Source organism: Mixophyes fleayi, chromosome 8, assembly GCF_038048845.1.
Source record: "Mixophyes fleayi isolate aMixFle1 chromosome 8, aMixFle1.hap1, whole genome shotgun sequence".
In the NCBI taxonomy this organism is placed as follows: Eukaryota; Metazoa; Chordata; class Amphibia; order Anura; family Limnodynastidae; genus Mixophyes; species Mixophyes fleayi.
Genome location: NC_134409.1, coordinates 32058553 through 32130641, shown reverse-complemented (window position 1 = coordinate 32130641; position 72089 = coordinate 32058553). Strand labels below are relative to the sequence as shown.

Genomic DNA, 72089 nt, shown 5'->3' with positions numbered 1-72089 from the left:
TGCATGTCCTATTTCAACAACATACGGGTGGGTGGGAGGGCCCAAGGACAATTCCATCTTACACCTCTTTTTTTGCCATTATGTGCTCTTTGGGGCCTAGTTTTTCAAACTGCCATCCTGTCTGCCACTGCAGTGCCACTCCTAGATGGGCCACGTGTTTGTGCCGCCCACTTGTGTTGCTTAGCTTAGACATCCAGCTACCTCGGTGCAACCTTTTGGCCTAAAAACAATATTGTGAGGTGTGAGGTATTCAGAATAGACTGGAAATTAGTGGAAATGAATGTTATTGAGGTTAATAATAGTGTAGGAGTGAAAAAAAAACCAAAATATGGATTTTAGCACTTTTTATGCTTTTTTAAAAAAAAATCAGAACCCAAAACCCAAATTCCGAACCAAAACCTTTAGTGGGGTGTTTTGGCAAAACCAATCCGAACCCAAAACCTCAAGCTAATCAGAACCCAAAACCCAAAACACGAAAAGTGTCCGGTGCACACCCCTAATAAACAGTTAAGTAATGTTATTACCAGGAAAAACTGATTATTTGGTAATCCTCTGGTTTAGCAACTATTGAAGAAGTATTCCTTGTCAACAGCAAAGGTGGACAATATTGAGGCAACTTTGACATCAGTGGGTCACATGTTGTTACCTAAAGGTAACTCTGCTACAAAACTTTACTAATTTACAATAGCTCTTATAACTTGAAAAATATCAGCTACAGCACTAGATCATAATGGATTGTCACAGGGCACCCATGCCTTTTTCCCATGTATAAACTATTCTGCTATTTGCAGATGATTCTGGGAAATTAGGAAATAATATTTTTTACACGTCATTCATTTTGAATAACTTCAGTTTTATTTGATCGGGTTAGTCCATATTTCCATTTAAAGATAAATTGTTAGAAAAATTATCTGCGTTAGTGAGTGACAGGAAAAATTCAAGTCTAAGTTTCAAACTTGAGGTGCTTATATAATAGGTGTAGTAATGAGTTTTAAGAGTTTTATTTGCAATATGTGGATTGGCTGTAGTCACGTTAAACATACTTGTCCACTCTCCCAGAATGTCCAGGAGGCTTGTGAATTCCAGGTAGATCTCCCGGGACAGCGGGCCTTCCACATCTTGCCCGACGGGAGGCAAAATTACGTGATTCGCAGTTAATTGCGTCATTTTGGCCTCGCCCACCGCAACAAAATCAACATTTTGTCTATGGGGGAAGGGCCAAAATGATGCGACTCGACCAACCCCGCCCCCTTCCTCCCTGCCACCATGACCCCGCTCCGGGATATCCTGCAGGCCAAGTATTCAAAGTTGGCAAGTATGCGTTATAAATGTATTTTTGGGTGTCAAATGAGCTATTGTTATTTAACCTACTGCTCTTACTATTTTACATGTCTGCATTGTGTATTAAACATTTATATGTTATATTTGTATGCAGAATACTCAAGCAGGGCCGCCATCAGGGGGGTACGGGGGGCACTGTTGTACCGGGCCCGGGCTCAACAGGGGGCCCGGCGGCGGCGCAACACAAACTTACCAGGGGGCCCGCTATCTTCCTATCTCTGTTGGTCTCCACTGCGTCTTCACTGGTCTGCGCTGCTCTCTGCTGCTGTCTGTTGCTGTCTTCGGGCCTTGCTGTCAGGGGTAGAGGAATCATTTCCCTGCAATCATGTGATCTGCCTGTGACAGCCAGGCAGCTGCCAATCATGATCGCAGGGGAATCATTGCTCCGCCCCTGCGATCATGTGATCTTCCCTTCTCACTGATTGTGTGGTGTGACGTCACACCACTGTTCCCGCCGCCGCAAAAGAAGAGGGAGCAGCCAGCAGCAGCTGCAATATCTCAAACATCTCAAACTGTCAGTATATTTTTAAAGATTTTTTTTTCAGGTCTTTCTGTTTCGGGGGTGGCGCTCATCGGGAAGGGGGCACTCATCGGGGGGGGGGGGGGGGGGGGATGGGGCCCGGGGCCCGGCCCACGTCATTTGTACTGGGCCCCATGATTTCTGATGGCGGCCCAGTACTCAAGCAGCCTATGGCCTCTATATAATTTAATTTGGCAGTATTACTGGAAGTCGAACATGTTTTGCCTGATCACAGACATAAACATGGGAAAATCCCCATCATGTAATCATGTAACACTAACATTTTCCATAGGCAAAGAAGTTGTGTATAGTAATATATTTTAATTGCATTACTCAATAGTTTTTTTTTATTAATATCCTGTCCTTTCAAAGTTTCAATATACCCCATAATCTGGCAGGCATCCATACATGTTATGAATGTGGAATGATATAATATAGATAATTGAAATCTGTACTCCCCAACAGGTCACGACAGCTGTCAATGGGATAAAAAAATTTATAAAAAAAATTAGTACTGCAATAACTAACTACGTTCACTGTTCCTGCAGTAAAAAGGAATTTCTACTGCAATATATAACTACGTTCACTGCTCCTGCAGTATAAAAAAAATACTACTGCAATATCTAACTACGTTCACTGTTCCTGCAGTAAAAAGGAATTTGTACTGCAATATTTAACTACGTTCACTGTGCCTGCAGTATAAAAAAATTAGTACTGCAATACAACGTGTGCTGCATATAATGGAGTACAAAAATTTGGATGATAAAGTAGGGAAAGATCAAGAACCACTTCCTCCTAATGCTGAACAGCTGAGATTTCATAAACGACCCGCTGCTGAGATGGGATGCTGAGAACATCTGGTCCGGACTGAAGGACCTGCCAACCATTGCAGACATGTCTACTGTCGCTGCATTAGATGCTGTCACCATTGAAAAAATGGTGGAGGATTACTTTGCTGACACCATCCAAGTAGACATGTCAGACAGTCCTTATTTTTACTGGCAGGGAAAAAAGGCAGTTTGGAAGCCCCTGTACAAACTGGCTCTATTTTACCTGAGTTGTCCGCCCTCCAGTGTGTACTCGGAAAGAGTTTTTAGTGCAGCAGGGAACCTGGTCAGTGAGCGGCGAAGGAGGTTGCTTCCGCAAAATGTTGAGAAGATGATGTTCATAAAAATGAATTATCAATTCTTCAATCAAGACCAGCAATGGCCTCCAGAGACTACAGAGGGACCTGTGATTGTGGAGTCCAGCGGGGACGAATTGATAATGTGTGAGGATGAGGAAGTACACACTGAAGGGGGCGAGGAATCTGAGGATGAGGAAGACATCTTGCCTCAGTAGAGCCAGTTCACTTTGTACAGGGAGAGATGAATTGCTTTTTTTGTGTGGGGGCCCAAACAAACCAATCATTTCAGCCACAGTAGTTTGGTATGCCCTGTCGCTGAAATGATTGGTTTGTTAAAGTGTGCATGTCCTATTTCAACAACATACGGGTGGGTGGGAGGGCCCAAGGACAATTCCATCTTACACCTCTTTTTTTGCCATTATGTGCTCTTTGGGGCCTAGTTTTTCAAACTGCCATCCTGTCTGCCACTGCAGTGCCACTCCTAGATGGGCCACGTGTTTGTGCCGCCCACTTGTGTTGCTTAGCTTAGACATCCAGCTACCTCGGTGCAACCTTTTGGCCTAAAAACAATATTGTGAGGTGTGAGGTATTCAGAATAGACTGGAAATTAGTGGAAATGAATGTTATTGAGGTTAATAATAGTGTAGGAGTGAAAAAAAAACCAAAATATGGATTTTAGCACTTTTTATGCTTTTTTAAAAAAAAATCAGAACCCAAAACCCAAATTCCGAACCAAAACCTTTAGTGGGGTGTTTTGGCAAAACCAATCCGAACCCAAAACCTCAAGCTAATCAGAACCCAAAACCCAAAACACGAAAAGTGTCCGGTGCACACCCCTAATAAACAGTTAAGTAATGTTATTACCAGGAAAAACTGATTATTTGGTAATCCTCTGGTTTAGCAACTATTGAAGAAGTATTCCTTGTCAACAGCAAAGGTGGACAATATTGAGGCAACTTTGACATCAGTGGGTCACATGTTGTTACCTAAAGGTAACTCTGCTACAAAACTTTACTAATTTACAATAGCTCTTATAACTTGAAAAATATCAGCTACAGCACTAGATCATAATGGATTGTCACAGGGCACCCATGCCTTTTTCCCATGTATAAACTATTCTGCTATTTGCAGATGATTCTGGGAAATTAGGAAATAATATTTTTTACACGTCATTCATTTTGAATAACTTCAGTTTTATTTGATCGGGTTAGTCCATATTTCCATTTAAAGATAAATTGTTAGAAAAATTATCTGCGTTAGTGAGTGACAGGAAAAATTCAAGTCTAAGTTTCAAACTTGAGGTGCTTATATAATAGGTGTAGTAATGAGTTTTAAGAGTTTTATTTGCAATATGTGGATTGGCTGTAGTCACGTTAAACATACTTGTCCACTCTCCCAGAATGTCCAGGAGGCTTGTGAATTCCAGGTAGATCTCCCGGGACAGCGGGCCTTCCACATCTTGCCCGACGGGAGGCAAAATTACGTGATTCGCAGTTAATTGCGTCATTTTGGCCTCGCCCACCGCAACAAAATCAACATTTTGTCTATGGGGGAAGGGCCAAAATGATGCGACTCGACCAACCCCGCCCCCTTCCTCCCTGCCACCATGACCCCGCTCCGGGATATCCTGCAGGCCAAGTATTCAAAGTTGGCAAGTATGCGTTATAAATGTATTTTTGGGTGTCAAATGAGCTATTGTTATTTAACCTACTGCTCTTACTATTTTACATGTCTGCATTGTGTATTAAACATTTATATGTTATATTTGTATGCAGAATACTCAAGCAGGGCCGCCATCAGGGGGGTACGGGGGGCACTGTTGTACCGGGCCCGGGCTCAACAGGGGGCCCGGCGGCGGCGCAACACAAACTTACCAGGGGGCCCGCTATCTTCCTATCTCTGTTGGTCTCCACTGCGTCTTCACTGGTCTGCGCTGCTCTCTGCTGCTGTCTGTTGCTGTCTTCGGGCCTTGCTGTCAGGGGTAGAGGAATCATTTCCCTGCAATCATGTGATCTGCCTGTGACAGCCAGGCAGCTGCCAATCATGATCGCAGGGGAATCATTGCTCCGCCCCTGCGATCATGTGATCTTCCCTTCTCACTGATTGTGTGGTGTGACGTCACACCACTGTTCCCGCCGCCGCAAAAGAAGAGGGAGCAGCCAGCAGCAGCTGCAATATCTCAAACATCTCAAACTGTCAGTATATTTTTAAAGATTTTTTTTTCAGGTCTTTCTGTTTCGGGGGTGGCGCTCATCGGGAAGGGGGCACTCATCGGGGGGGGGGGGGGGGGGGATGGGGCCCGGGGCCCGGCCCACGTCATTTGTACTGGGCCCCATGATTTCTGATGGCGGCCCAGTACTCAAGCAGCCTATGGCCTCTATATAATTTAATTTGGCAGTATTACTGGAAGTCGAACATGTTTTGCCTGATCACAGACATAAACATGGGAAAATCCCCATCATGTAATCATGTAACACTAACATTTTCCATAGGCAAAGAAGTTGTGTATAGTAATATATTTTAATTGCATTACTCAATAGTTTTTTTTTATTAATATCCTGTCCTTTCAAAGTTTCAATATACCCCATAATCTGGCAGGCATCCATACATGTTATGAATGTGGAATGATATAATATAGATAATTGAAATCTGTACTCCCCAACAGGTCACGACAGCTGTCAATGGGATCAGACTGGCTATCTGTAATGTGAGCAAAATACGTCAGTGTTTGGACGGGCCTTTGATATGTATAATAAGCAGTGCGGAATTATATTAGTATAATACACCATGGGAAAAAACATTTATATACTCTATTTTTAACTAATTAACCTAATAACCAGTTGCTATAGTAAGTGACTTTGTGACAACAATGTGGAACAGGTGCTTCTGAAACTGTTTTTAAAATTTTCTCCTCTGGAAAGTTATATCAGGCTCTGCTGCGACCTCCACAACGACCTTGGAGTTGAGCCTAAATTTGCATCAGCGAATACAACAATTTTGTGATCATCATTTCTGCAAGTGTATTCCAAAGTAAAATCAAGCTTTTAAATTAATCTTCCATGTTCCAAGATAATTTGACTACGTTTCATACTGCTCTATTGGAATCTGTGATTACAGGCAATGTGGCAGCACCAGCTCAATTTGTTCCACCTTTCAGGACACAACAGGAAACCTGATTGCTGTATTTGACAGCAATCACATCACCAAAAATGTACAAGGGGGAGGGGGATCGTTTCTGACTTAGGGCAATCAACACGTGATTGGGCAGCTTCAGGGAACGTAAATAAAGAAAAACTCACAAATGTACCTCAAAGAGATTAGTGATCTTTTGTTAATGGGAACGGTAGTCCTGTATAGCCAGAGGATTGTGGAATTGCAATTTAAGAGCACTTAGGGCTAAAAAAAAATCATGTTTGGTGTTTTTAATTGCTTTAGTGCTCCAAACCACCGCATTTACTATAGGGATGTTCGAGGCTAGTGTGTTAAACCATCAATGATGCGTGGCGGTTTCAAAACACGTAAAATGCCAGCGGTTTAGTAAAAAATATATAAAAGGCGTATGCTGTTTGAGCTATCTTGTCATTCAGAACATAAGAGGAGGCACCATTGACTTACGAATTATGGGGACAATCATTATTTATTGACTAAGGGGGCAAAATGAATTTATGATTAAGTAATGGGGGCAATTTAAATATTTTCATTCTATTAAGCGGGGCAATAATATTGTATTATATAATGGGAGCCATATATAATTATATTCATCCAAACAAATTAAAGGGAAGAAGGCGCTGATGGTAATTATTTACCTAAAGAACATGATGTCTATTTTGGACAGTATTGAACTATAAGCTATTACCATCAGCGCCTTCTTCCCTTTAATTTGTTTGGATGTATTTATGTGTTTGTACTCAAAGGGGTTTGTGTACTAAAAGGTGAAGGGCTGCTTTGTGGTCTGACCGCGCGGCTATACTCCTACCAGTGCTGTGTTTTGATATATAATTATATTAATTTTATTGCTAATGGGACAATAATTAATTATGATGATTAATTATTAAGCGTTGTTTTTCAGGCATTTTTCTAGCAGTTTGGCCTTTAGTAAATCCGGCGATTTTGAACTTGACGGAAAATTTGTCTAAAACCGGGCAGCATAACAAACTGCCCTTTAGTAAATCTGGTCTTTAGACCTTCGGAGGCCAGACTTTTGGACTCAGTGATCTACTCTAAAAAGCGAAAATATTTTACAATCTACCATCTACGGATCTAACGTCAGAAACATGCTCCAGTTACGTATAATGCAGTATCAACAATGTTGACATCCCCAGAAGGAACACTTTGGCGCAAATGGCTAAATTATTTGAATAATATATGTTATACACACACATATCTACTATATAAATGCCTAGTGGCGTGTGTGAAAAAAACAAAACAAGCTGCAGCGCCACCTGCTGGGCAGAGTTATACACTGACCTATATATTTTTTTAAACAGAAGTGACAGTTGGGAGTGGTTGGTGGTTGCCGGGGGTGACAGTGGGGAGTTTTTAACACCTTAAGTAGCTTGATGAAGGATGTGGCGATGAAGATGAAGGATGAGGTGATGGAGAAAAATGATGAGGTGGTGACATGTGGACAAAACCACGTTAAAAAAGGGCGCTTGCGTCGGGAAGTAACGCTCTTCCCCTGAGGAGGCCAGGCCTAGCCCCAAATGCATGACAAGAACCTTTTTAACACCTTAAGTAGCTTGATTTGACTAGAATGCATGAGTATCATGCACGGGTTAACTTGTGTGTGTATGTATATATATATATATATATATATATATATATATATATATATATATGTGTGTGTGTGTGTGAGAACGCATGCATACATATCCTTACTAGATTCAGTGATCTTTGTTAATTTTTAAAGTATATTTTATTATTGATAGGGAAGGTAAAAGATAAGCATGATCCAATAGAAATATGGAAAATATATTAATAGTTCACAGCAAGAAAAAACAATGACAATTATCCTGGCGCTCAATTCAAAATTATACTGATAATAGTCCAATATAAGTTCACACCCGGACACCTCCTTCAACAAAGTGGCGCCTCCCTTCAAATTCAGATGGTATACCGACAAACAAATATAAAATATAAAGCAGAAAGGAAAGGCGCCTATGGTGTAGTATTTTTAGAAATTATGATTCCAAAACCAAGGTGTAGCATATGCGTACCAGATAGATTCTTGAAAAACTGCTCATCAGTATACAAGGCCTGGGTACTTCAATCCAATCATGTAGGTCCACACCGGTGCCATATACTCATATAGAGACAGAAGAGAACCAAAAATAGTGCAATACCGTAAAGCATATAGGGCAATGATATGTCCAGTCACCATAAATTGTGTGTACCAGAAATAAGTAATAAAGCGCTTATCTGTAGAATTGCTTATTGCAGCTGGAAGTATCTCTCATTCAGTTCACTCCATCACAGGTTCAGGATCAGACTGCAGTGATCACTGGTACTAATGGACAGAGTGCGCGGGGGAAGTGCATGACGTCACTTCTGTTACACATTTTCATTTCAACTTATGATTTTTACTAGGTGTCGCCAAAGAAATGTCATTTCAAAAAAGGGAAGGGGCGTAACTTGGAAAATAATGCTGTGATCTACCAGCTAACTGGCCGCGACCTACTGCTTGGCTACCTCTGCCTAAAGCTGGGTACACACTACAGGTTTTTCGTCCAATAATTGGACAAATCAGCCGACATCCAACTGTTTGATCAGATATCGCGTAGTGTGTATACTTAGACAATGATCTAAAGTCGCCCCAAAGTGCCGATCATCGTGTCGTTTGGTTGGTCGTACTGTTTAATTTTTGCCGACCAATCACCTTCCAATCCTGCAGTGTGTATGAATTCACCCGACTATCGGCCAATAATGTATCTCAGAGTGACAGGTCTCATTCACCTTGTCCACGGTCTCTGTCAACTGTCTGCAGCTGTTTTGCTTTAGAGAAGAGACTGATATCGATGGTACGGGCTGCTCCCCCCTCTCTCCCCCTGCACATGTAGGGCTAGATTTACTAAGCTGCGGGTTTGAAAGAGTGGGGATATTGCCTATAGCAACCAATCAGATTCTAGCTATCATTTTGTAGAAGGTACAAAATAAATGAAAGCTAGAATCTGATTGGTTGCTATAGGCAACATCCCCACTTTTTCAAACCCGCAGCTTAGTAAATCTAGCCCGTAGTCTTAACCCTCTGTGTGCTGGCTGAAACGGATAAGATTAGTGCATCTGTTCCTGGGGTTAAGCTTCAGCTGCCGGAGATAAAGCTGTCACACTGAATTTACGGCCAGCTTACAGTTCTGCACTTGGCACAGTGCTGTGTCAAGACAGGCTGCCCAATACAATTGCCGGGCTGAATGTCTCTCAATGAATTAAGACCTGAGCTGTCACTACCTTGCAGCCGATAATTTTGACAGATGAAGAGCAGAGATCTGATGATAATCGTGTATAGTGTGTATACGTCAATCGGTATGCTGATCGGGATTTTTTTAATTTATTCTGTCGTTGGTATATCGTTAATCGTTTACTTTTCTGTAGTGTGTACCCAGCTTTAGACAGTAATACAACATATGTGAAGAATGTTGCATCCCGCCAATGACAATGTTTATAATTTCATTCTTAACTTTAATATAATGTAATAAGTAAATATTGTAAAGCTCACGTTTACAAACCAGGCTAAGATTACACTAACTACTGTTGTCATTAGCCTCTTTTTGTCTGCTGCCTTTATCATCCCCAAATACTTAAAACAAACACTAGAACAAATAATTCACTTTCTCCTTATTATGTCATATGCTGGCACAATACCATAGCTGCTCCTGTACAGAATTAAAGGTTGTACAACAAAAACAAAACGTTCAGAAGCTATTTATATATAAAGAATGGCAGGATGTGAAGGAAGGCGTCAGCACTGCATTTTTTTCCCTATGTCCTAGTGCTGGATACTATTGCTGTACAAGGTGAGTTACTAGCAGCACATATGAATTATCTCTATACCTCCCAGCATTTCAAGTTGTCAGAGAGGGACCCTTAAAATTGATGTAAACAAAGCACAGTTTGACTTCTTTACACAAAAGAACATAAAAGCGCTTACTACATAATACCTCGAGCACCCAGCAAAGTACTAATTCAGACAATAAAGAATTGATCAGATATACTTTTTATTAAACACAAACACGCTGGTGATTGTATGTAAAATAAGGATAAATAAAGTAGCATTTTAGTTGTAAAAGTATTTGGCCACCCACTCAGCATGGTGAGCTGGGACAAACGTGCTGGCGGAATGGCAGAATAGTCCCCTTAAATCGGGACTGCAAAGTCTAAATCGAGACAGATTAGAGGTATGCATTAATCTAGACAAACGTGCTGGCGGAATGGCAGGACAGTCCCTTCGAATCAGGACTGTAACTACTAAATCGAGACAGATCAGAGGTATGCATTAATCTAGACAAACGTGCTGGCGGAATGGCAGGACAGTCCCTTCGAATCAGGACTGTAACTTCTAAATCGAGACAGATTGGATGTATGCATTAATCTAGACAAACGTGCTGGCGGAATGGCAGGACAGTCCCTTCGAATCAGGACTGTAACTACTAAATCGAGACAGATCAGAGGTATGCATTAATCTAGACAAACGTGCTGGCGGAATGGCAGAGCAGTCCCTTCGAATCAGGACTGTAACTACTAAATCGAGACAGATCAGAGGTATGCATTAATCTAGACAAACGTGCTGGCGGAATGGCAGGACAGTCCCTTCGAATCAGGACTGTAACTACTAAATCGAGACAGATCAGAGGTATGCATTAATCTAGACAAACGTGCTGGCGGAATGGCAGGACAGTCCCTTCGAATCAGGACTGTAACTTCTAAATCGAGACAGATTGGATGTATGCATTAATCTAGACAAACGTGCTGGCGGAATGGCAGGACAGTCCCTTCGAATCAGGACTGTAACTTCTAAATCGAGACAGATTGGATGTATGCATTAATCTAGACAAACGTGCTGGCGGAATGGCAGGACAGTCCCTTCGAATCAGGACTGTAACTTCTAAATCGAGACAGATTGGATGTATGCATTAATCTAGACAAACGTGCTGGCGGAATGGCAGGACAGTCCCTTCGAATCAGGACTGTAACTACTAAATCGAGACAGATCAGAGGTATGCATTAATCTAGACAAACGTGCTGGCGGAATGGCAGGGCAGTCCCATCGAATCAGGACTGTAACTTCTAAATCGAGACAGATTGGATGTATGCATTAATCTAGACAAACGTGCTGGCGGAATGGCAGGGCAGTCCCATCGAATCAGGACTGTAACTTCTAAATCGAGACAGATTAGATGTATGCATTAATCTATGCCACTAAATCCCCCACTATTTGCCTTGATTCACTGGACTATGTCCTTAATCTGCTTTAGTCACACCCTGACTCACTAGGCCAAATTGCTATCCTTTAGAAACAGCACAATGTAGTGACACCTGGAACTGTTGACGGCGTAAAATATATACTTGGGGGATATCTTAATTCCCAAATTTCATAATACCAAATGTTTCCTGTCATTTCTATTATCTGACTACACTATGACCATATTGTCTCGGTTACACTCCTCAGGCAAGCATAACACCTTCCTATATAGAGGACTACTAATCTATTTGTTTGGTGGGAGGGTAATTTTATTTTTGGATACATGGGGATAAATGTATCATACCCCGGTTTTCTCAACTCGCGGGAGATCGGCGTTTTCGTAGCTTGTTCCCTTTACAAGGCAGCGCCACTTTAAATTTAAGCTGCGAAGATGCCGATCTCCCGCGAGTTGAGAAAACCGGGATATGATACATTTACCCCATGGTGTGGAAACTCACTAATTCAGTGCAGCTGTTGACTATGTATATATGTAACTTCCCTGTATTGATAAACTGTAGGACAGTGGTGGGTAATTGAAAGCCTAGGACCTCATTGAGCTCTCAAAGTGGACACAAAATGGAGCCCTCCCTACCAAAATAAGTTTCCATATCAGGCCCTCTCCGCAATATCAATGAACTAAATAAGAATGCAGTCCCACTCTTCTGGAACATGCACATGGTCATCACAATCCAAGTCCAAATCCTTTAGTCTGATATATGACACTATCCACCACATGGGCTTTTTGGAATGATAAGCTAGGTACACACTACAGGGTTTTTGTCCAATTATTGGCTCAACCAGCCGACATACGCCGACCGCTCGTTCGAAAGTTGGGTCAGTGTGTGTAGTGACACGATGGTCGAAAGTCTGCCCAAATGAACGATTGTCACCTCATTTGGTTGGTCGTACCGTTCAATATTTTCGTTCCAATCTCCTTTCCGTTGTATAGTGTGTATAAATTTCCAGCCGATCCATGATATTCCTCCGATACTTCCTCGACCTGGTGGGCGTGTGTATGTAAATTAGTGATGCCTGTACCAGTCCCACATGGTTCAGTATCCGCACATCACTGACTTGTGTTTTGTATAGATGTGTATTGCACCTGTCTGGTTGCAGACCATTACACTTGTATAAAGCATGTGTCTGCATCTATATTGGGAACCTATTCATATTTACCCTTTAAAACTTATACCTTTATAAACTATTAAACTTATAAAGTCATATTAACCTTTATTAACTAATATTTGTAAAATATACAGAATAAACCACATAGTGTTCATGCAACAGTTTTATTGCAGGAAAAAGTACAACAATTTTTATTGTAGAATATGAGAAGTGTAAAAATAGTATTACACTTTAAAGGTGCTACTGGTTTGTGGAAGAATAGTTCCAAACAGCATATACATTTTAACATAAGTATTCTCAAGTGCAGTTGCTTTTTCTTCTTCTACTGTATCCATTGTAGGTTAAAAAATAGGAATGAATGAAGAGACAATTGCCTTCTCTTTTTATACGGTTTTGGGTGTTAACTATAGTGAAAGCTCTGCCCCTTTATGCTAATGTCTTTGGTATATCATTACATGACCCGCAAATGATGCTTCAGTGTGCACGAAAATAAAATCATTGCTCACGACAACATGGCTGTAAAAAGTCGCTAATGATACGGCCGCTCTTCCCTTTATCGTTTAAAAGAAGGCTAGTGTGTATGCAGTCCATGGACCCAGCGATCGGACCATCAATCGATGTAAAATCGATCAGCATAAAAATGTGGTGGAAAATTCTCTAGTGTGTACCCAGCTATACTCTTGTATGTACACAGATCCTTATATATCAGGAGATGACACAGGTGTCAAACAGTGCCTTAGGGTTGTAGTGAAGGATATAGTGACACAAACTTTCACAGGATGGACAGTTGGGAGACCTTCCTTATTATACCAATTGTAAAGCGCTACAAAATTTGCTGGCGCTATATAAATAAATGTTGATGATGATGATGATGGATCTTGGGTCAAAGGTCAGGCTTGACAGAAATTATAGTGGACACAGCTATGGCCCTATATTACAGACACAAAGTTTCTCCTTTAAAGAATGTTTATACTGCCTTCATAGACCAACCTCCTAACATTATGCATTTAGTGTGAATGATGAGTTGAACTAAATGGATCTCTGTCTTTTATTAGCCTTACTATGTAAGTCTGTAACTATGTATTAGCAGTTAGCGTTGGCCAAAAATTGGATTGTTTAGCTATGTTTGTTTACTTGTGATCCTGATCCTTTCCCTTGTTGTTCAGTTTTGTTCCTGTGCTGTCTGACCCTGACCATGGATTAGTATAGGATTGTGCACCTGAGCAGCCCTGACCTCAGCCTTTATCCCCACTGCTCCTGTCTGTCGACAGTCACTTAGCAGAATTAACCTGGGGCTGTGACTTGTGAGTCCCCATTACCTCTATCCATTGCTTCTTATATTTCTATAAAAATTATGCATTTACTTTAAAGTGGTTCTTACTATAGTTAATATGCTGATGTTATAAAATGTTCTGTATTGAACAAACATTTCACATTGATGTAGTGGAACAGACTGCAATATTAGGGTCATTCACACTTATCTGCTGTCAATTCACTCTGCTAACTAACTAATGTTCGGAAAACAGCATTAAAAATAGGATATATAGTTTCTTATGAGCTTATTCCCACCATTGTATTCTAAAATCGAATTGATGTGTTTAGAATCTGGCACATCCTATTTGTCATACGTTAATATGCACTACCAATACAGTAGAGTGTATTAGTGCAGCACATCGTAAGTGCATTAAAAAGTGCATTAAAAACAAAATCACTGAAATGTGCATACGTTTTAACAAATTTTTCCAGCACATATGTGTGAACGAGCCTTAAATGATCGCAATTCAATTCACTGTAAGTAAAGAGATTCTGTTTGAGAAGACACATCACTTATTTTATGTTATCTGGGAAGAATAAATATAAAAAGAAGTGAAATTTGTTCTAGTTTGACATTGCATAATCCATGTACACCTCACGCTCTATAGACTATGTACTCGGATCAATATGAATGAACCTTGCCATGTAAGGCAAAATATGCCTGAAAGGAAATTAAAGCAACATTACTCTTTTCACTTTAAATTCCAGAGTTATTTGCTAAGAGCAGCGCTAATGCATTGTCATTGTGGATGTTTGCTCAACAACCAAGTGAAAAATTAAGCATTTGTGTAACTGTTGCACAGGTGACTATTGCAAAAAAAGTGCAAAAATCAGTGACAAATTCTAAAAAGGGCAGTTTAGGGCCAATAGTGTGTAATAGGGCCCAGACCTTACCCATTCAAAGATAGTCATGCAAGTATGAATTTGAAGAAACATGAAGCAACTGGGTTAAAGAGATTCTAATTACAATTAGTTTTGCGATCTGTTCTGATTTATTTAAAAAATACTTAAAGTATATAAAGAGAAATTTATGTATCACCAAGGGGCGTAATATGCAAATAGTGGGATTCTAGCAAAATTGGGTGGGGGTAATGCTTTTCCACCCCCTCACATAGGTCCCATGGGCATAAGTGGCTGGCTACAGTCCCTCCCCTGGTTTCAGTGTGATATCAGTAGAATGGCCAGTGATATTTTAATACTGCACTGTTACCGTTAACAATTAATCAATATTTTTTTTCCCGGTACACATTAGAAAATGAAAGAAAACCTCTGGTTGCTAGGGGTTACTTTGCACAATTAACTATTTTCATAAATGTCACCCAATGACATAAATAGAATGGCATGCTAGCAATTGAGCACATTTAAGCTACTGAAAAGACCTTGTTTATTGTTTTTGTTCATTTGGCATTAAACAAAGGTAATCTCCTGTCTGAGAAACAGTTTATTAAAAGCAATTGATTTAATGACAGGTCTTTTAACATTTGTCACACTAATTTACCAACAGTTAACACTACTGCGTACTATTGTGTAATATTTAATCTCAGTGAAGCAAATAATACGTCAATTGTCATTCATTTTATTAAATTTAAATATATAAATAACATTAGTTTTATGTTTGAAGGTTTGAATTGCCCCTATCGAAGAGTTAAGTTAAAGTAAACCCCACTTATAAAGTGTATATTGTTTCACAGGTTTCTGCTTATTAAAAACTAGAGCGAATTTCAATATATGTCGGAAAACTGTCTTTCCAATGTGTTTGGCTCAAGTAAAAGCTAATTTAAGAGTCCCTGGTGTGGCTGGAGGAAAGTAGGCACCCCTCCATTCATTTGGGCCAATTCTGGTCTTACATTTAGCTAACATTCTGATCAGCAGACTACAGCTATGAGGCATAAATAAAAGGGTTGGACAGCCTTGTGTCTGTGTCTCACTACATGGAGGGAAATCAGGGAAACTGAACATTTGACTAGCAAGTTTGAGGTATTTGTGTTGCATAACTAATTGGTAATTATGTTATGTGCAGCTTTACATCATAATATAACAAAATCTACATTTCCAGGAATTTTGTTATTACTTAATATTGGCAATTAACTACTATCATGCGTGTATCGTTGCGGCTCACATTTAAATAACTGGAATGAGCCAAGGAAATATAATTACACATACAGGTTTTTTCCAGATTCTGCATATACATGTTGCATTTACTAGTCTCCTGGTAGATATGACATCATTTAAAATAAAAGAGGTACAGAAAGTATTTCTTCCAATATTGACTTTAGTAGCAGTGCACATTACCAAGGTATTGGCTTCTGTTTATACTGGACATGCAATAGCTTTGTTCCTACACATATTGCTTCCAAAATGGCACTCTGTCCATTCCTTATATTAGCCAACATAGAATGAAAGTATATTTTAATTGATATAAGGATGGCGATAATCGAACACATATTGTGGGGCAGCACGGTGGCTCAGTGGTTAGCAATTCTGCCTCCCAGCACTGGGGTCATGAGTCTATTTATTAAAGGACGAAAAGCCCCACCTCCATAAAATACAGGTGTTGCCACCAGGCGATAGGGCTTCATCTAAAGCTCAAAGCTGACGGTAAGATTCATAGGCAAAGAATGGGGAAGTGTATCTGCAGTACATGTACAGCCATCATCATTACCACCATTTATTTATATAGGACCACCAATTTGGCAGCTCTGTACAGAGGATATTCACATCAGTCCCTGTCCCATTGAAGATTACAGTCTAACTTCCCTAATACAAACACACACATACGTGTTCATTTTGTCAGCGGTCAATTAACCTACCAGTATGTTTTTGTAGTGTGGGAGGAATCTGGGGAACCTGGAGGAAACCCAAGTTAACACGGTGAAACATACTGTAAGCTCCAATGTGGTAGGGATTGATGCAAATGACAAATATCCTCTGTACAGCGTTGCAGAATTGGTGGCGCTATATAGATAAATGGTGATGATGATAATGATGATGGTGGTACATGTTCTGCAGCTACACTCATTGAACAGTCATCATCGACAATTGATGCATTGAACTGTTGATGAAGTCCTATCGCTGGTGACAACACCTGTATTTTATGGAGATCAGACTTTTCACCCTTTAATAAATAGACCCTTTAGTGCATAAACATGTAACAGTGAGGCCAGTCCCATAAAGGGCGATCTTGGGCTGGGTCACCTGCATTTTTTCCCTTTAAAATGTTCCACATAGCCTGCTGAGATGAGTCTTGCGCCCTGGGCTGAAATTTGGCAGCCCTCCCCTGGTGTGTCTGCTTGTGTAATCTTAAGTGTATACTTTGTCAATTTGAAATGTAAGGGGGTATTGCATAACTAAATATGTGATTACAACACTGATTAAAGTGGTACGTCTCTTTTGCATTGAATACAATAGGCACACTTTAAATGCAACCTTGTTTAAATACAAACCACCATCTTTTCCAAGAAAGAGATTGCATATTGCATTGGGGATAGATTTTCAGAGTGATGTCATACTTGCCAACTTCTTCTAGATGGTGTCCGGGAGCTGCGGGGGGAGGTGGGCGTGCGGGGCGGGGCTCCGAAAATTGTGCCATTTTGGACGCAACCGCGCCATTTTACAGTGGGGGTGGGGCCAAATGTAGCGATTCTCTGACAATCGCAGCATTTTGGGCCTAATTCTGCCCACTTCACTAGGAAGTGGGCAGATGTGGGAGACTGCCATACACTCCCGGGAGTCCGGGAGACCCACCTGGAATCCGGGAGTCTGGCAAGTATGAGTAATGTTTTATTGATTTGATGCTAAAATTGACAGAATACAATTATTTTATTTAAACTGGAGTTTTTTTCTTCCTATTTCATTGTATTGACTTATCTTTGGACATAACTTATTTTTGGAAATGATTTCTAAGCCGTAAGAGGATTGAGCTGAGAGTGTCTAGAGATCGTGTTTATGTTTCTTCCAGACACAGAAGCAGCTGCAGGCTGGAGACTGATATCTGAGCGTGTGCTGCCCATATGGTCTTGGTTTCTGCTTGGTCATTGCTAGGACGGTATTAAGGGCACTCTGGGTGACAGCTGGCCGATCTCTTTCTCGATTACGTAAATCCAGTTCATAAAGAGATTAACATGCTTCAATATAACCATGAGAGATATCATAGTGTGAATTCTACTCCGTACTACATTACGCCACCTCATATATATGCAGCAAAAATATAAACCACCTGGTTGTCTGAAAGATGCTGTATTATTTATATTAGCACTGAAAGCATTATGCAACATTATATAGCTGATATTACGAGATTTCCAAAGTGTGATGACCACACAGATTCATTTACCTTTATACATTATGATGGATTCAGAGAGCTGATCCATTTGTCTTTAAAAGCTTTGTATGGTTTGATCCAGGAAGAGAAACAGAAGCAACTTTCTGTAAAGGCAATACCTTATTATGGTATACTTTGACTCTGGAGATCATAGGGGGAATTCAATTGGCCACGTTACGCGTAAAAGTAAAGCAGCCTGCACATTATTACCGTTATTACGGTAATAATGTGCTTTATTACCGTTATTATGGTAGTTTCAATGTTGCTCCCTGAGCTGTGAGCAGAAAGCCTGGTTAAAACTACCGTAGTAATGGTAATAGTTTTAACACTGCGGAAATTCGGGGAGAAATTGAATTTCCTCCTATGGGGCAGATTCAAATAGCCGCTATATTCTTCAGAACAACGCGGCTGTGCATTATTACCATTACTACGGTAATTTGTCCGCTGATTTTTGTTTGCAGCTCTATGAGCCACGAGAAAAAAATCAGCGGAGATTTTCTGCCAAATGCCTCGGCTGCTTTGTTCTGAAAAACAGCGCAGCTGCTTTTACCGTAGCTAACTATAGCTCTCATGGGGGCAGACTGGCGTATGTGACTAAGTCTGTGAACTATCGGTGATTAGAGGGAAAATAAGAACTAAAATGTAAGTTTTGCAATGTAATTGAAACACTTGAAAGACTTTGACAGACATTTCTTCTATTTGTGAAATCAGAGGGAAGCAATTCTATGAGAGACACTTTTTATTTTTAGATTAACTTCCTATTTATTAAATGTGTGTTAAAGCAAATTTAATTTGGATCGTTTACTAATAGTAGCATACAATTATGTTTGTTCATCTTGAAATAAACAGATTTTAGGATCCAATTCCCCTTCTTTTCCTCATCTAATTCTCCCTGATCGTTTTCATTGTTTTAGATCCCTTGCTGCACTGAAGAGCCCCAATAAGGGTGAAACAGTCTTCATGTAATCAGCATTATGTCCCAGTACTTTCTTTTCTCATCCTCGGAATAACCAGGCCAGGGGGTGACCATTGACTTAAAGGGCTACCATATAAACTCACTTTCAGGAGTCTTCTCTGTTAGCAAATACAAGCTAGAGCTTGGCTGTTGACGTGCCAAGTTTATACTGTGCTCTAGACCTTTCTTTGGTTATCTACACAGCAGTTAATTGATTGATTATGGTAATTAATGAATTCCTTAAACTTTGCCAGGATAATAGATTGGGTTGGGCAACACCTGTTTTTTGATATTTAATAAAACATGGATGTAATTACTACAATAACAGTCTGGGAACTATGAAAAAATGTAAGATCCAAAGGGCGTGCCAATCTGCCATGGTAGATCCGCACTCTCTGTAACTATCTTTCTTCATAAACCAGATTTGCATGTGCACACAGTCCAGTAACAATACGTGCAATAGCAGCAACTAGGAAATATTTCTGTGCAATAAAAGTCACATTGTTCACTTAAACATTGTCCCAGCTCTTTGATGTTTATTTTGGTGTGCTGCATATTTTCCTACTTAACTCCTCTAGTAGTTATGTCCACATTCAGATACCTTCAGTAAACTTGTAAATATTCAGCAGCAGAGCTGTTTAATATTACAGATGGCACAATCACAAAAGTGAGTCTGGGGCTTGTATGGTAACAGGGAAGATACACTATATGGACAAAAGTATTTGGCCACACGTGTTAATTATTGAATTGAGGTGTTTCAATCAGACAAATTGCCAGAGGTGTATAAAATCAAGCACCTAGCCATGCAATCTGCATTTGTAAACATTTTGTATATAAAATGGGTCGTTTTGAAGAGCTCAGTGACTTCAAGCATGGTACTGTGATAGGATGCCACCTTTGCAATAAGATGGTTCGTGAAATGTCATCTCTGCTGGATATTCCATGGGCAACTGTAAGTGATATTATTAGAAAGTGGAAGCGTTTAGGAAAAACAGCAACTCAGCCATGAAGCAGAAGACCGCGTAAAATCACAGAGCGGGGTCAATGACTGCTAAGGCGCATGGTGCGTAAAAGTCACAAACGCTCTCCTGATTCCATAGCTGAAGAGTTACGAACTTCCACTGGCAGTAATGTAAGCACAAAAATTGTCTGGCGGATGCTTAGTGGTTGCTTCTCAGCCAAGGGAGTGGGCTCAATCACAATTTTGCCTAAGAAAACAGCCATGAATAAAGAATGGTATCGAAACATCCTCCAAGAAGAAGTTCTCCCAACCATCCAAGGACAGTTTAGTGACAAACAATGCCTTTTCCAGCATAAGACAAAAGTGATAACTATGTGGTCTGGGGATCAAACCATTGAATTTTTGGGTCCATGGCCAGGAAACTCCCCAGATCTTAATCCCATTGAAAACTTGTGGTCAATCCTCAAGAGGCGGAGGGACAAACCCCCCCACAAATTCTGACAAACTCCAAGCATTGATTAGGCAAGAATGGGCAGCCATCAGTCAGTATGTGTCTCAGAAGTTGATTGACAACATGCCAGGATAATTTGCAGAGGTCTTCAAAAAGAAGCCTTTGACACTTATGAAATACATGTAATTTTACTTCAGTATACCATAGCAAAATCTGACAAAAAGGTCTAAAAACACTGAAGCAGCAATCGTTGTGAAAAACAATACTTGTGTCATTTTAAAAACATTTGGCCATGACTGTACTAAATAAATGATAGCTAGAATTTGATTGGTTGCTATAGGCAACAGCTCCACTTTTTTAAACCCATAGATTAGTAAATATATCCCCAGAAGTGTAAGAAAATACACTGTGAGGTTTGTCTATACACACTGGAGCACTGGATGGAACAAATATAGTGACGTTGCATTCAGGGTTCATCCAGCATCCAGTAAGTTCATACTGGATGCTGGATAAGATCAGTAGACCACTATTTTGAGATCAGTAGACCACTATTTTCCAGGTTCTCTTAAACTGTGTTCACCTTTCCATGAAGTGCAGAGCAGCGTAACAGGGATGCATGTAACCGCCAGTGAGTATATAGTCTTACAGTAGTAATAGATATTTCCTAATGTTATTTCTATGAATCTATTTCAAAAGATATTTATTTTATTATGTAGACAAATGACTAAAGAGGAAAACTTAATATTTTATCTAAAGCATACAGTATCCAGGCGTTAGCCAACAGAATGCAACTACTGATTTTACTGCAGTTTTAATGTACAGGATACAGGTGGCTATTGGGTGTTTCTGCTTCTTCCTATATATCGCCCTATGTATCAATGGGTTACTACAGGATGTAGCGCTACTATCGTTGGAGGTAATCCCCGCCGGTGGAAAGATTTGCCAGTGATGGCTTCCCCATACCTTGGCATGGGGAAGCCTTCTTTAACTAACCTTGCAGCAGGACATGTAAGCCACAATGCGGAGGCAGAACTATTGAGTTGTAGGCCCCGTTGCAGGGAAGCGGGGAGGATGGAACCGGGGCCCACAGCTCGCCAGTTCCGACCCTCTGAATCTGTCATGCAGTGGGCCCCATTATCTTCATGGGCCCCGGTACATCGCACCTCCCTCACCAATGGTAGTTCCGCCGCTACCACAATGCTTGTTTTGTTATTGCCATCTGAATGTTTAAAGATTTTTTTTCCAATGTTTTTTCGTTTTCATTTTTGTTGTTAAATGTTTTATCTATTTTTAACATTTTTAGTTATTGGAATTAAAAGCCCAAATCTAAGCTTTCAGTTCCACAGTGGAGGCACAAGCCGACTGCCTGTCTAATGCATGTACATATCCACAGAGTCAGGTCCGGCAAAGCAAAAATTGACCCTAAACAGTATCATTGATAGGCCCCCACAGTTATCAATCTCATAAGATAAAGTAATGAGAAATGAGGGCTGTATTAAGCTCGAATGAATTTAAAAGCTAAGGCTGGATCATTAAACTGTAGGTAGTACTCTGGGGTTAATAGTTTAACTAAAGGGAGTACGCCTATCTGATGTCATATGGGAGGACCAGCCATAGCACATAAGTTAGATGGGTGGAGAGTTAAGCAGTCTCTTGGCTTCTGGACGTTGCCCACCCACCCTCCCTGGTTGGATGACATTAGGGCCCACTGGGTGATGCAGGCTGTTTCTATAATGATGGAGCAGGGGCGGATCCAGAACTTAATTGTACCGGGGGTTGATTTAGGGAAGGGGGCCATTTAGCCCCGCCCCCTTTCTGACACCTAAGGATGCCGACGGCTGCACACTATGTGCAGGTCCGTTCGGCAGAGAGAGCTAGGGAGAGAGTCCTGCCCGGCTGCTCTGATTGTGTCAATCAGAGCAGTTGGGCAGGACTCTCTCCCTAACTCTCTCTGCCGTATGGATCTGCACATAGTGTGCAGCCGCCGGCAGCACCCGATCGCCCCCCCCCCCTGGATCCACCACTGTGATGGAGCCGGTACTGGTACAGATGGTGTTGTTGATGGTTGTCAAGTATGCTGAAGTTGCCGGAAAACGCAGTGCAGTCGACGGCCAGTGGTTAGGGCGCACATTTTGGTAGCGGGCACCCATAACCCGCCTCTCTTCGATGGAATTGCCTACAGTCTCGGCCCAAGTACCACCCGTGCGGGTCGGTTTGTGGTTGCATTCCGTTAGCCCAGAAGGGTTGTGGGTTCTGTAGTGCCCAGGGCGAATGCCCCATATAAGGTAGATATGTGCGGCCGGGGGGTGTTGGTTGTTCTCCCATCTGTGGGTGTCCCATGGTTAATGCTGGGGCATCCTGGATTGCCTGGCGGATGTCGATCTGACTGCTCTTTTTCTCCACCACCATAACTTCAAAATAAACTCTGTTAATTCTGCCACACTAAGGTGTTGTGTCATTTATTCAGGAATAGTTAAAATAAGGTTAAGAGGTTAACGGAAGTAAAGATAGCAGCCGTTAAGCATTTTATGAGAAGAGGTTATCATTTATGACCCTTTTACTTAATTTTTATGTAAGTTAGGATTTCGGATTCAAGCTCTTCAATTGATTGTAAAAAGAATTGGTATGCTATGGAATCCTACAATACGGGATGGGTATATCTTTATACAGTATAAAATACACTCTTTCTCACAACCACATACAGAGCACATGTTGTGTAATACCCAAATATACTCATGTAGATCTAAATATCAAAACCAGGAAACAGAGACAGGGTAATTTAAAAAGGGAATGTTGGGAGAAGAGTGTCCAATACAAGATTCCAGGGCTTACAGTTTAAAAAAATATTTATTTTTCATCATATTTACATAATGTACTCTCCAGCATAATATTGTGTTTCTGATTTTTCTTCAGAGAATAAATCAGCATTCCATTTGTCAACACATTCCTCTGTATATTGTTCTTTGTCCTTAACACTTTGCTCTGAATGGAAGACAATAAATATGCTATACACAATGTACCACCAGGAATAAAAGCCCATATTGTTCCCATAGCAACAGCATTCAGCATTCATGTATAACTGCATACAATCAAAATGAGTCACATTAAATGCACCATGTCACCAGCGAGATAATTATCTGTTCTAGGTTTTTAATACCATATTTCATTAAAGCACAGCTGATAAGTTAAAAACTAAAGATTAAATACTTCTTTAATGGCATGGCAGTGTTTGTTGACCTTTTGTGCTATTACGTACACATTACTGTACATTATTATATTATTATATAACCATATAAAACCACATATTTAGTTGTTGTTAAAAAATTAAACCAGAAGCTGTAAAACAAATATATATTTTTCTTACAATAACTACCTTCAAATTTAGGGGGTCTATCTTATTTATAAAGTGGTGAAGAGCCTACAGTCCGTCAAAAGTGCCGGAAAAAAGTTTTTCACGGCTTCTTCCAATTTAACAAAGGCTTAACACCGGAGAAATCCGAGATTTCTATAGCCTTCAGCTATTGAGCACGTTCCCTATAGACCACTATGGGGACGGTGAACTGAATGAATTCATCAAGTGCTAAAAACTTAACGCCATACACTAAACGTTTCCAATGGAGTGTGGCCCTGCTGGAGAGGATTCCCTTCCCAGGCTGCATGCTCCTCCCCTTCTTAGGCCAGAGTTGACATTACTGGGCATGCGCGGCAAAACATGGGTGCATGCGCAGGAAGTCAACTCTGTCACTTCAATGAACACTGTCCCTTTCGCAACGAAAAATGAGTTTCGTTGTAGAGGGAGTTTTCACCGAGGATCACATGGCAGATTAGTGTTCTTGAATAGCAGCGGTACATCTTTCTGCCTCGCTGCGATAGGCCACGATACAGATCCTTAAGTACCAATGAGAAAACAATACAACACCATATTAGCATTATTTCAATTTTATTTAAATTTCCACATTCACTTTCAGGCAAAACCACATACTTTCTGATAGGCCATGCCAAAATTACTACATCACCGGGCCCCATAGAAAAATGTGGTCCATCCTACTGCAGCTCCAGGTCTGCTCTTCTGAGCATGTTACATTAAGCCCCACAGAACTGCCTGCACCCGCTATTATTGACTACCTCTTTTGCAGGGGGGTTGTAGCTCGTGTACTCCACCTCACCTTCAAGTCCTATATCGTTGCATTCCTTGCACCGGCGGTAATTTTACCACTTTCTGGATCCAAGAATTGGGACTGGCCGTGACAAATTTGGACTACTGTAAAGTATGCCTCAATGCAATATTTTCACATTAACATTCATGCTCTAAAAAGTTGTAGGTTAAATCCCCCCTTATTGGCAACCAGGTAAACGTTGGATAGTAAACAAAGCATTAAATTATTGACTATGTAATGGAATAGATTTCTGAGTGTCCAATCAGCTGCAGTGACAACTATTCAGTGTTTTTGAGTTTGCTGTCAAACTTGTCATTGTCAGCCTGGCAGAAATGACCATTATAGCACCTGAAGTTGTGAGTATCTTCCAGACTGGTGGTCCTGGGCAGGGGACAAAGTGGTTCTAAAGCTGAGAAGAGGGATTATTTTGAAATATTCTTTTAGGGTGGAGCTTCCATCTAAGGACTTGAACATACATATGTGCTAGGACAATGGATAAAAATGCAGGAATTGTGGTAACAAGTCCATAAGAATCCAATCATTGTATTTTGAACATGCTTTTCTGGTGTTAGTGGCTGAACAAGCATACTAACAACAGCACATAGGTTTGATAGAGTCCTAAAGATTCAAAACATTATTTATCTAGTAGTTTACTGTGTATCAATAAATTATTATAAATGTTATTATTTTACTTTTTTTATTGCTTCTCCAAAATCTCTGTTAAAAGCAGCCAATAACTGCTGAATCTGTCTCCTCCATACAATTTCCATAGAATGCAATTGACATTAGGGAGAGTCAAAGGGAGAAGACAGGCACAGTTAATAACATAAAAAAAAGCTGGTACTAAAAAATAAATAAATAAAATAAAAAAAAATTAAAAAATAAATAAATATATATATATATATATATATATATATATATATATATATATATATATACACACACACACACACACACACACACACACACACACACACACACACAACGAGGTACTCACAGGACTTAATTCAGCTAACTAAACAAATATATCAGTGAATGTTAATCCATGGTCACATACTTACGAACTTATTGTTGCAAAGAACTCAACCAATACAGCAAATAGTGTCTAATGTTACATATTAATGTGACGTAACATAAAAGTGCACAGATAATACAATATTTGTGTGCTTAACTAGGAAGAGCTGACAGCCTATTAAAAGACAGAATTTGTTGTGTGTGTCATTACAGCCTGTCAGTAATGCCACTAACAATGTAAGTGCTGCCTGTAGAGCACACCCTTCTCACATGAGCCTGTCTGGGCTGATCCATTCAGACTTGCTTCAGCCCATTAAGAAACTCTTCACTTCTCTGCTCCACATTAGGATCACTCTTAAACCCTACAGCTGTCCCTTTTCCTTCAGCTGTGCTCCAGTTTCTCTTCAGCCTGGTCAACCCTGAATGTTTTCTGTGTAACTTTGCAGGATGGAAGAAGCAGAGTTGTTGAAAGAAAGACTCCTGGCCATAACTGTAAGTTCTCTTTTCTTGCTGTGTGACAGGTTTCAGAATTTTATGTTAGCAGATGGTTAGAAAGTACATGTAATGTCTGTGTCAAGTTCTGATGACATGAGTGTATTAAATCAAGCTGCCATTGCGGTACTTTTGATATGTGAACAATTATCAGTGTAAGTGTGAAGTGTTCACAGAGATATAGCTATTAGTCAGATATGTACATGAGAGCACACTACAGAGGCATGTAGCAGACTGTGGTATGTGTTTATTTCAAGGACACTGGGTCAAACTATTGACCCAGCATTAGGACAGATTTCTCCCAAGGTAAAAATTAAATTGATAATAACATTTAGAGTCTATTAGGTGCATTAAATCTTTACATGTAGCTTGTCTGTACACACATGCACTCTTATTATAGAGCTTTATACTAGATGTAACATATCTGTAAGACATTGTGTACAATAGTGTTTGGTGTACCATTGTTCCCATACAGTCTCGGGGGTATATTTACCAAACTGCGGGTTTGAAAAAGTGGAGATGTTGCCTACAGCAACCAATCAGATTCTAGCTGTCATTTTTTTAGTATATTCAATAAAACCACAGCTAGAATCTGATTGGTTGCTATAGGCAACCTCTCCACTTTTTCAAACCTGCAGTTTAGTCAATCTTGCCCTATGTGCTGTCAGTATGCTTGTTCAATATACCTCTCGGTCTTGTTGCTTAGGGCTCTGAACTGATCAGATTGAAATTCCTGTTAAAAGATGAACTGAGCCCCTTGGGTAATCCCAGTAGACTCTCTAGGTATGTACTGAGAATGCCTAAGGATTTTGCTCCTGCAATGACGATCTTGTAATTCCTTGAATGACTTACTTAAATAATTGTGCCTTGTCACTATAATCATCAGCAAATATGGTAAAAAAAAAAAAAGTCAAACTTTTGCAACAAGAAAATTACATATTTTTAAATGTATTTACTTCCCTGCCCCATACAACCTGTGGCTTGAGGCAGCTGCCTCACTAAAGGCCAATCCTGGGAATTTGAATCTGTATGTATTGTACATTCACACAAAGATCACTTCACCTACTGAGATAGGCTTGCTATTAAGACAATAAAATAGGTGCAATTTAGGGGTTGCATTGCTACTGTGAGAAAGGCTGCATTTAATTAATGTGTCATGAAGGTTTATGTTTCAGGAAATAATGAGATTTATAAGGGTGGAGTAAGGAAGATGTAGAAAGTTTGTACATATGGAAGGAATAATTAGTCATTTTCAAGTTATTACTGTAATGATTTGCAATGTTACAAAACATGTTTTTTTCATTGTTGCATCTTTTATTATTTGTTTTTTTTCAATATGCTTTGCATTTTCAGCAATCTGTACAATATACTCGGAGCTGTTTCGAACTTAGTTGTAAAAGACAAATAAAAAAGCATCTTTGAATCAATTATCTCAAATCTAACAATTGGGCATCTGTTATTAAACACAATCAACATTCATCTGATTATGATGAATTCTCAGAAAGCTTAAAGGCTCGTTCACAGACGTGCCATGGTAAAAGGGGTAAAAAATGCATCAAAACGAATCAACTTCGTGTTCACCGCATTTTCCATGCAGTGCGTTTTACCAGTATTGTAAAAAGCTATTCTACTGGTAGCGCAGGTTAGCACATGAAAAATAGGTTATGCTGTTTTCTAAAATTTTAAATGTGGCATTAATATTTTAGAATGCAATGTTTGGAATGAGCTTATTAGAACCCATGATTCATCCAATTTTAGTGCACTTTTCAGGCATTAGGTAGTGTCTGAAAACTACATTAAATGCCCTGATGCAGAACTATTTATTAAAGTCTATGGCTGCTATTATGAAACTTTGCCCTGTGTCTAAGCGTATTAATCCCCCTCAAGATGTTCTATATAATGTTCTAAGGAAAGCCAAAAGGGATTGCAACTTTTCACACCTAGAATAATTGTTGTATACTTCTAATCAAGGTGTTAAAGGACAAAATCTACCCTATTTATAACAAAAGTTTGAGATATTGCTATTTGTGGCTCATCCCCTCCCTCTTCTTATCTACATGATCCCCTTTAAGTCAGGTCTGTTGTTTAGAATAAGTACTGAATTGGCTCCCAAATGCCTCTGTCTGGTTTATTACTTTATAATAACGTCCATGTTTTATAACTATAAATGTTTTAGAGCTTTGCTGTGTTTGTAGTTGTCTGTATAGTAAGTTTTGCTACAATTTTTGATAATTTGCTTCTGAAAGTCTTTCAAGTCATGTAAGATAAATCATCATCATGTGTTTTTTATTAAAGTGGGACTACTTAACCCCAAAAAAATCAAATGGGGAGGGAGGAAATGTGTCTTAATTTACTGTTTCTTGAATCTTAGAACCAGAACATTAATCAGAAGTTGCTCCTGGCACACTTTTAAGTGCTGGAACATTTCTCTGAATGTCCATTGACTATAATCAATGAATAATCGGCTCTGTTCACAATAGTATATTCTGCCATGTCAAATTTTCCACATTAAGGACTCGGGGCCTGATTTTGAGTTGGGAGCAAAAAAAAGGGAGCAACTTTGCACCTGGACAAACCATGTTATAATACAAGGGATACAAATTGACTTATTTTTTTGCACACAAGGAAAATACTGTGTTTTTTCATGTCGCACACAAATACTTGATTGATTTTATAGCTTTATTTTTACACTGAAATTAAAGTTGATCTATGACATGCTGTATCCTAACTATAAATGTATCCCTACATTTTAAATTTACATCTCCCTTTAATGCAACATGGGTTTGCCCAGGTGCAAAGTTACTCATTTTCTTTGCTCTGCTCCTAACTCAAAATTAGGCCCTCAGTGTTCTTCTGAATGACAGGATAAAGATCAGAGCTGAGCTTTACCAATATTGTGCAATTTTCAACATTAAAGGAACATCACCACCCACTTGTAAAGAGCTCATCATTATAGCTCCCAGTCAGGTAATGCTGAAACTTCAAACTTGACTTCAGTCAGTATGACACACTCAGTTATCACTTTCACATGCATGAATAGATGCCTCCTCCCTGGAGATTTACTAGAAGTGCATTATTTCTTGGTTTTGTACCACTTTACAAGGTATGTTTACATCATGTGTTTAGTTGAAACGGTTCAAAAAAATGGTCATGCAAACACAGCACCACAACAAGTTTCTTGGCATTACCAAACAATGACTTTTAAACAAATAATCCCTCAGACAGGGGTTATTTAGCTACCAAGAATGGGTCAACATATTAAACATGTGCCTGCACAGAGTGGAGGCTGCCATTTTGTTGGATGATCCAATATTTATGGGGATTCGGACTAAAAATTCCTTAAGAACTAGTGACCTCAGCAAGTTCTAGGCATGGAGATTAACTGACCGTCTAGATCAGTGTTGGCTAACCTGTGACACTCCAGGTGTTGTGAAACTACAAGTCCCAGCATACCCTTCCAGCAATAAGCTTCTATATATTGGCAAAGCATGCTGGGACTTGTAGTTTCACATCACCTAGAGTGTCACAGGTTAGCAAACACTGGTCTAGATTCTCAGAAATATCAGTTCAGTCAAACAAAATGGCTGCCTCCACTATATGTAGGTGAAGGAAACACATTATTTTCTACGCGTGATGGGAATGTGTCAGAAAACAGGTGTAACAATGTTAGTATAGTTTATATATTAATGTTTTTCAACATGATTTTGGATGCAAATATAGAACCTGATGCAAAAATAACTTTGACAAAACATCCAGAATATTCTCGTTCTATAAAGCCTGGGGCTTGTTTTGTTCTCTTGTGGGGGGAAAAATTCTGCCACGATAGCAATTAACTTTAGCAAAATAAATGTTATTCCTTGATTGCTTGGGGCATATTAGCCTGACTGCTGCTTGATTAAGGGCCTACATCTGTGTCCTGTATCTCCACCTGAAGTCTGAATGTAGACTTCACAAGCACATTTGAGGGTATATTGGCAGAGATGAGATCTCCTGACCTGGGGATTTTGGCAGTGTGTTACACTTGCAGAATAGAGGATTAACATCAAAGTATTACTAACACCACCTGGTGAGGAAAGAGTTTATTGTGACAGGTACTGAATAATGCAATACCACAATAAGCCCTGCCCCACACTGGGTGCTGTTGATTACTGTGAATGTCCAACGTTCAGCAAGAGTCGTACACACTGAATCTCTGGATCAGATGTTACCGCCTCTATGAAGATTCTAGTATTGTTGAAGAACTGAACTACTATAGTACTAAACAAAGAACTGTCTGTCATAAAAAATAATTAAATCCCTATATAAGTACATGAAGCTTAGAAACAGACGTGCAATCTGAAGCACTCACTTCGACAATAAATTTTAGGTTATGTGGTCTCTTGTAGTTCAAGGCCCATACAAGCTCCACACAGATAGTGATCTGGTTGGAGTCAAGCCAGGGGCTTGGAGACAGGAGATATATGTCCCTTGGGCCGGTCCCATAGTTTGCTGGGTAACTGGGCTACATGTATTTATTTTCCTTTAAAATGTTCCTCAATAGGCTGCTGAGCTGAGTCTTGTCCCCCTGGGCTAAAAGTTGCTAAGCATTGTGCCACTATGCTAATCGATAGTAAATCAACAGTGGTCCCATTATAAACCTTTATAGATTCTCTGTTTTATCATGTTATATACATATAATTTCCTTCATTTATCAGTACGAATGTTCTTGTTTTAACATTGTTGTCAACAGTTTCCATATATAAATACCAATTCCATATATAACGGCTAGTAAAATCTTTATATACTTTTATCATATTCAAATTATGTCCTTAAGTAAAACACATAGGACCTGATGGAGAGCTGTTGGCAAACTGGACTTAAATGAGTCAACAACAAGAAAGCAGGAAAAATAGCATATTACACCTATCTGCAGTGCCGGACCTATCTCGAGATGAGCCCAGCTTTACATCAGCAGGCTATGCACCTGGTCAACGACAAGTCCTCATTATCAGCATGTATTTGCACATGCCCTGTAGCAGTTGATACATTCATATACGCCAGGAGGCGTTTCTGCTGGTCTGCATGAGCCGCACTTGCGTAAACATATCTTTGTTGTACTTGACCTATGTTAGAATGCCCTTTATCACCCCGGTCTTGCCTCTCCAGACACAGACAGGCGTAAGTTGTAGAATCGCACAAGTCTGCATAGGTGCACCCAGTTTCTGGATATGTGCAGATGATGTCACATAAGTCCCATTAGCCAATATGGCGTATGAAACACTGTGCATCAGCCGCATAGTATACAGAATGAGAACTAGTACTGAGACTTGCATGTGGAACAAGAGAAACAGTACAAGGCAGTTGGTCTGTAGTAAACGGTGACATTGGCAGAGACAAAACTTTCCAAGGAAATTTGTTACAACCATAATTGCCGACTCGCCTAGTAAATCAGAAACCATTGGTAGCTATTCTTTAGCAGAAAGACTAATATACAAGCAGTGACTGAGCGGTTGCTTATACTACACACTGTACTACAGCTGTACGTATCAGTTTCTCTAAAAGCATATTGCTGTGGCTTCATTATTTAGTAGTTCTTTCATTCTAGGTCGGAAGTCGTGTACGTGAGCATGGTGTTTGTCACCTTGTACTGGCAGTAAACATGGCATTAGGAATGCTATCAAGATTCCTTTGATGCAGCAGTAGTGTCGGGTTATAATGTAGCAGATGGGATAATGTTACATTTACAGGCATGAGGACACAATAACTATGGACAGTAAGGGTAGAGGAACTGCTAGATATTGTTGTGGTTACTCTAAAGGACACTAGAAGTCAGGCATATAGTTATATGGTACATATATGGTAAAGGAGTATTATCAGCCTCTAGTAAAATCTAGAGAATGGGATTCTTTATATTAGAACTGTGATGTGTAGGTGTTTCATATTCTGAAAGAGAAAATAAAGACACCACTATGAGACAGTTGCCGACTTTCCAGGGGGAAGGTAGTACTGTGAATTTGGGCTGGACTAGACGTAATGGTGCAAATTACATCATAACACCACCCCACCACAATGTCAACCGTGTCATCACGCCTATGTGGGTGGAGCATAGTAAAGCATATAACACTGCAGTTCCACCAATTGTTTCTCTGTCCTGGCTTAAGGGAGATTACCAGATTCTCTCTGGACTCTGGGATATCACATACTATTCCAGACATTCCAGGGGAGACGGCAAGTATGCTCTATGGCCTGACATTTGCTGAATCCATAATGTCGCCCCTTACCTTATTTTGAATCCCAGACACTGTAACACAGCCTTCTACACCAATACAGTTAATCTTGGTGCATCAGGAATCGATTCAACAGTTGAGTGTTGCATATTTCCAGAAAATAAGACATTGTCTTGGGGTAACCAGGACACATGGGAAACCCAGTGATGTACTGCAGTGCAGTACTCTATTCAAATAAAACATATAAAATGAATATTGAAACTAGAGAGGTGAGCCCTTCATTAGACGGAAGCCACATGATCGGTTCGAGAAGAACCTCCATTGATTTTTTTTGGGTGTCTACAGAGCAAAAAATGCAGTACTCCATAGCGTAATGTCTGCCTGATGTGGATGTGTTACTGCGTGTTCGTGGTTTGGTAATTTGCTTATAAATAACCCTGGTAACGCTCATATTTTCATTTGTCACATAATAACCAGAGCCCATGAAGTCCTCAATCAGAGTTTTTGTCAACTGAGTACACTGGCCAATCCGTTACATGAATTATCATCTAAGTCAGGGGTGTCCAACCTTTTAGCTTCCCTGGGCCACATTGGAAGACGACGAGCTGGTTTGGGCCGCACATAAGATACACTAACGATAGCTGATCATCCAAAAAAACATAGAAAACATATATATGAGAAAAAAAGTGATTATATATATATATATATATATATATATATATATATATACACATATAATCACTTTTTTTTCAAATCCCCCTATACTTACCTTTCAATCGCCCTGTTCAAAAAATCCTCTCTAGTTATTATACTATAATCACTTTTTGTATTGTTTCAATACAATATCAATAAAGTGCATTTAAGCCAGGCATTGTATATCAGGGTGCCCTGACCAGGCCTGCGGTACCTGACATATACATCACTGTGACCCCAAATTGTGACCTGTTTTGCTAATTACACCACTATGTTAGTTAAGGGATAACAACTTATAATGGGCCAAAGAGAATAATATATAATGCCCCACTAGTATTACAAGTAGAAGTATGTAGCAGGGAGATAAGGTCCATGATGCTCCAGGACCAGGTGACTTTTATTCACTGGTCAGCGTCCCTTGAAATAATAACAAAAATCCCCCTTAACTTACCTTTTAATCGGCTTGTTCTCCTGTCCTCTTCTCTTCTTTTCTCCAATTCTGTGCTGCTGATTGTTCTTCTCGCGCGGGTGACTCCTCTGTGCTGCGCTCCGCAATGGATGTCGGGCGTGATGATATCACGCCCGACATTCACTGCGAGCACCGCACGGAGGAGTCAAGGGAGGGAGCCGGAGTACCAGCTGACGTGACCGCGTGACCGCAAGGTAAGTATTTTCTTTTCTTTCTTTTTTTGCAGGATTTTTTTTTCCATTAACAGTGCTGCCCCCTTGCCACAACCAAAACTCCTTCTGGGCCACATTTACAGGCGGGCTGGGCCGCATGCGGCCCACGGGCCGTGGGTTGGACAACCCTGATCTAAGTAATGGACAACACCAAGTGTCGGGGTGTGCATATTGAATCATTCAGTACCTATTACAATACGCCCTGCAACCTGTCAGGTGCTGCTAATTGGTTTGATCCAAACACCTGTTGAGATCTCTAGGTGAGACGTTGCCATATAATATGCTCAAAGGTTGTTAATCTGCATGTGGGAATGAGGTAACAGAGTGACAAATAATACAAATATATTTATTATATTATATATTCAGAAATAAAAATTAAATGACATCGCAGAGTGGATCTGAGGCTTAAACCTTCTCATTCGGAGGGGCTGATTTAATTCCGCCATGTTAGTCTAAGAATAGCGCGGCACTAATTGTATTACCATTAATACGGTAATCTTAACAGGATTTTTTTCACTCGCGGCCCCAAGGGCTGCTAGCAAAAATCAACATTAAAAGTACCGTACTAACGGTAATACTGTGCAATTTTACTGTAGTAACGGTAGTGCACAGACCGCGTTATTCCTAGAATAACATGGCCGAATTGAATTGGCCACTGAGGGGAAGATTCAATCTGAAATGGCCACGGAGACACTTTGCGCATATTGTTTTAGTGACATTTCCGCTGGCTTTTGCTCACGCCCCACAGAGGTGCAAGCAAAAATGAGCATATATTTTTACCGGCGTGTGATTAAATCATGTCTACATGCATATCACTGATCCCAGTAGTATGCAGAAAGGTTGAGATTAAACCCAGGTGGATAATGTCATTACCAGAGTTGTATCTATGAAAATAACTAAGTCACTGACCATGCCACCTGTGTTCACATGTAGCTGGGAAAGTCTGAGTGTGATGTTGTTGTAAGGCTGAAGTATGCATGCCTCTGGGATATCCTGCTCAACACACATGTACACAAATTGAAGTTACCACGGAAACGTCCGATGTGTCTTTTCTAGCAATCTACACCCATGTATCTCCACTTACATCAGTCGTCTTTGTGGGCGAGACTCTGGAAAATTGGCCTGTTGGCTTTGGAACTCTCCAAAGCAGCTGTGTTGCCAGCATAATCTTGAATTACCAGTTGCTAGATACCTACTGCATCTATGTTTAACCCTTTAGCTGACCTGAATGACTTCAGATGGCAAGGACCATGGTTAACAGCTGCAGTTCACACATGCTCTTGGGGGGTTCAGCTCTGCATGCTTTTAAAATCTGGGTGTCCAGTTACCTGTGTGATTGCTCATAGTTTCCATCACTGACGTGTTACAGAAGAATGTCATATTGCAGATTAAAATGGACTAAATAAAAGTGCAGTAATCACACATCTTTGAAATAATTTATGCAGCTATGGCTATATACATATGTATATGAATTCAACAAGATATTGCATTTATACAGGAAGAAATGTACTTATGGTGCCAAGCATTATAACAGTTGCAGCATAGTAGCCATCCCTTTAATATATATTTCAGAGACACTTTGCTGTTTAACTGCATATATGCATGTTATCTGAATAGGTGGTATTATATTCTCTATTATTGTACAACAGGTTTGATAACTATTCATTAGTTGTAGTGTTTTGCCTTTTTTTTTTCTTTTTTTAACTTTTTAGTCCCTGTTTATAACATTGGGCTTAAACATGGGTGCTTATTTATATCCATGATCCATGACCTATTCAGTCTAAGATAAATTCAGCCTGAGAACATCTTTAATGTCACTTAGATTAGGGTAAGTAATCCCTTACGATCTACAACCACAACAAGGTCCATTAAATCTGAGGCCCAGCTGTATGCCGTATATGTGCCGCAAGGTTTTTTTTCATTTTCTTTACCCAACCTTGCTGCCATGGAAACTCAATATTGGTCTGGTTATTTTTTTGTGAAAATATCACCACATAGCATTTGTGCAAGAATTTAAAACTTGAAAGATGGTGATTCCATGGTTACAGGAAAGAGTAAGTGTAACTTCATCCGCACATTCCTATGCATCACCCCTGGCCTTCCTGTTACCTCAATGTGGGTTAAATAAATCACCTGGCAAAGTGCATGAAAGATGTAGCCATGTGGTAAGGATGAGCTCAATGTCCTCCTGCTTTTTTTCAGGCCCACAAAGAAAGTAGACTCCACAGATACTTCCATGTCATAGGCACGACCCTGGGCCATTCTGGCAGGAGTAGCAACTCCTAATAACCACCGTCCTGCAGAGAGAGACCCCTATGCTCTGTGTGTGAGTCTTTTTAAATCCCTCTCATGTTCTCACTTACCAGGTGCTGCTCATGGAGTGTCCCCATTCCTCAGCTAGCTTTCAGACACCCTGTAGTGTGTTGCTACATCATGTCTGCCAACCTGGGTGTGACTCAGTGGGATGCCTGCTACCTGTGTATAGAAGCAACGGCCAAGAGTCGTAATATAGTACACAAACATAAGGCATGTTTACACAATAGTAGAAATGTGTTCAGCAGTTAGAAATGGAGGCCCTTTAGATCAGCTCAGTGTATTACCTCCCACATAATTATCTTCACAAACTTTTTTTGATTTTTTTTTTTTTATATTTATGGGAAGGCAGTGTGGAATGTCATGTTATTGCAGAGATGTGTCATCACACCAAGGACAAGGTTGTTTAGAGTATATATTGGAATACAATCTCCGTTCAGCTAGTGGACCCATGAATTCAACTGTCAATGCTGTCCATTGCTATTGCTGTTGCCATCTCTATTCCTCATTTGGTGATCTCTGTTGCCTCAATGGTAACAGCAGCTGCCATCCAACATGGGGAACAACCGTCCTGCCTCTGTTTCCAGCAGTTTACTGTTCATTTCTACAGTAGCTGCTTCATATTTCATGTCTCTGTCTTCTGCTGTTTCTCCTCCTTCCAATGATATTACATCAATGGTAGCTGCACAGGAATATCTGTGATTGCTTTATTATTTATTATTGGAGGCTGATACTGCTGCTGTTTATCAGCTGTCATCCTCACTTACTCCACTAATTGTTGTTATTCTGATACATTTTGTTTCATGTGTTCCCCACACTTCTTAGATTGTAAGCTCATTTGGACAGGGCCATCTTTACCTTCTGGTGCATGTCATTGTATGTGATTTGTTTTGTCATGTCATGTTCTCCTCAATGTACAGCGCTTTATACTACCACTTTTACATTACAGCCCCGGCAATATCCCTGGTATATGGACCTGGGATATTGCTTGGTGACCAAGCCTCCCACCCCCGACAAATTCCCGGGTTGACTGGGCTCATACTGAACCCGGGTCTCCCTGGCAACATCACAAGAAGAGCTTTGATTGGCTTCTCTTGTGATGGGAGTGTGTGTGTGTGTGTGTGTGTGTGTGTTTTTTTTGTTTTTTTTTTAACCTTTCAGTTAGACCCAGGTTGAAAAGCTCTGCCATAGACTGTGTCAATGTGGTGTCTATATTGTGTGGCAGAAAATGTGAGCCTGCACTGTAGCTTTGAAATAGTTACAGGTATAAGTAATGCAACAATATCCAGTTAACTGTAATTTTGCACCATAATTACAATAAAGCAAACTCATAGTTGCTAGTCTTCTAATAAGATTAAGGCCATGCTAATTACCTGTGTTTATATTATAATTCTGCTGACTGTCTCGCTTTGAAATTACAGTATGTCATGTAGCTTGTTTGACAAAATGATAATCTTTCAATGTTGTTGAGTAGCGTTAAATGATACATATATACTGATAATTAAATGGCTAGGTACAGACAGGGGAGGGCTGGCAAATTTTAGCCTAGGGGGCAAGACTCGACTTTTAAAGAAAAAAAAAAATACAGGTGACTCAGCTCAAGGTAGCCCACTATGGGACCGGCCCGGGAGGCAGATGCCCCCCTGTCCAGCCTGCCCCTGTGTAGAGATACTTCTGACTAAATCCTATCCAAAAATTGCTTAAAGCTCATCCATGTTTATTTAAATTTAGCATAATTGCGTTCTTTTTGGTCATTAAAATCAATGTCTTATTTTTATATTTTTTAATTTATTTTTCCAGGATAAAAGGAAGTTGCAAGAAGAAATTGCTCAAAGTCGCCTTAAAATTGAAGAGGAAAAATTAAGTCTACATCATATAAAGGTATAGTATGCTTGAAAATATCTGAAATAACAAAATGTTTTGGCATTCTCAAGAATAAGCAGATGTGACTGTTTTGCTTTTACTGTTTTTAGAGGTGTTGCATAAAGAACAGGTGTATACTATGAACTGTCCCTCTTTTAAATCTATGTATATATTTGTAGGGATAAACTGCTTCATTGACTTGCGAAAGTGTCTGAGACAAAAGCTGAGGTTGGCAAGTGTATAATGGATGTTTTATGTTTTTTGGTGATTGTAGCGGTGTATAGGCTTTGTATTTCATGATAGTTTGTACTTGGTCTTCAAAACTGTGAATGCAAAAAAGTTATTACTTGTAACCTAAACTAGTAGAACTGGGGGGTCTATACCAGGTACCCCCACAGTTCAGGATAACACACCACTACCAATGCTACAGGGGTAGTCTTTGTGCTGATAACTCAAATGCAAAAACGCTGTGAAACCCTTTCAGTTCTGCTAGTGGTGAGCTGGGATGTGCATTTAAGCTGTGTTGTCTTTTTAGTATAAGTCTGGCATGAAAATGTAAAATATGGAAGTACTCCTTACAGTGGGTGTACTTTACACTGAGGGTTCCCCTATAGCATGCACTTATATTAGATTCTGCTTGTCCTCTGATGCCTGTGTCTCCACTACTGTATTCCTATGAACAACAGACTACAGCTCACACTTTAAACGAGTCCATGATCTTCTAGTTACCCATAATCCTGATCCACAGTGGTCAAAAAGGATTCAGCCAGCAAAGAGGTACTGCAACAGCTACATACTGCACAAGAAGCATTGGTTCCAGGTGCTGGTGAAGGAGCTTGGTGATAGCCGTGTTAACCCTCCTATAACTGAGGACACCATGTTGATGTGTCGTTGATGTTCAGTTGCTGAGTGGCTGGCTTGGCCAAACAGTGCCAGTAGGAATGGTCAGTGATGACTAGGGGCCTGATTCATTAAGGATCTTAACTTTAAGAAACTTCTTATTTCAGTCTCCTGGACAAAACCATGTTACAATGCAAGGGGTGCAAATTAGTATTCTGTTTTGCACATAAGTTAAATACTGCCTGTTTTTTCATGTAGCACACAAATACTTGATAGCTTATTTGTACACTGAAATTTAAAGTTGATATTTGTGTGCTACATGAAATAACAGTCAGTATCTTTTCTCCATATATTATGTATAAAGTATTACTACGATCATGTAATGCCACTTATGATTTAATTTTCCTAGCAAGAGACCATACATATGACACTATTCAAAGATCTCTGCTAAATGTCGCCATTAGCTAGAATAAGCACTTTGCTTTAACATATGCATGCTGCTACATTTTCCTAAGCACTTGCATATCTAGATTACAGCAATGTGGAACTTTTACAGAAGCTTATATACACACACAATACTTCAGAAGGCATATTTGATTTACTCCTTTTAGTAGAACATTGTGAACAAAGGAATGCATGCCATGTGCCCAACTGTGAAAATAAATATACCACAAGAACAGAAAGACATTCTTTGAAAAGAAATGTGTTTGCTCTGAAACATGTGCATTTGGTAAACAAAATGTGTTGAAATGTCATTCCATTGAACAATGCTACATTCCAGAACTGAGCCACCACATTCGGTCAGCTGAGCTCTATTAGTTGCATTAGAGATGAGCAAAGCTGCAGCAAAGATTCAAACAAATTGAATTTTGCAGTGAAACAGATTGTTTCACAGAGGTGCTAAGATCTGAAAATGTAGGGCCTGAGTTATCATCAACATCATCAACATTTATTTATATAGTGCCAGCAAATTCCGTAGCGCTTTACAATTGGGAACAAACATTGATAAAACAATACTGGGTAATACATACAGACAGAGAGGTAAGAGAACCCTGCTCGCAAGCTTACAATCTATAGGACAATGGGAGTTAGAAACACAAGGGCATGTGCTACATAATATTGCACAATGGACCAGCTAGAACGCAAAGGTAAAAGTATTGAGTGGGCTGTGTGTGTGTTGCAGTGTTGGTCAGAGGGTTGTTGTCTTGCGTTAGCTGTGTAGAGGATGGTAATAGGGTAATCTAGGGAAATTAAGATGGTGGCTGAGGAATATCATAACCTTGTCTGAAGAGGTGGGTTTTCAGTGAACGTTTGAAGACTAGAGGAAAGTCTTACTGTGCGAGGGAGGGAATTCCACAACGTGGGTGCAGCCCGGAAAAAAATCCTGTAACCGAGAATGGGAGGATGTGATGAGAGTGGAGGAGAGACGTAGATCTTGTGCAGAAAGGAGGTGTCGAGTGAGGAGATATTTCGAGACCAGTGAGGAATTGTATGTCGGTGCAATTTTGTTGATGGCCTTGAATGTTGGTAGAAGAATTTTATATTGGATTTGTTGAAATGCAGGCAACCAATGTAGAAACTGACAGAGTGGCTCAGCAGAGGAAAAACGATTAGTAAGGAAAATCAATCTAGCCGCTGCATGCAAAATAGATTGTAGGGGTTCAAGTCTGACTTTGGGAAGACCAGTAAGGAAGGAATTGCAATAGTCGATGCGGGAGATAATGAGTGCATGAATTAATGTTTTGCGGTGTCTTGTGTCAGATATGTGCGTATTCTGGAAATGTTCTTTAGGTGTATGTAACATGATTTAGATATAGAGTTGATGTGGGGGATAAATGACAGTTGTGAATCAAGGATTACACGTAGGCAACGAGCTTGCGGGGTGGGATTTATGGTCATGCTATCAACAGAAATTTAAATGTCAGGCAGGAAGCTTCTGTTTTTGGGTGGGAATATTATTAATTCAGTTTTTGAAAGATTGAGTTTGAGTTGGCGAGAAGACATCCAAGATGAAATGGCAGAGTCATAAAGGAGAGTAAAGCATAAAAAAAGGAGGCAAAACAATGTTGCTTTGGAGGGGGAGGTAAATTTAAAATGTGGGGACAGCTTTATAATTTGGGTAGGGCATGTCCTAGATCATCGTTAAATTTCAGTGTAAAAATAAAGCTATCAAGTATTTGTGTGCTAGATGAAAAAACAGCCAGTATTTAACTTATTATGCAATATAATAAATTAATTTGCACCCCTTGTATTGTAATGTGGTTTGTCCCGGTGAATATTTACTCCTTTTTTTGTCGTGCTTTGCTATTCCAAGGAAAGGTCATCTGCACTTTTATTTGTAAAGTTTAGCATATTAATCTGCTCTGAGTTGTCGTTGGGTTAGAACTGAAATGTATTGCAAGAGTATTAAACACAGCAGCGTAAATTCATAAAATTTATTTTGATGTGGTGTGTCAGAATTAATATAACTACTGGTTATAACTATTTTCGGCCACTGTCTAGAGACTAATACATCTGATCACTTGGAATTTATCTGTCCTTGTTCTCTCACATTTCATAATAATCACTGTTTTGTGTGCTATTTGTCATTTTATCGCTGTTTTCAGCACCCTCTTCTGATCTTTTCATTTTTCTGGTAATAATAATGTTTAATATGCCAAAACAGAAAAGAGAGTGTAATACAATTCAGATCCAAATCATGTTTGGTAAATGAGGAGGAAAAAAAACAAATACTGCAATGAGCCACACAAGTTCACAGAACAAGTTTAAAAGGAGCAGCACCTGAAAATCAAAAGAATAGAAACCCTCATGACACAAACTCAGAAACACCAACAACAGCAGCAGCATTTAGTCAAATAGCAATAAATGTATTTTCTAGTATTGCTATCTTAGACAAACTGTACTTGTCAATGATGGTAGCATTGGCAGCTGAAGGTGTACAATTACCCAATTCTGAAAAGCTAATGCAAGCTTCTGACTTAAGAACAAGAAAAGACAGGCAAGTTTACTTGGATAAAGATGCAGATATTGAAAGTGGCTAACATTCTAGGCAAATGCAAATCATGATGGATTATTTTGGCTGCTTGCATGCTTTGAGGAGATGCTGATGTCAGTCTTGCATACAGTGAATAAAGAATGTGCAGAAGCCATCATGACCAAATAAATAAACGATCCCGAGGCTTGAAAATCTGGTCAGTTCAAATGTATATCGGATCTTAAATTTAGCTTATATTGTCACCAGAACTTTAACCGTCGCACAAAACTAATTTCTCTTTCACTTGTTTGTAAATAAATACTTTACTTTTACATTTTTAAAGGTATGCTTAGATACATTTCATATTGCTATTTTGAGAGGCCAACTAAAATGACCAAATATCTTTTGTGGAAATGTACTGCAACATCTATTTGAATATGATGTCATTGTGGTTACACAAGAACATGCAAAACTATAGCGGTTTCGATTGAGAAAGTACTGTGACCTCTTACCAGGTGACATACTAGAGGCAGAAGAGAAGTGCAGAACGATGTTGAAATTATTTAGGACAAAAAGTTATTTGGAGAGGAACAGAAGCTGGCACAATGAGGGAATGTTGATAGATGAGATTAAAGCAAGTAAGGAAATGTGTAACATTTAACACAACATTACAGTATAATGTGCATTACACCACAATCCAAAACAAAATTGGAAACTGTGGAAGATTGTAATCTTAATATCAGCAGCATATTAGAATTCTCATACTGGATATGAGGTCCTGACAGTTCACCAGTGCAAACAGGTTCAGAAAGGAAAGTAGGAGATACCATTTCAATGGAGGCTGAGTCTAATGTCATTCAAGGTGAATCTGAAATTCCACCTGCGACTACAGCTGGAGAAGTGACACTGCTCTATTTTGGATAACCTTTTGGCACAGATGTAGCAGCCCGTGAAGACCAGTGTGTACACCGAAGCGCATTGGTTCATACAGGGCTAGCAAACTTGCCTCCCTATGACTCGTACTGTAGTCTCCTATCCCTCTGTGGCATTGTGTTTTCTGTACATGTGGTGATGGACAAGTTTCACCACGCATAGACTGAAGCCTACAGTGATAGTCTGATAGTAGAACCTTGCTGCAACAGTAGAGCAGCTTACTCTGTTACACGTACCAAGAGCATACTATAATGAAGCATAGTGTCAGCAGCAGACCCTCTTTCCTGACTACATAGCACATCTGTGTGTATACTGTGCAAATGTGCCAAGGGGCCATTAGTCCCCAGATGGCTTCATAATCTGCCCCATCACACTGGAACATTACAGAGGTGGCAGGTGTTTATGTCAGACACATACACCGTCCTGCCATGTGGTGGTTCAAAGAAATGTATTTCACTAACCTGTCGTCATGTCATTTCACTCATCCTCATACCAATTATTGTCCTGATAAATGTCTTTCAACTGTTTGTTGATTTCTTCTGGAACACCTCTTAAGGGCATTGTAGGGCCCTGGTACCAGGAGCGCATGACCCGACACTCATGCATGTGCCCTGGGTCATTTTCATGTTTTACAAAAAAATCTATTTTCATTGATTTATAAAAACTTAGTTGATACAGTGAATATGGTTTGTTACTCCAACAGCAGTACAGCTTTAATAAACAGAAATGTAATTTATACAGAGTGCAATATACATGGTAGGTTACTGTGTTAAATCTTAGACCACAAGACCCTAGCAATGTACCTGCTGAAGAGCAAGCAATTCTGCATCTCCCATTTGTGTTGTCTAATTTATTATTATTATTATTATTATTATTATTATTATTATTTAATTTTTATTATTATTATTATTTCATTATTATTTTTTATTATTATTATTATTATTTCATTATTAATAATAATAATATTATTATTATTATTATTATTATTATTATTATTGTTTAATTTTTATTTTCAATTTCTAGAAAAAAGCCTTGCGGGAAAAATGGCTGTTAGATGGATTAAGTACAATGACCCCAGAGGAACAAGAAGAGACGTTGAGACAAAACCAAGAAGACCAGAAACAGATCAAACGCTTGGAACATAATATTGGCAGGTTGGTGTCTTACGAATCATTAATTAATTTTGGTTGAAATATCTTTGAGGATAAAGAACCTGTTTTGCTTTTTATGCACTTTAGTGTCCTTTGACAGCTTTCTTTTTGTACTGGGAAATTACCACCATTTGTCATTATAAAGTTGCCTTTGAGGTGTTCCCTCCTTCATCTCACTTCTCTTTTTGAATGTAGATTGTGTTCCATCAAAAGAGTTTATTACTCTTTACATTTAACACTCTGTAGTTCACCAACACTTCTCTCCCTTTTATATAATTTACCTTCAATTAATTTTCCTTCAGTTTTTTTCACATATATATTTAATTTCCTCTGGTATTTCTTCCTCTTTCAATGAAAATTGATATCTTTCAATCACTGATATTATGAAATGCAAATCATGATTATCTTCTCTGCAATCCTATGGTACAATAATATCTATAGTTTGAAAAAAAAACAAAAACTCCACAGCAACAATTCTAACCTATCTACTTGTAAGCTGTATATTTCGCAAGACATGTATGCATTTAGTTTGGAAATCATAGTCTGGGCCATCACGCCCGATCCTACTTAGAATGCAATTAATTTTTTTCTTTTTTTACTATTGTTACTTTGTTACTATAATGTTGTTGTTTCCTGCATAACAGGTAATCGGTGCTGCTGGTAATTTGAAATATTGCTTTTAACTTCCACTTTGTGAAGTGTTGTCTGCAAGCATTGTATTATGACAAATATTATACTTTATATATATATTTTTTTTAAATAAAATTCCTATAATCAATTCCACTTACCATAACTGTCCAAATAATTTAAAGTTCCTTGTCACCTATTGGTTCCATATTTTATGATGTTACTTATAAGGGCAGTAAATATAATGAAAGAAAACTGTTCCCCAGACATTTATGTAAGGAATGTGTTGCTTACATAGTGCTTGTAATATAATAAAAGTCTACTAATGTAATATAATACTAATCAGCGCAGGAAGATTATCTGGAGAGAATGTTGTAATGGAGGGAAGTAATTGGTCACCAGTTTGTGCATAGATACTATGTCTTGCTGTCCAAATTGACAATTGTAAGTTGCCACCTCTACCTCAGTCCCATCTTGGCTTGCCAGTTGCCCAACATGCTTATCTGAGAGGGGTATCGTTTTGTGAGATCCATGGGAGAAGAGCTGGCCTGTATTACCACCAGGGCCGGACTGGGACTAAAAATCAGCCCTGGCATTTAAAGTACACAGGCCCACCTCAGTACCAGCAGAAAAGAAACCATTTGCCGCCGCGCAGCCGAAAAGGGCGTGGCCACATTGTTTTGTGGGTGTGGCCAACATGTGGCATTGATACATATATTATAATAAAACATTACATTTATCACTCCCTCCCAGCCACATCACGCCATCCCCAGGCCACTGGGGATGCTTCTGGTGCTGCTGACATCCATATGGGTGGGAACTTTCTGTAGAGTGAGCAGCAAAGCTCTTTGTCTCATGAGATTACCAAATCTTGTGATACTTGGAGCTCCTCGGCTTCCTCTGCAGGCTGTGTCCTGTCCGGGAACTGAGAGCAGCTATCAGTTCCCTTCCCCTAACATGCTGCATTAAGGCTAAGGGGGCCTGAGGTATTTAAGACAGCAGGGCCCCTATTATGTAACATGGTTATCATTTTAGACAAATACACAGGCACTACTGTTAGAAGCACACAGCTTTGCCTTCACAAGCAGTACAGTGTGAAGCGGGACATACCTCCCAACTGTGCTTGCAGTCAAACCAAATCCTGACTAAGTGAGACAGTCACCCAAATTCAGGACTGCCCCACCAGATTCAGGACAGTTGGCAGACTGTACTGCTCTCTCCTACCTGTCTTGGTCACTTTCACCTCTTGTAGCAGCTGGTTTCTTTAGCTCAGTTCTTTCTTGTCTTTATCCTGGAATATTGGATGCCCAATTCTGAAAAAAATGGGGTACATGAGATTTAGAAAACTCCAACTCACGTTTTATAATTAGGCCTCCCTCCAGTCCCCACAATAATAATATTCACATTTAACAAGTAGACCTATTTCCCTTCAACCAGCCCCAACATTAAATTAACAATATACCCATTTACTCAAAACATATTTCCCTCCTTGCAGACAGTCCAAGCAATAAATTAAATAGCATTAAAGTTTAAATATAGCCATTTTCCACAACCATCGCCAGCAATAAATAATTTAATATTCACATTTAATAAATAGTCCTCCACCCCAAAATCAGCACCATATTCAATTGATAGCCCTAAACCACCCGAGCATGAAATTAAAGGCACCTTAAATAATTAGCCCCCACCTACACTCCACCATTAAATAGCCTACCTCCCACACTATATTAAGATCCTCCCTTCCCTCACATATTATATTAAAATACTGCACTAATATATACATGGCCCCACACACACACACACACACTAATATATACATGGCCCCCCACACACACATACACACACACACACACACTAATATATACATGGCCACACACACACACACACACACACTAATATTAATATATATATATATATATATATATATATATATATATATATATATATATATATATATATATATATATATATATATATATATATATATATATATATCCAGACTCCACACAATGTACTGATACACACACAATTGCCAAAATCACATGGCCGCACTTCACATTGACACTGTCCGCCGATCAGCGCGCAGTGAGCTGCGCTGCTCGGACGGACATCCTGCCCCGCTGGACCGGCCCAACTAGCCATCGGCCCTTCTGGCATTTGCCAGAAGTGCCCGATGGCCAGTCCGGCCCTGATTACCACTATCTTGTCTGTTAGACGATGAATACACTGACATTCGAAATAGAAACTGTATTATATGCCCAATAAACTACAGGTGGTAGAAAGTAAATCATATTGTGCAGACCGTATTATAATCTTCAAGACAATCATAGCTCCATGTATTGATGGGGATGGGTTTTTTGTTTGTTTTTGAGAATTCCTCTTTAACACCAAACATGCACATACAGTAGTATGGTTGAGCTTTAAATAGAAGCAATTACTTGGCACATAATGAGCAATTAAGGTATTGTTCTAAGTAGATTTCTTAGCAGGGTTCCACTCATCTGATTAAAAATGTTTATTTGTTCCACTTGAGGTCATGTCCCTCTGTACTATTAACCTAAGCCCAGCTCTGCTGAAATCTTTCCCAGAGCTACTGTAGGTCACAGAGTAATTGAAGAGCCATTGAAGAGTAAGTTCAGCAAATAAGGACTGAAGAGCCATCTTATCTGCCCAATTATTTGTGTATTTTATGATCACTCTTTTATAACTTTTTTTTTTTTTACGTTAAGTATTTATATTTTTCTTAATATCCCTCTGTTTATATTCCATCTAATTTTATTTTAGTGTCTGTGACAAGTAATTTTGCTTCTGTATGTACTGAAGGGCCAAAGCTGAGCTGAGGTTTCAGGTTTATGTGGGTCACTCATTTATTATCCAGGAAAACACAGGTGCACAGTGCATGTAATTTTGTACCATCTACACTGGTGGTTTGTGTGGAACTCTGCCAGTGGTTTTCTTTGAGACTAAAATGCACATGTCTGCAAACGTAAATCTGTCACCGCTACTACTATTAGTTTTTCCATTTGTCTTCCAGTTACAGCTAGTGTGATTCTCATGTACGTTTTCTATACCACATGCTATTAAAGGACATTACAGCTGCTGTTATTTCTCATTAGCGACATTGTTACTATCGTAGTTTTCATTTACATTTGTGTCTGTGTATATTAATAAACGCTCCATCCCCTCCCCCTAAGCCGCCTTCATTTGAGGCCCCACCCACTTTCTGAAAAAGACTTTAGGACAGTCTTGCCAAATATGTGACTTTTGGGATGTGTGCATAATATTGCTTTAAGAGAAAGGAGTGATCCGTTGCAAATAAACCATTCCATTAAGACACAAGCCACATATTAATATTGCCTATGTGTAGATGTGAGATCTCTCCTATTTGTCAGCACATGGCACATTGATTGCTGTAGAGCAGTAAAGTGCAATGACCTTTTCATCTTCTATCTCATTTGTTACCATCTTATCTTTTTATCGCATGTATTCATTCAGTGTCAGTGTACACGCTGTACAGTGTATGCACTCATTAACTTCTGTAGGTGGATGGCCTGTAGATAGGGAGAACAGGGGAAAGAACTACCAGGAAGCATTCTAATTTATTTAGCTGGGGCCAGGGACAAGACCTCCTGAACCGAGAAGGAACAAACAAGGAAGGGTCATGTGTAGGGTTTTATAAGGGTGGTCAGGTTCTAACGTGATCCGCACCGTAGGAAATACTCGCTCTTATTATTTTACGTTAATTTGGTTACTAAAAATGAAGAACATGTTGGCAATCGGTGATCCGTGGGGGGGGGTGGGGGGTACTGCGGGATCATTAAAATAACTGGATGAATGACATGTCGTTCATTTTCTGGTTAGGCACCCCACAACCATTGAGCATTCAGTGGACGTATAGGTCTGTCTAATGGTAGCTCTGGCCCTGGGCCCCTTCTGAAGGAAAGACATTTATGTACTGAATGCATTCACTATATTTTATTTTTTTTATATTAAATGTTATTGTTTTTGTATCTATAAACTCTTAGGGCCTGATTCGTTAAGTAAAGTAAAGCCAAAAAAATGAGTAGCTTTGCACCTTGGCAAAACCATGTTTCAATGGAGGGAGATATACATTTAAAATGTGGGGACAGATTTATAGTTTGCATAGGGCATGTCCTAGATCAACTTTAAATTTCAGTGTAAACATAAAGCTACATGAAAAAACAGCCAGTATTCTCCTTACATGCAAAATAATAAACTTACTTGAACCCCTTGCGTTGTAACATTGGTTTTGTGCAGTAGAAAACGTACTGCTTTTTTTTTTTTTTTTTTTTTTACTTTTTCCTTAATGAATCAGACCCTTAATGATTAATACTTTTTTGGGAAATAGTCAACCTACTGCTTCAAAGTGCTACGTGCTGGCCAGAAATGGTAATGTAAATACAAGTGTTATTGAAAAATAGGTTGATGCTTTATAAAACAAATACCATAAGTACACACTGTGCTTCCTTACCCTGTTTACCCTCTACCAGTAAATGGTTGCAAGATTTCAGCTATATCTTGCTGCAATTTGAAGATAACATTTGATTCAGAACATAAAATATCAATTAGAGTGTTTGCTAGCTTTCAGCATCCGTTACCATGGTAACATAAAGGTCACTTTATTTCCACTCAACTTTTCTAATCAAATTTTAAATGCCCTTTTGTTTATATTGACATTTGTGTATTTTCCTGGAGTACTGTATTTATGATTGTAAGGTCGTCGCAAATCTCTCTAATACAGCCAGGTTAGATACAATCTTGGTGTATTCGTTTTAGGCAGTGTTTTAAGCATTGGCAGCTTCCCAAAACCTACCTTAGATTATAAACTCTTCATTATTTGGGGTATAGTCGCATCATCTGGTGGATTACCAATTAATGAGGGGATGTTTCTTGTATATCTATACTAATTAAACAACCTACTGTGGTTAACCTTTTCTTATACTTTAATAAAATATTACCTGAAGTCCCCTTTTAATTCTATCAACCAGCGATATAAAAAGTAACACAAAATCTATAAATTACTTTCAAACTCTGATGTGTAAAAGACTGCATTACTTCAGACTAGAGATGCTCAGGCTCGGTTTCCCGAGAACCGAACTTAGCAGATCCGAGTACCAAGCCGAGCCGGCTTGTTACTTTCGCACGCCCTCTGAATTGAAAATGAGGCAAACATTGTTACGTCGTCGGATTTTGCGAGTTTTGGATTCTGTAAGTACCGCCCTCCACGGTGATCCAGCACCATTTCACAGAGACACAGAAGGGGTCAGCTAATACATGGCAATGAGTAGCGTCCTACGCTGATCGCTTGAGAAGGTTTCCGGCTGTGCTTAAAACTCTTTCAGAGTACACACTGGAGGGTGGGCAGCTTAGGCAGTGCAAAGTGAGTTGGTACATGGGTCTGCAAATTCCCTTTTTTTCCTCCCAGTATGTAAAGGGACTGCCTGTTGTGTCTATTTCTATGCCGTTGTGAAAATAATTCTCCAACATCCTTTGGATCAGGTGTAGTTACGGCAGAGGTTTTTTGGTCAATTCTTTTAGACCAGACATCAAAATTTGGTGGAGCGTCATCTGCATCATCCCTGGGTCTTTTGGGAAAGCTAGGGTTTTTCCTAGCAGCAGTTGAGTGAGAAACTAAAGGAGGAGACCCCGTCCTGTCACGTAACACTTGAGCTGTCATCTTGCTCACCAGGAGCGCCTTACATCTCTTCAGATCTGAGTCAGTTGGAAACAAAGAGAAGACATAGCTCTTGAACCGAGGATCAAGCACAGTAATCAAAATGTAGTGATCCGATTTCAAGATTTTCATAACTTTTGGATCCTGGCAAAACGAATAAAGTACTTGATCTACAAGCTCGACATACTTGGCGTAATTGCTTTGTTTAATCTCCGCCTTCAGTTTCTCAAGCCGCTTTTCCAAAAGTCTAATTAAGGGAATCACTTGACTCAAGCTAGCAGTGTCTAAACTCACTTCACAGGTGACTACTTCGAATGGTTTCAGCACCTTGCACAACATGGAAAGTATCTTGGGTATGAATCTGCGGAGATGCAATATTTAGGGAGGAGCTGGCCAGATGGGGCAGTTTTTAATTTTGCACTTAATTGGATGGGATTACCTAAATGAGCTGGCAGGGGTAGAGGACACATTTGGGGGACTGTTATCTGCTGTAAGTAGGGTGCACAGCATTTTTCTCCCATAAAATATAATTCGCACTCCTGTCCTATACTTTTAATGGGATGCATTTTATATCTTCCAGTTGCACTTTTGTGGAAAAGAGAATTTATTAGATACACTTTCAGCAATGTACTACAAGCATTTAAACATAAACAACGGACTCCCTCAGTTGTTTTGGTCCTAATCTTACACATTCATTTTGCAACATGTGGTGCTAAAGTGTAATTATGGCAAAATACATTGAGCACAATACTATGTTACCTTCTTTATTTAGACCGTGTGTAGGAGTATTTAAAAAAAATAATAATAAATGAATATGTTTACAGGTCTGGAAATATGACTCACAAGTCAAAATTTGATTTGCAATGTGGATGATATTTCTATGCAAAATATTTCTGGCAGTGGAGGTACCTCTGTGCAGTATATGGCTGTCGTTGCATTTTATCTATATATATGTAACGGAGAGTATGGCTGGCAATGATGGCTTCTCGGTGCAATGTTTGGCTAGTAAACATACTAGAGAATGAATCTGTGGGGGCTACACACAGGGCAACCAGAACTAAGAGGCTCAATGAGCATTGTCCTTGGGTAGCTGAAAATTATTAATTGAAAACAATGAAGAACACTGTAAAATAGAATGAATTGCATTTATGTCCCGTCTCTGCAGGGGCGCACGCAGGATTGTCAGGGGGGGTTTCACCCCCTGACCCCAAAAAAACCCAACACAGCGAGAGAGCTGCTGCCATGCGAAACGGAGCTGCTGCGCATGCGCCCTAGCTCCATTTCGGCAGCGCTGTCCTATACAGCAGCCACAGCGCTGGCAGCACCGCCGCGGACGCTTCTTTGACAGCGCGGCGGCTGCTGTATAGTACAGTGCCGCTATGGTGGGCACATAGTTTGTGGAGACCCAGAAACCCCCCCCCCCCCCCCTGCGTGCACCACTGCTCTGCAGAATATCATGTTGCTATATTTCTATGTAGCACGTTGCATTTTCTACCTTTTCCTATGCCGTTAATTGAGCAATGTTGAAGTCGATGTAAAAAAAGAGCCTAAAAGTTATTAAAGTGCACCTTCTTTTTGGATTGTCTCTCCGGTAAGAATGCATGGGAAATGCAAATATGAATGAGCTGTGATGACTACTCCATAGTTTCAGTAAAATTACCATGACCATAGTATAAATTCCTGTTATGTCCATAGTATACAGTTGCAGCTTCCATAATCGTGGCATACTCTGACTCCAGGCCATCAGTATACTCTATCACTATAATTCTTTCTTTATACATTACAAATCCCAAGTCACATTATATTGAGTGTATAGTAGCTTTTAAAGCAATGGGAGCAGTACAGTATACTCTGGCTATGGTACTGTATACAGAGGGAATGGAAGATAGATATTCTAAGTCCAGACCTGAATTTTATAGTATTTCCCATGGAGACCTACATGTTTGTAAGAGGGACATGTCACACCTTTTAATAACAACCTGTATTATGGGAAGATCAATATGACCACAGTTGCTGTTTTGATATTACAGAGGATTCATTACTAGTTACATACAAAACGACGTTGAGAACAGAATAAGCCTCAGGCAAACAGAATTGTTGTTTATGTCATTAGGACATAATTAAGGTGTGTTTTTTTTGTAATGGGCTTTTTGTTGTGTGAACAAACATATTCATGAAAATACAAGGTTTGTCAGGTCTTGTTAGTAGAGTATAATTCCTGTTTCATCAAAGGGAATATTGTCACTCCTTTCATACTGTATAAGTGTGATTGAGTCATACATTTGTTATCCTATGTTCGTACTTGTCAGAGACGTATTTACTATACAGGCACATTTGCCATGTGCCTTGGACAGCAGTGTTCTTGGGCAGCTTGCAAAGCGTTTTATGTTTAATTCAGTTTCGTTTTTTGTATCTTGTCCTTTACCAAACACCTATTTCTCCCAGTAAAATCAATGGAGGAAGAGGCATTGGAAAGAGGGCATGAACATGTTGGGTGCACAGTTACAAATGTAATGTGTAGTCGCTCACAATTCATAGGGCAGCATCCACACTATGGTGGAGATCCAGTTAGCCGCTGTGATTCTGAGCATATCGTCGCGGCTGTGCATTTTTACCTTTTGGACGGGAAAAAATCTGCTCATGTTTGCTTGCGGCTCTATGGGGTGCGAGCAAAAATCAGAGGAGCTTCACTAAAAGAATACGTGTGTGAGGTGTCTCCGTGGCCGTTCCGGAGACGCATCACGCATATTTTTTTCTAATTGATTCTCCCCTTAAAACTGGTGGTAAGACAAATAAATGAACATAACATGACAGCAGATGGGCATCTGCATATTACCCTGGGTACCACATAGGGCTCTGTATATTGGACTTGGAATTGTCTCCGATTGATACTTGCACAACATGGTGTTTAGAAGGAAAAGAGATCTGTAATTTGCAGAAATATTACTTGTATATTGTAATTACCTGCTGTGTGCACAGGAGCCATCCAGACAGAAGAAGATGAATGCCAGGAGAGTGGTACATTTAGCAATAAGTATTCTAGTTTTCTTGAGTACTAAGTTATAGACCTCTTTGGGCAAAGCTCCAAAAATGGATGGAATGCAAGAGCATTAAATATCAAACAAAGTTAAACTTTAAATGCTTATGAATGACATTAGCTTGCTAAGCAAAAGAAATTTCTTCGGCTCACAAATGTGTATTGAAATGTCTCTAGACCTCATAATCACAGGAATTTGTTCTGATTTCAGATTAGAGCAAGAAATCGATGATCTTGAGAAGCAGGAAACACAGCTATCCGCTAAAGAAGTACGTGTCCTACAGAGACTGAAGTCTGTAGAGCGAACTACAGAAGACATCCTAAAGGTATGTAAAGACCATGACCACAATCCGTGGCGATATAGAAAACAAATTATTTTGATGCAGCATAAATTTAGCTATGGGCTTTACACAATTACATGCAATTCATGTCTGAATGCAAATGACACTTACGACAGCCTACGTCTGAGGGGCAGAATGGGAAAGGGGGGGGGGATTTATTAACTCGGGCAGTGGACAGTAAGTGCATGCCGAGGGCGCTCCGACTCAGGTGCAGCCGGTTCAAGTCCTGGGTATCTAGTAAGCACGCTTGGTTTCAACCGTATCATTAGCTACAGGGCAGGTGTAAGTGCTGATAGTGATGACTGACACAGTATAGTCTTTGGGTATGTGTGCCTCTAGCAAGCACAGAGCATGTGTATGCAAGTAAAATAATCTGCATTACCCAGTATTGTCTATTACTACGTTTGTCCCCAATTATAAAGCGCTATGGATATTTGCTGGCGCTATATAAATAAATGATACTGGCTATAAAAAAAACGCTTTGTATGTACAGTATGCATTGAAAGCATATTGATTTATGTATTGAATGTAAATAAAAAAAAATCTTTGAAAATCCATATCTATATTAATCATTATATTGTTAGAATATATTTTGTATCATAAAATAAATGAAAAACTATGTGTTATGTATATTGCACATACGCTCCTGCATCTATTTTGTCAGTCTACGTAAGGCAAGTCCTGTTTTTAGGCAGAGCCTACGTCCACCCAGATGGATCAAATGGAAATGCATCTTGAGATGTGCTTTGATTTGAGTATGGTTGGAACTACGCTCGAGTTATGTGCTCTTTTTTAAAAACACAACTTGCATATAATCAGGCCCAGTAAGTCCAACTTGCATACAGAATACATTTTATCTAAATTACACCCCATTGTTATAGTGGGCAGTTGTTACAGAGCTGGAATATGCGATAATGTTTCCTGTAACTGTAGAACAGAACTGGTTATGGAAAGGGCAGTGACATACTCTAATCTCCATTGTTCGTTCTTGCAGGCAATGAAATATGAAGTTCGAGAAGGTATGTAAATCTTATTCAAGATGAACAGTTTATTACTTATCAGAGTAATGGCCTTCCTTTCTATCAGAGAGTCAATCTCAGGAGTGGGGAGAGACGTGCAGAGCAAATGTGACTGTACACGTGGATAAAAATAGCCATAATGCTGCTGTAGTCGTGATTCTTACATAAACTAAGTGCATGCATTAGTGGTAGATCTGTTCTAAAAGAATAATATTGTCAATGTAACCATTACTAAATCTTACAACAATGTAGAAACCATAACTTAGATTATTGTATTTTCTCAGTTCTTTCCATACATTTTGCTGTCCCAAATCATTATGCATGTTACAGCTGTATTATTTCTCCTTAATCTCCATTTTCTTTTACAGAACCAGTGCAAGATGTTTATGCTGGAATACCTGACCTACCACCATCGTATAAACCTGCATTCATTAGAAGAATGGATAGTGCACAAACTGAGAATGGGGAGGAGCTAAGGAACGGTAAAATCAGTTTATAGCGCGGGCGCTGATACCATTAGACCTGTCCTATGGACAAGTATAAGAAAAGGCTGAAGGCAATGTGCTCCCAATGTAACCCCAACATTACTACACTCGGCAGATTTATGTGGAATACATGATTTACATTCACCTATGGCTAATGTTAAAGGGTAACTAATTTTTTTTACCCTGCCCCCAACTAGCAGAATTATATAGGTCTTCTATTTTTTTTTATTTTTTTTTTAGAAGATTTTCAGAATAAATGGGGGAGGGGGTACAGAAGGAAAAATTGGGGATGAGGTAGTGAAGGAAAAGCATTGCAATCTAAACAGTAAGAAGGACATTTATGTGTAAATCAGAGAACTTAAATACAAAAAAACAAAACGCCTTTGCAAACAAGAAATTGTAGATTGATGTATGTGATGTGGGGAGAGAGAGAGAACTATATAGATTTTATTTTATGCCGGAGACCCTCAGAATTTAGGACTAACCCCCCCCCCCCCCCCCCCCCACAAGTATTGCAACATATTTTATAACGGCATTACCAAAAACATGAAGGGGATGCTCAAACTGTCCTGTGTCCATTTCTAACAGTGCTGGCTGGACAAAGCGGTCATAAATTGACAGCGGGTGTTACTCTTTGAAGGTACACAAAGCCTTCCCAGCAGGAGATAGAGATAGATAGATATACATATCATATAAATACAGTTTATATGTAGTCTAGAGCTTTAATTTATATTATGCGTGTACCTGCCATAGAAGGGAATTCTGGGTAAATGTTACGAGTTTTTCAATATCTGGGACCTCACGGAAGCAGTGGAGATTAATATGGATGAAAGTTTAACATACAGAAATGATATTATAATTTTATAGCAGTGCGCATGCCTGTGGGTATAAAACACACAGCAGGTGACCTATATTTATGTGTTTTATACGTTTGGAGCAAACAAACACATCAGGAGGTACCCCAGAACCTCCAAAAGAAGGTCCAACACTTCCTGGCATCTGCTGACCTCCATGTCGGTGGGTTTGACACCACTGACAAACTCAGCAATTATTAACTTCTATGTCTTTTCTGGTTTTCGGAAGCTTTTCTCCTAAAATCCTTAAGCAGCACCAGTGCTGGACAGCGCGGGCTGGTTTGCAATTTAACAGGGAGACTCAGGGCTAGATTTACTAAGCTGCGGGTTTGAAAAAGTGGGGATGTTGCCTATAGCAACCAATCAGATTCTAGCTTTCATTTTGTAGAAGGTACTAAATAAATGAAAGCTAGAATCTGATTGGTTGCTATAGGCAACAACCCCACTTTTTCAATCCAGCAGCTTAGTAAATCTAGCCCTCAGAGTCCTCTGATCATTGTACCAAAAAAGTAAAAGTAAATAAAACCAGTACACAAATTTAAATTAAACCTTAATTGCATATACACCCCAACCCCTCATTCACCTCTTTATTAAAAAAAAATATACATATATATATATATATATATATATATATAAGTGCAAAAAAAACTAGGGAGTTCCAGTCACTGGCTGATATAGTTTTTTAATGAGTGGGTGGTTTGTTTGTTTGTTTGTTTTTTTTTTTTTAGCATTTTTCTGGGATTTTTTTTAAATCTGATTTGGACTGCAACACATCAAAAAAGCAAAGTTTATTTAATATATTTGACCTAAGTGGCTTGTATTCATATTAGATTGAAATGAAGGCTGTTTCTATCAGAAAGTCGGTCTCATGAGTGGGTAGAGACATGCAGAACAAATGTGATTGCATACAAGGATGAAAATAGTCATACTGTTGCTGATGGAGGTGGCAAATTGTCCTTCTAATCCCTAACATAAATACATGCATTAGTGTGGTGTATATACTCTAATAGAAAAATATTGTCAATTTATCCATTACTGAACCACAATTTAGATTATTGTACCAATAAAATTGGCATTTTCTGTTTTTTTTCTTCCATACATTTTTATGTTATGTTCTGTTTTTATCTTAATCTTTTTTCTTTTTCTTTTACAAACCAGTGCAAGATATTTATGCTGGCATACCTGACCTACCACCATCGTATAAACCTGCATTCATCAGAAAAATGGAGAGTGCACAAACTGAGAATGGGGAGGAGCCAAGGAAAGGTAAAATCAATTTATAGCTGATACTATTAGACCTGTTCTATGGTTAAGTGTAAGACACCAAGTGGAAGGGAATGTGCTTCCAATGTAACCTCAACATGATTTTTACATTGGCTTATGGCTAATGTTAAGGGGTAACGCCAACTTAAATGTACTTTTTTCTTTACCCAATTTCCCCTGCCCCCAAGTAGCAGAACCATATATAGGCTTTATGCTAGCGACTTAGTAGCACTTATCCCCACAAGTGCTGTTACACATTTTATTGCAGCATTGCCAACCGAAAAGGGATTCTCAAAACATTCTGTGTCAATTTCTAACAATGGCACTGGCTGGACAAAGCCAGGACATGTTACAGCGCTGGTGCAGGTTAGTTCTCCCAACTGGTGGGAGATCAATATGTTTCTATGGCATGGGGCTCATATGGCCATCTAGCTAGGAGAGCGGGGATCTGGCATTACTAATTTAAAGGAGAGCTAAACCTTCCCAACAGGATATACATATACCAGGGTATATGTAGTCTAGAGCATTCAGCGGTAGTGCATTCTGGGTAACCGTTAAAGATCTGTGACATCAGGGATGTGTTGTAGCCAAATTGGGCAAAAACAGATCCTGAAACTAAACCCATAAAAACAACCCACCTGCTCACTAGGAACTATCACTTCTAAATGACTTTGGTTCTGTTTACTGTTTATCATCTTCTATCACTGATGGCCAGTGATCATGAGTGGGTTGGATGTTTGTGTTTCTTTATTTGTAGGATTTTTCTATGATATTTTTTATTTTATTTTTAATCCAATTTTTATTTTTATTTTTTCTGCCCCATACTTGACTAAAGTGGTGGAGGAGGGGTTGGGTGTGAGTTATTCATTTTTTTTACGCTCTTGTTATATTTGGCAGTTGTCCCGAGAGCCCATGTATATTTTACTGGGGTCACTGGGAGGCCAAAGATTCCACAAGCCAGCGGGCTGGGTAGAGTCCCAATACTTTTCAGAGTGGGGCTGGTAGCTTTTTTTTTGGGGGGGGATAAGAAGAATTTAAGTTGTTTTGCTACAGCCAAGCTTTCCATTAAGAGCCCTGCGCTAATCAGCATAACAGAAGTACCTCACGCTCATGGTTTCTCTGTTATTGTGAACACCAGTCCAGGCTTTTAAAATCATGACAAACAGAGGAGGTGTCTCTGGAACTGTCACAGATCCAAAATCATCAGTAAGATGTGTACGGTAGTACATACATCACCCGTTGGATGCTCTATGTATTGCATCTTGTCAGACGGTTGACAGTTTGGTGCAACAACGTATCAATCTCTGTCTCATGCGACATAGGGGTCCTTGTCATAATTTGAGTATAGTTAAAGGATGACACATCTGTATTTCTTTAGTCAATACAATGCTGCTGCCAGACTTATTTACTTTAACCACTGTTGTTTCTCTGCTTCCTTTCTTTGTGATTATCTCTGGTGGTTTATAGAATAGAGTTCATACTTTTAAAACTTGCCTACATATATATATATTTAACCCTGTCCCACCTTGCATCTGCTGTATTATTTCCAAACACTCCCCAAACTGCCCCATGTGGTCAGTATGTCCTCCACACTGGTAATCTCCTCCCAATCGCGTCTACAACATGTCTTCTGAGATGTACCTGACCTATGGAATTCACTACCTCCCTTAACCCCCACTTTCTGTTTCCACTCAAAACCTTCCTATCAAAACAAGTACAGGTGTGGGATATCTTATACAGAAACTGGTTATCTAAAAAGTTCTGAAAATTGTAATGAAAAAAGTTAAATAACTGCTGCTGTATGGTAATTGTCAGACATGACCGCCGTATGCTTTCCTCTACAGTTACCGTGAGAAGCACTACTAAACAATTTAATGAAGAGAGACATAGCAGGGCTGTGTTGGCAAACATGAGGTTATACTTGAGGGTATTTTAGGCATGGGGCTCCAAATGATAGAAAATCTTCTTTTTTTTTTTTTCTGTACCAAGAATTCCACGTAATAGATTTTATGCCTATGTGTTATATTTTCAAAACCTTTCAAATGCTGAGTTCAGCCTCTAGTATACTGAGATATTATATGCACAAAAAAGAAGAGAGCAAGAGAAAATATGTATAGAGGGGCACTCAAAGGGTTAAATTATTGAATATAGACAGTCAAATTGAAAAAGATTCATATGTATATAAAAAATATTATATGCACAGCCTGATATGTTTAAACCATGTATTAATTCTCTCATATATTTAGTTGTTTGTTTAGTATTAAAAAAAATATGTTGGCACATTTTAAATAAAATATAATACATAGCCATTTATATATTAGGTGTTTCTCGCTACCAAAATAATATTTTATGAATGTTTGTCATTTGTATTTACATAGCGCTATTTGCCATGGAAATCAAGGTTGAGAAAGATAGGAAGACTGGAAAAAACACGGTCTTATCAACCGTTCCCTTACCCTCAAGTGAGTTTAAAGACACCGGAGTGAAAGTATATGACGATGGCAGGAAGTCGGTCTATGCAGTAAACTCTGAGGGCAAAATGGAAAAAACTGAAGTGGACAGCCTGGCTCCCATGGAAGTAGAAGATCTTTTGAGGAAAGCCACTAAAAAAAGCACACAGTCTCCCACCGTCTACCATGAGCCTGTATATTCAAATGAGTACAACAACTCCAGCACTCACAAAGGTCAGGTATCACCGAGATTAAATGGCCACAACTCTCCTATCATCACGGATCGCCAGAATGGTCACAGTCCTATAGTGGCAGAAGACATACCCGTAATTAAAAAATCCAGCCCAGAAGAGCCAATATTTTCTCAGCCAAGAGTCATCATACAAAATAAACAAGCAATCAATGCAGAACCCCTACCAAAGGAAGATCACCACGAGGCTATGTTTATGAACTCGGGAGTTTACACCACTGAGTACCCTCCAACTGGTTTAAAAGATGATATGCACTACAACATTGTCCATGCTAAACCTTGTTACGTAGATGACTCTGAGCCAGTCACTATGATTTTCATGGGCTACGAGCATGCCGATGAAAGTGAAAACAAACCACTTACAGATTATGAAGGGGTCATTCGAGCTGAATTGGTGGTCATTGATGATGACGACGATGATGATGATGACGACAAGGGAGAAGACAAAAACGTAAAAGGACTGATTTATCCACCAGAAACTCAATCACACCACGTTTCTTATCCTGCTATGCAAAACAGTGTCTCAAAGAAACTACCAAAACACAATATAACACTGCAGAGTCCTCAACCGTATAAGAACTCTATATCCTTACAAGAACAAGATGCAAGCCTGGGGTCCCATGACTATCTCCCTGTAACCAAACAGATCATAGATGATGGCACCGAGGACCCTTCACTAACTGGTAAGATTCCTGTCAAAAAGTGCCTGTGTTGTCCTATAATATAATGTTTTCATGCACTTTCTTGGTCCATATTCTCTAGTTCATCACTAATGTGGCTCCTGTTTTATTTTGTGCTACATTGTTGGGGTGTTTGCACCAAGGTCTAATGCATCAGTCGTTAATGTATTTTAAGAGTTCTCTTATGCTAATAGGCAATAAAATAGATAAAAGCTTTAACACGTTTTCTAACAAGTTTCCAGTCCAAAGCAATCTATAAAACCTACTAAAAACACTCTACTGTTAGTTTCAATATAGTAGTAGTAATAATAAATATATAATATACATGTGTAAAAACAATGTTCTGATAATTATAATGCAATAATGTAAGTTAAAGTAAATTTTGCCTTTTGTATACACAATCCCATTGGTATAGTTACCATTAAAGGAACACTGAAAGCCACATTTTATTCATTCCAATGAAATAAATGACTCATTATTTATCTCCCTCCCTCTGCTCATCTAGTAAAACCACCATTACTGAGCTACTTGACTTTGATGAAGCCATGTTTATTGCATTCTCCAGTAGGCAGGGCTTGTGTTGGTTCATCATCATCATCATTTATTTATATAGCGCCACCAATTCTGCAGCGCTGTACAGAGAACTCGCTTACATCAGTACCTGCCCCATTGGAGCTTACAGTCTAAATTCCCTAACATACACAGGCAGAGAGAGAGAGAGACTAGGGTCAATTTGATAGCAGCCAATTAACCTACCAGTATGTTTTTGGATTGGCTGCTGGGATGAATTGCAAAAGCATGTGAATGTTATTATAAATTGATTTTAATTTGTCTCAATTACACAAGTGTAGTGAAAGAATTAAAAAAAAAAAAGTGTCATTTGATTTATTGGTTACATTTATTTAATTTTATTAAGTTTATTAATTTTCCTAGTTTTTTTTCTAATTGTCTGTAAACTTCTGCTCTTGCTACTGGAATAAATTGAGGTACGTTACTCCAAATTCTCCACAGTCACTTCAGCATAGTTGCCAAACAGCAGTAAATTTACTGTCCATCATGAAGAGAAATAGAAATGGCCAAAAATTAGATACCCTATTGGCAACAACTTAAACACGACGGTGCTTGTAGCATGCCAGAGGTACGCAAATTGGTGTTATTGGCTGTATATAGGCCTTGTATACAGCATATATATATATATATATGGCTATTTACTAAACCCCATTGGCCTGTATTAGAATTCATACTGCAGATTTCCCCACCAGGGTTCACGAAAAGAAATAAATTCTGATTGTCCTGCAGGAGGACAGTTCTGCTAGATCATCATGTTATTATAAATATCTTCACTTACTGGAAACTTATATGTTGGTGCTTGTGTGGTGTTTGATGCCCGACTACCTTTGGTTTGGATGATAAGAACCCATTATTTCCAAACCCGCCCCTCCCCTAATCATCTGGATTCTAACACTTTATGTTTTGGTACATTAAGTGATGCTTTACTTGTCAGGTGCCTATGCAAATAAATGGACATGCTATGGGAAAGTCGACACCACACAACAGTCCTCTGCTGCTTAAATCTGTTTAATAGTATTATACATATTGGGCCTGAGTCATTAAGGAGAGCAAAGCAAAAAAGGAGTACATTTGATCCTGGACAAACCATGTTACAAAGCAAGGGGTGCAATTAGTTTATTATTTTGCACAGAAACTAAATACTGGCTGATTTTTCATGTAGCACACAAACACCTGATAGCTTTATTTGTACACTGAAATTTAAAGTTGATCTTTCTAGGACATGCTCCACCCCAACTATAAATCTGTCCCCACATTTTAAATTTAGCTCACCTTCCATGGTACAAAGTTACTCTTTTTTTTTTTTTTTTTTTATTGCTTTGCTCTCTTTAATGACAAAAGTATATTATGTCACTTCTCTATCTACTTTCTTTCCCCTTTTAAAAATAATAGGTAAATATAAAAAAAAATATTGACTCTCAACAAAAAAAAAGTCCTGATCCTATTCTCTTGTCTATTCACAGCATTGAGAATTAGAATGGCCAAGCTGGGGAAAAAGGTGATATAAGACTCATAACTACACTTGGAGATTATGCGACTATAGAGGAAGAGCGCCAGAAGATTTGTTTATACTTCTTTTATATGGACTTTTTTTATTGTTTCAGCTGTAGGTGACTCCTGGTGCTCCAGCTGTCGTTGAATTGGCAAAGCATGCTGGGACTACTTTTTGAACAATAGCTGGAGAGCCACAAGTGCCTATCACCTGCCCTATTGCTTTGTGGCTAATGCTATGCAAGCTAATGTCTTTTCATATAGTGAATATATTATGATCTTTTAGATATGGAACGCAATTCATTACGTACCTAGCAACAGCCATATTTGGTATTGTCATTTGTTATTGCATTTATTCTGTAGTCATGTTAACCTAAGTGGTTTCAGGCAAGCTCTGTCTTGACTTCCCACACATTTATAAGCTTGATTTCTATTTTATTTTTTTTGTACATTATGAAAGACCTACAACATAATTACACCAATCAAACTGAGTCCGTTACGTAATCGTTGGTGAATTTTTCTTTCTCAAGGTCTGCTCATTGTTGAGAGAGCTGTATAACACTGCCGTACATTTGATGATTGGTTGGTTTGTTATGGAAGAGTGTTTTCCTCATTGGAGCATTTTTTAGTTCAGTTGTGTATAAATACTGACAAAGATCTTTTGTCATTCCACTAATATAACCATTCTTCATTAACTTCAGCACCTTTTGGTGATACTGGAATATACCTTAATAAAGCTGTTTTTCTATAATCCCAGAGTCTGCTTCCTATCTCTTTAGGTCAGGCCCAAGTTATTATTTGCATATATTTAGTTCACTTTTGTTTATGATTAACATTGAAATTTACGCTGCATTATCTATCTTTAGTTAATGTTTAAATGTTTGCTGCTGTGTGGGATTGGACAAAGGACCGCTACAATGATGCTTATACTTATGAGCAGGAAAGTGGCCTATGAGAGCAGAAGAAGTAAATCCCAGACTGGGTACATCTACACTATCTTTTTAGTAGAGATGCTCAGGCTCGGTTCCTCGAGAACCGTACACACCCGAACTTAGCAGATTTGAGTACTTTTGAACGCTTTTTGAATTGAAAATGAGGCAAAACGTCATTGTTACGTTGTCGGATCTCGCGAGTTTTGGATTCTATAAGTACCGCCCTCCACGGCGATCAGGCGCCATTTCACAGAGGAACACAGAAGAGGTAGCACAGTCTGTAGAGCAGTTGGGCAGTGTCATAGGTGGAATAGAAAGAGGAGGGGGTAGCAGTGTTCTTCAAAGTCTACAGTGACATTCAGGAGAGCTCCATTGCTAATTATCATTGCTGAAATAGAATTAATAATAGGTCTGGTAGGTTTTGAACTTCTAAATCTGCAGTCCCATAATGTACAGTTTTTATATAGGTAACACACAAAGACAAAAGCTCCATTTTGCCATTGCTAATTGTCATTGCTGAAATCCAAATACTAGGGCTGGCAGGCTTGGTCTAAATCTGCAGTCACATAGTACTGTGTTATCAAAATGGATTCACAGCCATAGAGCCAAGACCGAAGCTTTATTGAGACAGACACAAATATAGGGAAGGGTGCATAAATTAAGGCAAGACATTCGACAAAACTTCAAACAGTGATGGGGGAATGGGTTGGAGGGGGTAAGGAAGGGGGAGACACAAGCCCAAGGTTTTATTTAATAAACAGACACATAGGGGGAGAAGAGGAAGACAGAAAATTCATCTTCCTCTTCCTCAGGGACTGTCAATGGTGTTATAGTCCCTTAGCAGGCTGTGGATCAGTCTACAACAGTCCTGGATGGTCATCTTCTCCCTTTTCAAGATGAGGCGATTCCTGGCAAGCTAAATAGTATCCTTAAAGCAGTTCATAAGGCGCCAGGCCCACTGGATTGCCCCAATGGTGTGGGCCCCAGGAAATAATCCATAAAATACCGAATGGTATGAAAGGCATGTTCTGGGCACACTGTCCTTAACATGTGCCCCACTGTAATAGTGCCTGTGCAGTCCCAAAAAATACGCTGTGCTGTTTCCCTTCTGGTGATGCAGAAGGAGCAGTGGACATATCAGCACAGGTTCCGGGAGTGCATGAATGTCCTGAGGGCAGACCTCCCTGAATAGCCATCCATGCAATGTCTTTGTGTCTATTAGCCTCTTAGAGGCCACATTCTCCCACAAGTGTTTTGTTGTTGCAGCACAGAGCCCTGGAACAGACTCCATAATGTCGCAGCATGGTGGGGATATACGGGATCGCTTTACCACCTTTTGAGGGGCTCCTTGTACATGACTGCTGTCCATATATTAGCTGTAGAATTACCACAGTTATCCAAGGAACTGGTGGAATGATCAAATGAACCATAACTGATTTCATAATCTAAGGACAATTCCATCTTGCACCACTTTACTTTTCTGCTACTGCTGTGTGCCAATGTTTCCTAGATGTACTAGGAACTGCCGTGTGTTTGAGTCATTGCTCCGCCGCTTAACAGCTTGTAGAGATGTTCACTGACCCTCGTGTTTTAGTTTTGGATCTGAATTAACTTTGTGTTTTTGGTTTTGGCAAAATGGCCCTCGCATGTTTTGGTTTTGGATCCCTATTATATTTTCTAAAATCACATAATTTGGCTCTTTTTTTTTTTTTTTGTTCCTACATTATTATTAACCTCAGCAACATTAATTTCCAGTCCTTTCCAGTCAAGTAACAAGAACACTGTTACCCCTCCTGTTTCTGTATGAGCAATGTCACTAGAGAATGGAGAGTGACAAGAGCACTGCTACCCCTGTTTCTGTGTGAGCAATGGCACTGGCTCTCCTGGGGAGGGAGGTACTTATGGAATCCAAAACCCGCGAGATCCGACAATGCAACAATGACGTTTTTCCTCGCTTCAGATCCGAGGACACGCGAAAGTACCAAGCCGGCTCATGAGCCCACTCTGTTCCCCTGAGTTCGGATGGGATCGGTTTTCAGAAAACAGAGCCTGAGCATCTCTACTTTTTAGTTTGCTTGTTTTGGAGCATATTTGTAGAGCTTTGATGCATCAGATACTCCTACAATGCCCCTTCAACAGAAATGCTCATAAACTCTTATCAGTGCTTTAAGGAACACACCAGGTACGAGGATGGCATCATTTTATATGCTCCTGGACACGATGTGAAGGAAAGAACATGCTTGAGGTACTTTAAAAAAAATATTATAAAATGTTCATTTAGACGTACCCTTAGCCTCAGTATAAATCTTCCTATACTAAAATACTTACATTTTCCTCTTAAAAACATTCCTCTTGCATATTGCATCCAATATAGATGAGATGCTGCCCTCATTTACTTTAATTGACTTCCTCTAAGAAAGTGTTAATCAACAGGGCATTCGTTATTGAATATGCCTCACAGAGTCATAGAAATGCAGATAGTTAATGTGTTGTATTAAGCAGCATGTTTTCATGACAGACTCCATGGACAGAAGGTTGAATCAGATTCTTTCATCTTGGTAAAAAAACAAAAACAATTAATTGCCATTTAAAATTGTACATGTGTTGTCTTATGTCTCAGTCACTGGTTCTTGGTAAATTGATAGACTTCATACTTATAGCAAAATGGGGATAGAGAACAATAGGGCAAACTATTTATATGTACCAAGATATAGTTAACAGCTGTCACTGCCTGCACACAAATAACTAACAACATTAGTGTTCATGTATCGGAGAAACAATAAGTTAAAAAAACATTGATGTTGAGACTTCTAGGATGAAAATTTAGATATATGCTTTGTTTTTCCATTAGTTTATATCCTTAAGAGACCTTTTACACTTATTAGTGACTAATTTTAACGTGTGAAACATGAATAAGTTCTTGTCTTTGCAGTGTTGAAGCCCATTCTGCCATTTGTATTGTTGGCACAACACCAGGATTAAAGATGGCTGGTCCTAACTTGCACAAGTTATGTCATACATTATTAACTTACAAATCTGGTTACACTATACTATTAAATGGTTATGTACCATGTAAGAGAACTGTGCCTTATTTTGTCTTAAGAATGTTTGAATAAATAAAAGGCAAGCAAAAAAAAATCCATTGTGTCCATATGATAATTCACCAGTAATACAAAGAAAATAAAAGCTAAAAGGCAACTTTTCATTGTGTTTTTATACGGTTATTATGTAATATGATTTTTATTTAGCTTTGTAACTGTCCCATTCTGTATATAGTGAATCAGTTTTACCGTAGTATATACATTTACATGAAAGTATTCTTTTTTTTTTCTTTCTTTTTTTAAGTACACAAGCATTTACTGTGATGGTGGGTGCAGGACAAAGAGGAGTGTTTGACATCCACAATGGGGACAGCAAATCCATATACCAAAAGCATACTTGCCAACCTTTTTAAAGTTCTTTCCGGGAGGTCCCAGGCAGGGGGGCGTGGCTGGAGGGTGGGGCGCGGTGAATCGCCCCCTGCAACAAAATGCCGTTTTTGTCATGGGGGGCGGGGCCAAAATGATGCGTTTCACCACGAATCGCGTCATTTTGACAGCAAGAGGCCATTTGCGAGATATTTGCCTGCTCTCCTGGGAGTCCGGGAGATCTACCCTAAATTTCGTGAGTCTCTCGGACATTCTGGGAGAGTTGGCAAGTATGACCAAAAGGGATGCCAGTGTACAGGCAACTACTAATGATGCTCTATAAAATATTTCCTTTAACAGACCGTAGCCATATACTATAAGCAGGAGGGGTAGATGAATTTTGGAGACTACAGTTTGGCCCAGACTTGCTGGAGTAATATAGCCTCACGCAAGACTCTATCCATGTCCTGCCCTCAGTTTCAGTCCAGCATTTGTTTTTGTGCTACCATTGTTATCCAGATCTCGCTGTATCTAGATGATGAATGAGCCTCATCGTGGTCAGCCAGCTTAGAAGTAGGATGGGCCTCCTTTTACTTTTTGATTGTTCAGGCATCTGTACAATGCAGTCCTGCCATTGACAAATAGTTTTGCATTCTAGTCTTCTGGCTAAATTGCCAGAGTGTAGCTCCCATAGGTGCAGCTGCTATGGGGCCCACAGCTGAGGGGACACTCCCTGATAAAGCACAATATGTATGTGAGTTTTTCAATATCTGGAGATGCATGGGGTCCTTTAAAAATGTTTGCTTTGGGCCCACAAATATTTAGTTACACCCCCGATAGAATGGTCTGAATGTGCATGCAGAGATACAAGGAGAATGTGCTAACTGGGACACGCCTCAGCTCTGTCCAATTAGTGTATTCCTCTCACAATATTCCATTATAATGTATTCCTTTACAGCAATGTTTAAGTATATGTTGATTTATTGAAGTTGTTACCTACACTAGGATGCCTTTTAGGCCATAAACAATTTAGGGTTAAAAGCATGTGTTTGTTGGTGCTATAGGCCAACCCTCTCAGCATCTACCAGGGTGCGTCTCTGCCATGGCCATAAATGCAGAGGGAGGGGGGACCAGGAAAGCTGTTATTTTTTTTTTTTTATAAAAACAAAAATATTGAACCAAATCTAAGGTTTAGTGTACCCCTCAGGAATATTATATAGACTGTTGGTGCACTGAAGTGAAATTACAAGGTCTTTAATTGTCAAAGGCATAAAAAATATATTTTCGTGACTACCCCCTTCAAATTAATAATGGCACACACCCCTTCTGTAAATGCTGTTCCCTATCTTGTGTATTGGCATCAGAGCTTTCCAAAAGTTGAGGGTGCCTTCATTGTCAGAGCCAAAAACATTTTCTCTGAACATATAAAACGGAATTCAGTGACATAATGATTAATTTATAAAGATTTCCATAGTTCCTGGCAATTCTGACGTTAATATCCACTTAGCTACAATAATACAGCTCTAACCAGCTTGAGCGTCCGTGATTAGATCGTCCTAAGCTCGTCATCTGCCTAATGTCAACTCAATTAGCAACACAGACTCTGTACATAAAGCCCAAATGTTAAATATCAGTATTGGCCCTCCGTTTCTTTGTGGATGTTCAAGTACAATATTTTACTTATATAGTGACCGTAACAGAGTCGTCCTCCAAGTGCACTAAATTATGTTACCACAGAAGCTTCACCAACTGTTTTATACAATGTCCCATTTTTATATAATTGTGGCAGTTGTAGTTTAGGACCACTTCACCTAAAATACAAGTTGTTTAATATATATATATATATATATTATACATAAAAAAAGTTTCCATACAATGACAGAACAGGAGATGGTTGACATTCAATTTGTATTTGCCATTTACTGAAAGATATAAATTATTTCTGCAAAGGTGGCAAGAAAGTTTCATTTCTATGAAGAGGTTGGTTGCAATGTCCATCAATGAGTTTAATGACAAGAAATCTCCTGGGTGTAGAAAAATAATACTGGCCACGCACACACCTCAATTACTGTAGTGATATTGGACAATTGCCTCAATATCGCAGCATGTGTGGTCCAAAACAACCTTCATAGCTGATAATGATCCAATCAATTAGATTATCATCAGATGTGTTTTAGGACATGAGGTCTTCTATGAAAATAGATGATTTCTTTTGGCCTGTGTTTGTAGTCATTTTTGGACCACAATATTAAACCCCAGCAGCTGATGCTGAAAGAAATTCTGGTGCTTGGCCAGACCATTGAATGGCACAATCTCCTCCAGGCTAGCCTCTGTGTGTGAACAAATTGGCCTTCGATCCTGTCACGTGGTCAAAGTAGCAGTATCGCACTGCATGTGCCCAACTTCAGTCACACAACCACAAGTCTATCTTCAGTATCATCCACTCTGATAAGACCATGAATGTTATCCATTCTCTATAACGCAACTTGTATTTTAGATTTACAAGACCTAAAATAAGATGAAATCTCCACCATACATAGTGTGAATGGAGAGGGGATTTGGCAGCAGAAGGTTGTACATAGCCATAGATGCTGTAAGCGCCACATAATGGCTGGCCTCTTACCCTGACGTCACAATGTCAAGCCATTCATGGGACAGTTTAAGGCATGAGTGTGCCTCTGCTGATGAATATTGGCCAGTTGAGAAATATTGTGATGCAGCCAGTGGTTGTATGCAAAGGTTTGACTTGTTGCTTTAAATTGCACTATAAAGAGGTATGCATCAACACAATACCAATGCTCTAGAAGGGCCACAAATACAAAAATATATTTTATTGCAATTCTCTAGGCACTACAATGCTCAACTCCATTATCACGCTAACTTGAGGCACTACATATTTTCTGAGCCTGAAGATCTAATTGCAGTACGTTCAAACAGCCAATCAGAGTGTAGCATATAGAATAACTGCAGTATAAAAGGCAACCCACATTAAATTACTGTTGAGAGCATTTCTGTTTGTTTCCTTATATAGCTGGTAAATGACAGATGATTCACTGTTTCAGAAAGAGAAATAATACTTGTATTATTTAGAAAGTAAACCCATATTTCAATAAAGAAAATTACAAGACTGAACAGGGAGCTGGATACATTTATGGTGATTTTACACAACCAGTCTATTGTTAATAAATATTCACTTTGCATTATTTATTTTGTAGATAAACTCTAGTAATCATATTGTGCCTGACCAGGCCAATGGTCTGCTTTCCCATGAGTATGGATCTAGGGCAGACCTGGCCAACATGTGGTCTCTAGGTGTTGTGAAAATACAACTCCCAGCATGCCCTGAAAGCTATTAGCTGGCTAGCTAATGGCAAAGCATTATGGGGATTGTAGTTTCACAACACCTGGAGAGCTCAGAACAATATGACCATACCAGGTACTCTTTCTCCATCGCACCTATTTATATAGCAATAGCAGGCTTATATAGCCTTCACAAAGGGATAGGGGAGGTGCCCAAGGAAAGACCTCCACACAACAGCACTGTCCAGCCAATCACCAGGCAGAAAAAAGATGGCTGATCAAGCCGCAGTACTCATCTTATTTTTTTTTTTCGGAAACCAAAAAAGAAACCACATTTGATCACAGAGTTGGTACAGGTACACTGGGTAGGAGATAACAAAATCTACAGAGGTCTTTTTGTGGATACACAGAACATCCCTTTGAAACAGTCTGCCTCATTTCTGAACTGTATGTCATAACATTAAAATATTCCCATAATATACACTGTATGTTCCTAAACCAGCCTTCCGGTAACAGAACTAGTCATGTACATTCCTTTCCTGTATTCCTCAAATGTTCCAGATTGTTTCCTTTATACGTTTGCAGAGTGAATGTTTCCGATGTAATGGCCCCTACACTATCATAAGGCCCAGGCTGCTAGCATGTCGTGCACATTTTTGACTGGAAAACATCATGGCGAGTTAATCCCCTATGGCTTGAAGCAGACACTAAATTTAATGGTGTGCTGCTTTATTTCAGATTTATTATAATAATACAGACCTGCTGGATAAGGCAAAGGTTCATTCCTGTATATCACTTCCAGGAACATTGAAAATGGATATGAGCAGGAGCATATCTTAAGTCAAATGCAGAGGTATACATCTAGGAAAACCTGTTCTACTGAACCAGTATATTATAACATATATAACTGTATTTAGGTAAAAATGTAGATTATATATCTATATAATTCATACTTGCCTACCTTAGGCAAGTAGTATCCGGGAGAGGGGCGTGTCTAGAAGGCGGGAGGGGTGGAGCATTGTGAATTGCGTCATTTTGGCCCCGTCCCCTGCGTCAAATATGCCATTTTGTCGCTGGGCCAAAATGACACGATTTACCACGAATCGCGTCATTTTAGCCCCGCAATTGCAGGATGCTGGAGATTTGCCAGCTCTCCCAGGAGTCCGTGAGACAGACCCAAATTTCGGGAGTCTTCCAGACATTCCGGGAGAGTTGGCAAGTATGATATTATTCATCTGTACACGCTGTCTCTCTTGCGCCTGCTCTCTGATATTACCTGGCCCTAGGAGCACAGCTCCAATTCCACTATACCATAAAGGTATTAGACTACCTCCTTCCAATAGCTCATTGCTCCTAACCTATTGTCTTGTGAGAATTATCTCATGTTAATAAACGGAACAGGGAGCTCCAGGGATTATGGTACAGATGCATAGACAGTGGTCCTACTTTCAAATATTTAGGTCTACCTAGAGTTGGGATGGCTGCACACAGGCTGTCCTGCATCTCTAACCAAGAATTCCATCTCGCACCAGAATTACTCTCCTGTTTGGCCACACATTTGGATGAGATCGGGCCATTTTGAGCTCAGGTCCAGATCACACTGGGGTTAGTTAGTGGAGATGATTGCACACATAGGCTGACAGCAGAGAGAACGTCAAGATAGAAATCGGGTTCATATTGGGGCCACATACACTGCGATATCAGGCTATCTGCTATAACAGTATGTGCATTCTCTTGCATATATAACTCACTCTAATGTGGTGATTGTAAGATTGAAACTGCAGGAATTGTAGTTATATACAACT

General features: G+C 39.4%; 1 protein-coding gene across 1 annotated transcript; it reads left to right on the top strand.

The window, feature by feature from the left end:
• Positions 1 to 25989: 25989 nt before the first annotated feature.
• On the top strand, positions 25990 to 63396 carry PALMD (palmdelphin). The gene is made up of 9 exons (XM_075182311.1): positions 25990 to 26229; positions 37923 to 38003; positions 43756 to 43886; positions 53454 to 53568; positions 54578 to 54602; positions 54971 to 55084; positions 57100 to 57207; positions 59583 to 60587; positions 62618 to 63396. Exons 1-9 carry the CDS (start codon positions 26185 to 26187, stop codon positions 62659 to 62661), a joined length of 1668 nt encoding a protein of 555 aa, XP_075038412.1. The 5' UTR covers positions 25990 to 26184; the 3' UTR covers positions 62662 to 63396.
• The last annotated feature ends 8693 nt before the right edge of the window (positions 63397 to 72089 follow it).

Coding starts and splice junctions, on each gene's coding strand:
- PALMD (XM_075182311.1), top strand. CDS start 26,185: ATGGAAGAAGCAGAGTTGTTGAAAGAAAGACTCCTGGCCATAACT. Junction 38,004..43,755: donor TAAGTCTACATCATATAAAG/GTATAGTATGCT, acceptor TTCAATTTCTAG/AAAAAAGCCTTGCGGGAAAA. Junction 55,085..57,099: donor TGGGGAGGAGCTAAGGAACG/GTAAAATCAGTT, acceptor TTTACAAACCAG/TGCAAGATATTTATGCTGGC.